This window comes from Humulus lupulus, chromosome 3 (genome assembly GCF_963169125.1).
Source record: "Humulus lupulus chromosome 3, drHumLupu1.1, whole genome shotgun sequence".
NCBI lineage: Eukaryota > Viridiplantae > Streptophyta > Magnoliopsida > Rosales > Cannabaceae > Humulus > Humulus lupulus.
Genome location: NC_084795.1, coordinates 39472568 through 39544656, shown reverse-complemented (window position 1 = coordinate 39544656; position 72089 = coordinate 39472568). Strand labels below are relative to the sequence as shown.

Here is a 72089-nt window from a genome sequence, read left to right as displayed (position 1 = left end):
GGACTATAAGCTCTGTATGATCATTCTGATCATCATTTGCATGGCTTTGGGTATTGAGCCCCGTAGTGACTTGCATGTCAGTCACTCAGTATGGTTTACAGGAACCTCTAGTGTTAAATCACTCATCTGATTATGATTGACTTGATAGTCATCCAATCAGGAGGGCAAGATTTCTTATCCTTGATTCCCCAGCATTGTTTGAATTTATTTGCATGCTTGAATAAAGCTATGTTTGCTAGGCATGCCAGATATGATTTGATATCATGATATGATTGTTCATGAGCATATTGGGTTTTCTTGCTGGGCTTCGACTCACGGGTGCTTTGTGGTGCAGGTAAAGGCAAAAGAAAGCTGGACCATCCTTGAGTTGGAGAGCTTAGGTGACGATGTGTACATATGCAACTGCTCGACCGGTTGTAAATATTTTGTTATAATAAACCTTTAAATTATATTTTTGGGATCCCAATGTATACAGTAAACGTTCTAGTGAAACGTTACATCTTAATCGAAATTTTTAATCCCTAAATCGCTAATCATATTTAGTTACACGATTTTGGCCAAATGACTCGATTAGCGAGTTTAGCACTGTTTACAAGGCACACCGTAATGGTTCGTGGAGTTTAGGGCGTTACACCAATGCTCTTCACTTTGGTGGTTTGAGTGAGAGTGTTCGTCCTTTCTTGTTCTTGTTATTTCTTTTTCTACAATTGCTTTTCATCTTATTCATCTTTTTCTATTTACTTGTATTTCTTATTTAGAGTTGTAATCCTTTATTTCTTTTGTTTCAACACTATTACTTTATTTGTATATTTTGTTTAGAGTTGTATTTCTCTATTGTCTTCTTCTACTTCTTCTCTTATTTTATTTGTAATTTTTAGTCATAGAGTTGTAATCTTATTTAATCAATCTTTGCTTTATTTGTACTATTTTGTCTAAAGTTGTAATAGTTCACATATTTTCCATTGAGGCAACATATTATTTTCTAACATTCAAAAGCTTACCCTTTTGTTTGTTTCAATGGAAGTTGAGACTATCAAAATCATGAACCAAGACCTAGTGAGGTTGGATAGGTTTGATGGATCCAATTTCACTAAGTGGCAAGACAAGGTGAGGTTTCTCTTAACCACTCTCAAGATCGCTTACATCCTAGAGTCCACCCTTGGACCTTTCCCGGCGCCATTCGACAAAGACACTCCCGAGGAAGTGGAGAAAAGAAGGAAGAGAGAGGAGGAAAATCTTCTTTGTAGGGGTCATATCCTCAACGCCCTATCCGATAGGCTCTATGACCTCTATACCGAGACCAAGTCAACAAAGGAGATTTGGGATGCACTTGAGACAAAATTCAAGGTGGAAGAGAAGGGTATCAAAAAGTTTTTGATTTCTCAATACATTGATTTCAATTTGTTTGGTGATAAACTTATTCTTCTTCAAATTCATGAGCTTAAAATAATTGTTAACAAATTGAAAGTTTTAAAGATTGAGCTTCCCGAGGCCTTTCAAGTTGGTGCAATAGTGGCAAAATTACCACCAACTTGGAGGAGCTATAAGAAAAGAATCCTTCATAAAAATGAGGATTATTATTTGGAGGAAATCCAAAAACATATTCGAATCGAGGAGGAATCGATATGTAGAGACAAAATTGTGGAGGGGTCTAATGGAGAGACTTCCAAAGTAAATCCAGTGTCACAACCAAAACATCCCAAAAATAAAGGGAAGGGCAAGAAGGGTAATGAGACATCTTTGGCTCCAAAAACCAACCAAAACAAGCTTAAGGGCGAGAGAGGTCCTTTCTATGTGTGGGAAAAATGGTCACTATGCTAGAGAGTGTAGGCATAGAAAGACCAACAAGGACCTAAGGTGAATGCAACTCAAGAGGAGAATATAGTTGCTGCCCTTAATGAGGTGAATGCGGTCCAAGGCAAGGTGAAAGGGTGGTAATATGACACATGTGCCACCGTCCATGTCACCTATGACAAATCATTGTTCAAGACCTTTGAAAAGTCAAAGGGAAACCATGAGACTCAAATAGGCAATGAGGAAAAATCCAAGGTACTTGGCAAAGGTACCATTGAAGTATTTTTCACCTCCACCAAGAAAGTCACATTAGTGAATGTATTTTATGTTCCCGAAATGAGTAAAAATTTGGAAAGTGGATATTTTCTTGGCAAGCCCGGCATTAAGGTCGTTTTTGAGTCCGGTAAACTTATTCTTACCAAGTCCAATGTATTTTTGGGAAATGGATACTATTGTGAGGGTATGGTCAAGTTGTGCACCAATGATGTCACTTTCAATGTTATAAATAAAAATGCTAATTCCGCTTATATTGTTGAGTATGATTCTTTATTTTTGTGGCATCTTATACTTTCTCATATAGGTTTTTCAACCATGAAAATAGTAGTAAAATGTGGTATGATTGCATGCAATATTAAAAACTATGGGAAATGTGAAACATGTGTTGTTGACCCTGATTTTGGTCAACTGACACGGAGTAAAAAATGCTTGATGTGGACAGATATGTTGAAATGAGAATAATGACAAAAACAGTAAAGCACACAAGAATTTATAGTGGTTCGGCCCCAGAATCTGGTAATAACCTACGTCCACTTGAGCTATTATTGATATAATATTTCAAAGGAGTGATCAAAGAACTAGGGTTCAATGAGTTTCACCAACCTCTGAAGAAAAAAACAATATATCGAATGTGATAGCTCTAATTCACTCGTAAATCTCTAATCTCCAGTAATTAGAAAGCCAAAAGTCTCTTCCTTGAGCCATTTTTCTCTATTTATAGGCTCAAGGAAGATTACATTAATTTGTTACAGATATTCTTTCCTAAATAACCGGATACTCGGGAAATCATGGGAGATAATTTCAGATATGATCATAACTGCATAAGATTTTCTCCAAATATAACGAGTATACGACCAAGCTGGTCGTATATAACGATTGAGCGTTGCGCCACAGACATCTTTCTGGTCGATGGTCGAACAAGAATTCTGCCAGGTGTCAGCCACGTGTACCAAATGTCTGCCATGTCATCCATGCTTGTTTTTTGGACAACATTTGCCCCCCAAGTTTGTTTAATGCGACCAGCAATAAAGAAACTTTAGGGAAACAACCGTTCATATGCCCCACGAAATCTGTCAGAGTCTTCGTGCGTTTTTGAAAACCGTGACATAATTATGTCTAATCAAGCCTTTTCAGTTTTCAAGAAACCAATTTGACGGCTTATACACTCCCCCACGTTTTGAAAATGGGAAAGTCATGATTGCCACTTTTTTCTATACTTCAGCCTTTATAAGTAACCTTTTTATCTCTCTTATAATCCTTTGCTCAAGAACTTTGCTCTGGAGCCCAGAATTTCGAAACAATTCAGACGTCCTGTCGAAGACCTTTCCGACTCGAAATTTTTATTTTTCTGAATCTCCAACCTTTGCCCAGGTATTCTCTTAGTCTTCCAAACTTTTCGTGATGCCATGCATGTTGTTACCGTGCTCTGTGATTTCCTGCGTTCTTAAGTAGAAATTTATGAGGATTTTGTATAAACCATCTGATACTTAGTAAGAGAGTGTATTTCTACTTTATATAAGTTAGGAGTTAGTTCGATAGTAAGGATCATAGGTTTAGGGTGCAAGATCGACGTAAAAATTCGATCTTTAAGCTAGTTGAAAAAACAGGGTTTTTTCCCACCCTTTAGGAGTTGAAAAAGTTTCTTTTCAAAAAACGTTTTATTTCCTTTTTGATCCGTTTTTCAAACTGCTAGCACCAAACTTAGTGTATGGGTAGGATGTTGCTGGTCAATAGACGCGAGCAATGTTATCCCAATCTCCCACGTAACTCCCCAGGCTATGTGTCTTATCTCCTCCTTTGTCTGTTTGCAGTTCATATGCAAGACCCTTGGAGAGGAGAAAGACCCATTGAAGATGACCTCTTAGCTGAGCTGCTTGAAGGCGAAGAAAACCCCTCTACTCTGATACCAGATATCCCTTTCTCTCGCCTTAACCTAAACACTTCTCCAGTTCCAACCCAAAGAATGGCTCGAACACAAATTAAAGCTCAAAAAGGCAAAATGCCTAACTCCTCATGCCAGCCTACTGCTGATGCCCCATCGACCAGTGTTCGAGGCGAAAACGTTCCCGACGCCAATGTACAAAGGCATGCCTGTCCTTGACATGCTGCTCAGTCGGATGTCGAGTGGCATGTTGTTCCCCAGAGTAGAGTGATGATCAGGATGATCGCCAACTACTTAAATAAGTATAAACTGACAGGGGTGACCCTGGTTAGACCTTCCCTCGACCAGAGGGCCAACCTGCCAGGCAGGGCCTACAGCGCCTGGTCGCGGTTTCATATTGAGGTAGGCACCACTTTGCCTCTTCACTCATTCTTTCAGGGGGTGGCAAATTAATTTGGAGTTGCCCCCTTCCAAATTACCCCAAATGGATATAGAATGCTTGTTGCACTCTATATCCTTTACAAATTTAAAAAATGGCCAGAACCTACTCCCCACGAGATCAACTTTCTTTTTGACCTTAAGTCCAACCCTAACCAAGAAGGCACGGGGTTCTTCCACTTTTTTCATCAAGAAACCGGGTGCACTTTCCTGTTCGACACTACTCACATCTCCAATGTGGGGAGGCATCACCAGGAATACTTCCTTATTCCCGACTTAGCCGCAGACAACTTGGCCTTCACCCGAGGAGGTAAAAATTCTTACGTCATTAGCTTCTTTGCTTAGTGTTTTTCTGCCACAATGTCTTGACATTTCACTGTGTTCCAGGCCCATGACTACGTCCAATCCCAACTCCAGGGATGGAGTCAAGGGCGAAACTCTAAGCCAGCATGCAGAATGCTGATAAGAGTGTCAAAATTTTAGTTACTGAGGCTAACCTTAGGTTGGCCGGCCTCTGGAATTCCCAACCAGCGACGAGTGAACCTTCGATGGATAATGCCCAAGCTGAAGTGGAACCCGAGCAGCAAACCCAAGTGTCTCCTCCGCGGAGGAGACCAACTGGGGTTACGATCAGGGAACCTGCCGTCCCTCACCGAACAGAGAAACCCTTGGCCCCTGAGGGCAAAGGAAAACAAAAGGCTGCTGAGCCTACTAAACTTTTGGACGACTTGTTGGATGAAAACGTTATAATAATCTCACTTTTAAATTATTTGCCAATTCCTTCTCATCTATTTGATGGGGATGGAAACTTTAAGAATGCTCCCTCCTTAAATTCATATTTCTTCCAGGCAGTAGGTAGTTCAGTAAATAATGTTATGACCAGTAGTTGTAGCGCGGGTACTTTACTTGTAATCCTTTTACTTTCATTCTCTTATCCTGCATGACCATTTAGTCTTACTGCTTGCGTTGCTTCCTTTTGTGCAGGTATGGACTCCGAGGACATTTTTGAGCACTACCAGGCTGCTGCTGCTTCTTCTGCCCAAAAGAAGGATAGCAAAAGGGCTCGAGGGGAAAGCAGTAAGACTCCCTCGAAGAAGGCTCGAACAGACGATGTTCCAGTCACCGCCCCCTCAAAGGAGAACTCACCACCTCCACCTTCCTCTGAGCAGGCGATTCCCACTCCTGTTGATCCACAGCCTTCTTCCAAGGCTCCTGACAAAGAGGCATTGGAAACTCGGCCCGAAGGCTCCCTGCCCAGCCTCGTGTTCAGCTCAGCTAGGGAGAGGATATACAAGCTCTCCAAGCACAAACGCAGCCAGACATCCATTACTGAAACTGCCTCCATGGAGGTTGATCAGGTCGTCAATAGAGGGCTGAATGAGATAGTCAGCGTAAGTTATCTCCTGTTACTTTATCATTTATTTCTGATTTCTTGTCCTTACTTTATCTTATTCTCCGTCTTCAGGGGTTGCTAACTTTAACTGCTAGCTGGCGCCGTGTTAGGGCATTGGTTTCTCGGGGAAAGAACTTTGACTCCAAGCTTGCCGAGACTAAGCAAGCACTTGAGGCTGACAACAACAAGCTGCTTGAGGAGAATAAGGAGCTGTCCAAACAGAAAGAACAACTATGCGAGGACAAAGCTACTCTCACCAAGGAGCTTCTGTACGCCCGAGATGCCCTGAAGAAAGCCAACGAATCCCGGGAAAAGTTTAGGGAAAGTGCCAAGCTCAACACTCAAGCATGTGCTCAGCTTGAGCTTGACCTGATCGCTAGCAGGCAGGAGACGGGGGAGCTTGAAAAACGAGTGCAGGAGCTCAAGGAGGATGGAGCCAGGAATTTGAAGAAGTACAAGGAGGCCACTCACCTCTGCTTCTATGAATTCTGGAAGCATAACCGGGAGGCTAACTTCGACTACCTATCCGAACATTTGAAGAGGACTCTGATGGCGCAGTGCGCCATCCGACTGGGAGAAGAAGAAAAGGCAAAAGTACCTGCCTCTCCAGAGATCTCCCTAGCAGGGGGGATTGATGGTGCTGATGCTGAAGCTGGTCCTTCGACCGACCAAGGCACTCCTCCCATCCCTCAGGATCCTCCAGCTCCTTAAGAATTTTTCTCTTTTTATTTCGTTTTCACGGCCCACGGGTCGTATTGTAAAGACAATTTGTTTTTGTTGCTGCAAGGGAAACTTTTTACTTTTAATTAAACAATTACATCTGAATAGTACTACTCGCGGTGTAAAAGAATGCCTTTTGATATTATAATATTTCTGTCTATTATAACATCTGTTCGCATGACCGAACTTAGCATAGTACTTTGGCTTGATTTAACAAAATATAAATTTTGAAAAATACTCTAAGTACCGTAGCATGCTTTCACTTATTTTGTTCATGTGTTTACATACCTTTTGGTATGCTTTGCTATCGATGTACCTTATATGCCCCCCAAGTGATCGAGTAGCTTTAGGTCCTTGGTCATTTGCCTTGACCATGACCTGTGCGAACATTATTGCTCGGTAGGAAATGTAACACTTATAATACAGCAAAACAACACACATAATGAACAAATACTTGTAAAAATAAATTTACAAAGGTTGGCAAGAATGACTGGCTGCGCACAGTCCCTTATAATTCTCGTATTAAGAATGGACTAAACATGTCTTTACGAGTGATTTTAAAAAGATATTACACTTATAAGCGATTAGCCATACAACGTGGCTAACCCTTTTTCAAAGCTTGTAAAAAGTAAAAATTAATACAAGCCAGTCCTTTAAAAAGGACTGTTTATTGGTAATACTTGCGCAGGTGTTCTCCGTTCCAATAGCGTGGAACGAGATCTCCATTTAAGCGTGCAAGCTTGTAGGTGCCTGGATGAAGGACTTCTTCAATCTGGTAAGGTCCTTCCCAGTTTGGTCCGAGTACTCCAGCAGTTGGGTTGCAGGTGTTTAAGAAAACTCGTCGAAGTACTAGATCTCTGACGTTGAACTTTCTTTCTTTCACTTTTGAGTTAAAATATCGGGCGACCTTTTGCTGGTACCCAGCTACTCGGAGTTGGGCTTTTCCCATTTCTCTTCAAGTGAGTCTAGGGACTCCATCATCAGTTGGCTATTCTGATCCTGGTCGTATGTGATTCTTCGATGTGAGGGCAGATCTAATTCGACAAGCAACATAGCTTCATACCCGTACGCTAAGGAGAACGGGGTATGACCTGTCGCTGTTCGATGAGAAGTTCTATACGACCAGAGTACTTCAGGCAGCTGTTCTGGCCATGCTCCTTTAGCGTCTTCGAGCCTTTTCTTCAAGGTATCTTTAATTGTTTTATTCACTGCTTCAACTTGCCCATTTGCTTGTGGATGTGCGACTGAAGAAAAGCTTTTGACGATTCCATGTCTTTCGCAGAAGTCTGTGAATAAGTCGCTGTCAAACTGGGTGCCGTTGTCTGAGACAATTTTTCGAGGCAAACCATATCGGCAAACAATGTTCTTGATGACAAAGTCAAGAACTTTCTTGGTCGTTATGGTAGCAAGCGGCTCAGCTTCGGCCCATTTGGTGAAGTAGTCAACTGCTACGACTGCATATTTTACTCCACCCTTTCCCGTTGGCAGGGATCCAATCAAATCTATACCCCATACTGCGAAAGGCCAAGGACTCTGCATCTGCTTTAATTCGTCGGGAGCTGCGCGTGGGATCTTCGAAAATCTTTGACACTTATCGCATTTTCGCACAAACTCCATTGAATCTTCGTTCATAGTTGGCCAGAAATAACCCTGCCTCAGAATCTTTTTTGACAAGCTCTGCCCCCCAGCGTGATCCCCACATAAGCCTTCATGTACTTCCCTCATTAGTTCTTTAGCCTTTTCCGGTGTAATACATCTGAGCAGTGGCATGGAGTATCCTCTTCGGTAAAGGACACCATCGACTAGTATGTACCTAGCAGCCTGTCTCTGCAGAGTTCTGGCTTTGTTTCTATCTGCTGGTAGTATTCCATTCGTAAGATATTCCAAGTAGGGTGCCATCCATGTATCCTCCATCCGGATTTCTATATTGGTTTCGTCTGCTCGTATGCTCGGCTCGCACAATCTCTCTACTGGCACTATATTTAAGGTGTCAGCGTCTTTCATACTTGCGAGTTTGGCTAAGGCATCTGCGTTTGAATTCTGATCTCGGGGAATATGCTGGAGGGTATACTTCTCGAATTGTGCCAACAAATCTCTAGTTTTGTTTAAGTAAGCCAACATTTTGAGGCCCCGTGCTTGATACTCCCCTAAGACCTGATTCACTACCAGCTGTGAATCACTGTAGATATCAAGCACTTTTATATTCATGTCTTTGGCTAACCTTAGTCCTGTGAGGAGTGCCTCATATTCGGCCTCATTGTTTGATGTGGTGAAATCGAACCTAATAGCGCAGTGAAATCGATGCCCTTCTGGCGTTATCAATATCACTCCTGCTCCTGCGTGAGATTCGTTGGACGATCCGTCCGTGAATAACTTCCACGAAGGAGCTTTGACTAGGGGCTCAGGCGCACTAGGTTTTTCGCACTGCTCGTCGTCTGGGAGCTCATTGAATTCAGCGATGAGGTCAGCCAAGACTTGTTCTTTTACTGCTGCTCGCGGTGAATATGTGATATTGAACTGCCCGAGTTCGACTGCCCATTTTAATAAGCGTCCAGCCGCCTCTGGCTTTTGCAGAACTTGCCGAAGGGGCTGGTCAGTTAAGACTATGATGGGATGGGCTTGGAAGTAAGGACGTAACTTCCTTGAGGCCAAGATTAAGCAATAGGCTAATCTTTCGATTGAAGGATACCTTAATTCGACTCCGATTAATCTCTTGCTTACATAGTAAACCGCCTTTTGTACGCCTTCTTCCTCTCGCACTAGCAGCAAATTCGGTGATCGCCAGGTAAATGAACAAAGCTTCTCCGTCTATGGGTTTTGATAAAACAGGAGGTTGTGCCATGTGGGCCTTTAAGGATGGAAAGCCTGCTCGCAGTCTCCTGTCCATTCGAATTTCTTGTTGCCTCTAAGTAGATTGAAGAAAGGGACGTATTTATCCGTCGACTTGGAAATGAATCTGCTTAGTGCGGCAATTCTCCTAGTTAAACTTTGCACATCCTTGATTTTCATCGGCGATTTCATGTCGATCAGGGCTTTTATCTTGTCGGGGTTGGCCTCGATTCCTCTTGAATTGACAATGAACCCCAAAAATTTCCCTGATCCTACTCTGAAGGAACATTTAAGAGGATTTAACTTCATCTGATATTTGTTCAGAATGTTGAAACACTCTTGTAAATCCTTTACACGTCCTTCTGCCTTTTTCGACTTTACCAGCATGTTGTCCACGTAAACCTCCATGTTTACTCCGATCAACTCCTTAAACATGTGGTTAACCAATCGCTGGTAAGTCGCACCAGCGTTTTTCAGTCCGATGGGCATTACTTTATAACAGTATAACCCTGTATCAGTCCGAAAGCTAGTGTGATCCTCATTAGGGGGATGCATACTGATCTGATTGTATCCTGAGTATGCATCCATGAAGGAGATGATCTCATGTCCTGCAGTTGCATCGACCAGCTGGTCGATCCTTGGGAGTGGGAAGCAATCCTTTGGGCAGGCTTTATTGAGGTCTGTGAAATCCACACAAGTTTGCCATTTGCCGTTAGGCTTGGGAACCAGTACTGCATTAGAGACCCACGATGGATAAAAAGCCACCCTGATGAACCCATTCTCCTTCAGTCTCTCGACTTCCTCTTTTAAGGCTTTCGATCTATCCTTATCGAGCAGCCTTCTTTTCTGTTGCACTGGTGGAAAATTCTTGTCAACGTTCAGGACATGGCTGATAACTGCAGTATCTATCCCATCCATGTCTTTGTGTGACCAGGCAAAGACTTCCTGGTTTTTCCGCAGAAATCCCACCAATGCATGCTTCGTTGTCGCTTCTAAATTTTTCCCGACCTTCATAACTCTGGTCGGGTCTTTTTCATCAAGTTGGACCTCTTCTAGGTCCTCGACGAGTCCAACATCTTCCTCAAAATCCCCAAAGCGAGGATCTAAATCCCTATCCTCACTTTGGGCAACACCCTATTTGGTGACTCCATCACCGGATTGGGCTTGTGTATCAATAGCCATTTGCAACCTATCTGGGGGAGTGCTCTTCGACGTTCCTTTCTTCGCCTTTGTAACTGAGGCATTGTAGCACTCCCTTTCTTCTCTCTGATTTCCCAACATGTGTCCTACCCCTGCATCTGTCGGGAATTTCATGGCCAAGTGCCATACTGAGGTGACGGCCCGAAGATCAACCAGTATGGGCCTTCCAATGACAGCATTGTATGCCGAAGGACAATCGACTACTATAAAAGTAGCGAGCAATGTCCTGGTAGTAGGCGCTGTACCTGCTGTGACTGGAAGTCTGATTGACCCTGCTGGGGCGAGTCCCTCGCCTGAGAAGCCGTAAATTGTTTGGTTACAAGGCTCCAAGTCCTTGACGGACAACTTCATGCGTTCCAGCGAAGATTTGTACAGGATGTTTACTAAACTTCCTGTATCAACTAGTACTCTTTTCACCATCATGTTGGCGATTTGTACATCCACGACCAGTAGATCGGAATGTGGGAACCGGACATGCTGGGCTTCGCTATCAGAGAAGGTTATCTCACCATCCTCTGACCAAGCCTTCTTTGATGCCCTGTCCTCCACAGTCATCATCTCGATGTTCTGGTCATGATGTAGGATCTTAGCATATTGTTCCCTTGCCTTTCCACTGCTTCCCGCGAGGTGTGGGCCTCCGCAGATGGTGAGTAAAGTGCCCGCTATGGGGTCAGACTGCAAAGGTGGCGAGCGTTGGCGTGCGGGCGCATGCTCGTTGCCACCTGGAGCCTCTCGTTGGGAATTTCCTGAGGCCCGTACATATCTTCTCAAGTGTCCTTGTCAAATAAGGAACTCGATTTCATCCTTCAGCTGGTTGCATTCATTTGTATCATGTCCGTAGTCATTATGATAACGACAGAACTTGGTAGTGTCTCTCTTTGAAATATCCTTTCGAATGGGAGCGGGTTTTTTATAAGGCACACTAGAACTCGTGGCCTGATACACCTCTCTCCGAGACTCAATAAGGGCAGTGTAGTTAGTGAACCACGGTTCATAACGATTGCCCTTGGCTCGTTTATTGTCAGAGGTGGAAGGCTCATTATGCGGCCGTTTCCCCCCATTCTTTCCATTGCTGTTCCCGTTGCCTTTACCGTTGGGTTTTGACCCATTGGCGGCTTTGGCGGGCTCGGCAGTCCCCTTATCCTTGCCTGGGGGCTTTCCTTCACTGGCGATGGAGTCTTCAAGCTTGATGTAGCGTTCAGGTCGATCAAAAAATTCTTGAGTAGTCTTGACTCCATGCTTTCTGAGGCTACTCCACAAAGGCGTGCGGCGCCTAACTCCCGCAGTTAGGGCCATCATCTTGCCCTCGTCACCCATTGTTTTGGCTTCAGCCGCTGCTCGCATGAAGTGCTGGACGTAATCCTTCAGTGGCTCTCCCTCTTGCTGGCATATCTCGACCAGCTGATTCGCCTCTGTTGGGTGCACACGACCCGCATAGAATTGTCCGTAAAATTCCTGCACGAACATCTCCCAAGAAACTATACTTGCAGGAGGGAATTTGAAAACCACTCCTGTGCAGCATCAGAAAGTTTTGCAGGAAAAATCCTGCACCGAGTGTCTTCAGACACTTTCTGAATGTCCATCTGTATCTCAAACTTGTTGACATAAGATATCGGGTCACTATACCTGTAACGACCGGAATTTGCTAATCGGGCTTAGGGCCTTGATTAGTGTGCCTGGAGGGCAATAAATGATTTAATATGCTTTAATATGTTAATGGGTGAATTAATGTGAATATATGATAGTGATGCATGTTTAGTGAGTTAAATGTGCATGTGGGCCCCATCTGGATATTAGGGGCATGAATGTGATAAATGTTATATATGTGATATGTCTGTGCAGCACGATCCGAGACAGTCTTGGGGAGCGCTTAACCAGAGAGTCACAACGGGGTTGAGATTCGGACTCGGGGTGAGTCGAGGGGTAATTTGGGCACTGGGTGTGTTATGGGATTATTGGGACATGAAAATAAATATTTGGAGATATATTCGAGGATAGAATGTCTAGGCGGGAATACTGGGGAAATTTACCATTTTGCCCTCGGGGACGTTTTGGTACCCCGAGCCTTGAGGTAACCCTTTAGACTTAAGTCAAGTAAAACAAAATAGGAGAATAGTTTAGAAACTCTAGAAACCGACTCACCTCCTTCCAGCTGAAGATAAACCTTATCTCTTCTTCACTTTCACTCCCTAAGACAAAATTCAAGGAAACTTTGGTGGAAACTAGCTTAAGCAAGGAATTGGCTGGGGAAAACTAAGGGAACTTGAAGCTTGAAGATTGTGGCATAGGGGGAACTGGTTCAGAAGCTTAATTCAGTATGAGGTAAGTTCTAATTATTAAGATTTGGTTTTGAATTTCTGCTGGTTTTGAGGATTGCATGTTGGTCAAGTTTGGTCTACTTTTGAGTGCCTTAGCTGAGTTTTGGAGTAGGATTCAATGGGGTTTTAGTGCTGTTATTGAGCTGGAATGATGGTGTTAATTATCTAGGATTGTTAGTATGGTTTTGGTGAGGATTGGCTTGAAGAAAAGGTAGAAAACTGATGAGGAATTCTGGGTTTGGAGGTGAGAGCCGCGGCCCTAGGAGGGGTGCATCGCGGCCCGTGTGCGCGCGCGGCCATGGGAGGTCGAGAAGCTCATGCGCGCCGTGGCCCGTGTGGGGGTCAGTCAGGTGCTAGCCTCTGTTTTGAGGCTAGCCGCGACTCTTGTGGTTGGGGACGCGGCCCTTTGTGCCAGTTTGAGTTTTAAGGGTATTTTAGGCTTGGGAACTCAAGGGGTAAGGCTCGGGATGGATTTTATCACCCGGATTGATAGAATTCAAGGACCCAGAGGTTAGGGTTATGGCTTTAAGTTATTTATTGGATTAGAATTTGATAGATGGACATTGTTAATGTGTTGTGATTAGGGTTTCGGCGAGGCTCGCGTTAGAGGACTGTGCTCGGGGCATCGGTGCTCAGAAATCTCGGAACTCAGGTAAGAGAACCCTTGTTCCCATAAAGCTTGTGTGCAGGGCTAAGCCCAAAGTGTTTGAATAGAATTGATATGTCGGGCTGAGTCCAATATGTTAGATCTGCGGGGCGTAGCCCTTTATCTGATTATGCTAGAATTCTATACTTGCTTGTTATGCTATGTATATTATGATGTGAATGGTCGGCTTGAGCCGGGAACGGTGTAGACCGAGAACGGTGAAGGGCTGGGAACGGCATTGGGCACGTTGAGTGCAAGGCCAAGAGCGGCAAGGGGCCGGGAGCAGCGTTGAGCACATGGAGTGCGAGTTGCCAGGGCGAGTCCCTAGAGGGATACCTGGGATATCCTCATGGCGTGGTCCGCGAACCCAGGGCTTGGTAAACGCCTGGGACGGCTAGGCCGTATGTGTTTAGCCATTGGTGGGCTCTTTATATGCTTGATATATGTGTTGCATATGTTATCTGTTTGTGGGTTTTCTTGCTGGGCTTCGACTCATAGATGCTTTGTGGTGCAGGTAAGGGTAAAGAGAAGATCAACCAACCATGAGTACAGCAGGCGTGAGGCGGCGTGTACATGTTTGGCCAGCCTGGCTGCCACAGCCAGAGGATTTTGGGAGATGCTTGTAAATAATTCTAGATTTCGTCGTCTAGCCGACTTGGTTCAGTTTATATGTTGTAAATATTTCTAAACTGTATTTTGGGATCCCAAGTGTAAAACTTTTATAATTTTCTATGGAAATTACTATTTCTCAAATCTTTCCTTTGTTTATGGCTTAATTACACTGTTTGATTTAAAACCTCGATTAGCGAGTTGAAAGCACGTTTTTAAACTCACTTAGTAACGACTCTAAGGAAGTAGGGCATTACAATACCCGTCAAAGTTTGGAAGCGTAGGCATTTTGAACTTGCTAGGAGTTTCTGCTATCGCTATCCTTTAGACGAAAGGAGTGCCTCTTCTCCTATCGTACTCGATGTGAGACGTCCTTCCCCCGACCAGCTATTGCACTGCCTGGTTCAGGGCATCTATCTGGGCTTGCATGGCGGTAGGAATCGCTAGGGCCTCTTAGGCTGGGGGAACATACTCATCGTGCCGTTCCTGGCAGTCGTTGAGCACATCTCTCAAATCCTCGTCTCTTCACCGCTGCTCGCTTGATCCGAGCCGGTTAAAGACGTTATTTTGCCTGGGTTGCCCCCCAGCGTCACATCTCTTGGGTTGGTCTTCCCTAGGTGGTGGGCTTCTTCCCCCACCTCTCTCTCCATTTCTCCGACCGGCATTTCCTCTGCCTGAGTCGGCCTCATTGTAACCATGGCCATCTCTAAGTCTCAACTGGCTATGGTGGGATCGACTGTTCCCTTGGTTGCCTCCTCGGGCTGGAACCTCCCGAGCGTTAGAGGGTGGCCTGCGTTGGTCGGTAGGTCCCCGTGCATTATCAGGCCGTGGGGGGGCCCAGACCGCAGAGCTTATCTCTGAGTTCCTTCTGTTACCAGAAGGACGCTGTCCTCTGCTCGGAGGGTTAGGCTCTTTGCCCCTATGGCGTCTAGGACTGCGGGGCTGTTGCCCGGCCCTATTCTGCCTTGGCTGTGGGGGAATGTCACGACCACCCTGGGATGGAGGCTGCGCCTCAGGGTCCCTTAGTGGGACATCATCTTGCGGCATTGGTGGCTGCTCGAGCCTCTGGGGGCTCGAGGGCTGGATAGGCGGGCTAGGATTAGGGCCCCTTTGGGGTGGCCCATTTGTAGGTTGATCAGGCTGCGAGGCAGGTGCAGCCTGATTCCTAGCCAACTGTAGGGCTGGTTCGAGGGCTGCCATGGCCTCTCTCTGATGACGGTCCATCTCCTCTTGTCTCTCACTCAACTCCTGGCGTTGTCGCTCAATTTCTTGTTGCTGTCGCGCCATAATCTCAGTAGCACTTTCATAGCTAGCCCTCAGATTGGCCAGTTCATCCTGCAATACCCCCAAGGTATTCCTCAGCGTCTCGAAATCCAGTTCTTCCTCATCGAATTCCAAATATGGCTTATCTTCGGTCACGTTTGGAGGAGGAGGCAATTGAGATGGTGTAGCACCAGTCGCCTGCCCAGTCTTCTTTGCGGTTTTCTCCATTACTGTTTTAATAATATCGTATCAAGCTCTCAATGAAAGATCCAGAATGTTGACCCTGATTTTGGTCAACTAACACGGAGTCAAAAATGCTTGATGTGGACAGATATGTTGAAATGAGAATAATGACAAAAACAGTAAAGCACACAAGAATTTATAGTGGTTCGGCCCCATAATCTGGTAATAACCTATGTCCACTTGAGCTATTATTGATATAATATTTCAAATGAGTGATCAAAGAATTAGGGTTCAATGAGTTTCACCACCCTCTGAAGAACAAAATAATATATCGAATGTGATAGCTCTAATTCACTCGTAAATCTCTAATCTCTAGTAATTAGAAAGCCAAAAGTCCCTTCCTTGAGCCATTTTTATCTATTTATAGGCTCAAGGAAGATTACATTAATTTGTTACAGATATTCTTTCCTAAATAATTGGATACTCAGGAAATCATGGGAGATAATTTCAGATATGATCATAACTGCATAAGATTTTCTCCAACTATAACGAGTATACGACCAAGCTGGTCGTATATAACGATTGAGCGTTGCGCCACAGACATCTTTCTGGTCAATGGTCGAACAAGACTTCCGCCAGGTGTTAGCCACGTGTACCAAACGTCTGCCATGTCATCCATGCCTATTTTTTGGACAACATGTGTTAAGGAAAAAATGATTACGAAACCATTTCCTAGTGTAGAAAGATCATCAAATTTACTAGATTTAATCCATAGTGATCTTTGTGAATTAAATGGTGTTTCAACTAGATGTGGTCAAATGTATTTTCTTACTTTTATAGATGATTTTAGTAGATATGCCTACGTGTTTCTTTTAAAGAACAAAGAGGAAACTTTTGATGCTTTTAAAGTATATAAATTAGAAGATGAAAATCAACTCAATAAAAAGATTAAGGTGCTAAGAAGTGATGGAGGAGGAGAATACTTCTCTAATGAATTCAATGCATTTTGTGAAGAAAATGACATAACTCATGAGTGCACCACACATATACACCACAACAGAATGGTGTTGCCGAGAGGAAAAATAGAACTTATCTAGAGATGATAAATTCTATGTTGGTGTTTTCTAAGTTGAACTTCAACTTTTGGGGTGAAGCGTTATTGACTGCTTGTCACATTCTTAATCGAATACTAATTAAGAAAAATGAGAAATCTCCATATGAGTTATGGAAAGAAAGAAAACCCAATATAGGGTACTTCAAAGTGTGGGGGTGTCTTGTATATTGCAAGAAAAATGAACCTAATAGCATAAAGTTAGGTTCAAGAGACATAAAGTGTGCTTTTGTTGATTATGCCAGCAATAGTAAAGCTTATAGGCTATTAGACTTAGATTCTAATGTTGTGATTGCATCTAGAGAAGTTGAATTCTTTGAGAACATGTTTGTGACAACAATTCTCAAGCTTCAGCATCTCTAAAGGAGAATTTGTTATGTGAGAACAATTCTCAAGCATCTACATCCAAAAATAATTCTCAAGAGGAGAATTCTCAAATGAATGTAGAGAAACCCATTGAACTTAGAAAAAGTCAAAGGGCTAGAAAGGAGAAAAGTCTAGGATTGGATAAGATAGATTCTCAACGAATTTCTTTCTACATGGTAGAAGGAAATAGAGAGGAAGTCATTAGGAAAATTCCTATTGTACTTCTTGTTGAGGATGATCCTGAGACTTATACAGAAGCCATCCAATCTAGAGATAGTGCATTTTGGAAAGAAACAATCAATGATGAGATGGATTCTATTCTTTCCAACAACACTTGAGAATTGGTAGACCTCCCACCGGGGTCTAAGCCAATTGGGTGTAAGTGGGTATTTAGGAGGAAATACCACATTGATGGCACTATCCAAACCTTTAAAGATAGATTAGTAGCTAAGGGGTTTAAGCAAAAAAAGGGTATTGATTATTTCAATACCTATGCGCTTGTTGCAAGAACAACTTCTATAATAATTTTGCTCGCTTTAGGTTCCATATACAACTTGTATGTTCATCAAATGGATGTCAAGACAACATTACTTAATGGTGACCTCAATGAGGAGGTCTATATGGAACAACCCGAAGGGTTTGTCCAACCAAGATATGAACATAAAGTGTGTAGACTTGTAAAATCCTTATATGGATTGAAACAAGCTCCTAAGCAATGGCATCAGAAATTAGATCAAGCCATCATGTCTAATGGGTTTAGGCATAACAATGGAGACAAGTGTTTGTATTCCAAAACTTGTAAAGGATATCTGATCACTGTTTGTCTATATGTGGATGACATGCTCATCCTAAATGATAACATGAAAGGGATAGTAGAAACGAAGAAGTTTATATCATCAACCTTCAAGATGAAAGATCTTGGAGAAGTTGACACCATACTTGGTATCAAAGTGAAGAAACTGTTAGGATTTTATGCCCTAATTAAAACCCAATTTCTTGGTAATCTCATTGTATTATCAATAAAAGAATAGAAATCATTTTTTGACTTGGTCAATAACTTTGCTCACTTATTTTATTTTCATGAATATTTATTTAATATAAACTTCTATTAAATCCCGAGCGTATAACTAATCATATTTATAGTGACGTAATCACAGTGGAATATAAATATGATTATATGTTCAAAATAAGTTAGTCCTAAGATTAGCCAGTGCACAGGATTTACATTGACGTGCCAATCTACGATATGTTCTACTTACACATCACAGTGTTATGTTCTTTCCATAACATTAGCAAAGTAGATAAGATCGGATGTATTTGTTACATCGGACTGGACCAATATTGACAGTTGATAGGATAAGTAAACATACCGTTATTATCTATTCTAGTCATATCATATAGTTGACCATAGGTCAATTCAATCTCAATTCTGAGTGGTTAGTATTCTAATTGATTATATTATTTGAGTTCTTTGACTTGTTTGTTACCAGCTTACCCTACAGACTAGCCCATACTTACATCTTGGGAACTCGGTAGTATAATTGAGTGGGAGTGTTAATCATAGATATGAACATCTATAGCTTCTGATGAAGAAGTGAAATGATGGTTTCCTTTTAGTTTGGTTCAAGGTGCTAAATGATAGAGATCTCATTTCAGTAATTAATATTAGTTTACTGAAATATCATTTACAAGGAACTATGTGTTTTAAAGATAAAATAAAATGAGGGGTAAAATAGTATTTTAGTCCCATCTCATTGTAGACCGTCTATAGAGGATTGAGTGACAATTATGGTTGTAACAATGGATAATTAATAGCGTATCTATATTTGTTATTAAGTGTTCTATGAATTCAAGAGTGCAATTCTGAGTCTTTAGTGGAGTCACGAGAAATTAATAAGTTAGTAAATTTATTTGTTAGATTTATGATAACTTATTGGAGCTTGATTTCATAGGCTCATGATCCCCACTGTACCTTGGATAAAATCATCTAGATAGTCTAAATTAATTAATTTAATTATCAAAGTTGACCAAGTCAATTTTGGATAGTTTCACTAAGTTATGTAATTTTGAGAAGAAAAGGGAAATTAGGAAAATTTATTAATTAAGATAAATTGGTATCTAAATTAATAAATAAGTTTAAATCAAGGTTCAAATTATAAATAATTAATTTGATAAAGGATTTGAATAATTATTTAATTAATGAAATCAATAGAAAATAATACAGGCTTTGATTTTAAGTCCAACGGGCTTATAATCAAATGAGAAATTTCACGGGCCTAAAGCCCATGATAATTTCGTCCTAAGACTATTAATTGGCTTTTTAATTAAATAAATGACCTAATTGAGTCTATAAAAGGAATGTTAAGAGAGAGTTGATAACACAAGTTTGATAAGTCAGACAGATGACAGACACTAGTTTTCTAATAGGTTTTAGATTCTCTCTAAACATAAGTCCTTTTATAAGCCTTATTGTTCTTCTCTTTTCTTCTCTCTGTATCTATCTTATGTGTTGAGAATTTCCCACTCTAGTCTAGGTGATTCTAAGGATACTTTGGAAGGTTGTGAAGAAAATTGAAGATTGGTTCAGTTTCTTGGTAATACTTTGCGATTGAAAGGATACAAGGGTTAGAGAAACTGAAGGAATGACTCATTCATTCCACTGTGTATGATGTAAGTATTCTTATCATTATTTCTCTTTGAATTCAATTTTCTAAATATGTTCTAGGTTGTCTCATATTAACTTGTTTAATATTAGATCTACATGAAAATAAATAAAGATCTTGTATAAGTTTTCCCAACAAAAACATAGTGGGGGGTTTTGCGTTGGGGCAATCCCACTACATTGAGAAAACATTGAATAAATTTAACCATCTCAAGGTTAAAGATTCCAGTACTCCATTTGACCATAGTGTAATACTAGAGAAGAATGAGGGAAGAGCGGTGGCTCAATTGGAGTATGCAAGTGCTATAAGGAGTCTTATGTACGCTGCTCAGTGTAGTAGACCTGATATAGCTTTTGCAATGAGTAAACTTAGTAGGTTTACAAGTAATCCAAGTGTAAATAACTGGAAGGCTATTGGAAGAGTCCTAGGTTATCTCAAGAAAACCGACGGACTAAGCCTTCACTACTCCAAATTTCTCTCAATCTTAGAAGGGTATACAAATGCAAGTTGGATATCCAATCTAGGGGACAAACTGTCCACCACTAATTGGGTATTTACACTTGGTGGGGGTGCAATTTCTTGGGATTCTAGGAAACAAACCTGTATATCTCATTCTATTATGGAAGCAGAGTTCATAGCTCTAGCTGCTACCAGCAAAGAGACCGAATGGTTAAGGGATCTTTTGATGGAGATACCCCTAATCAAAGTTAATGTATCCACTATATCGATACATTTTGATAGCCAAGAGACATTGGCTAGAGCATACAACGGAGTGTATAATGGGAATTCTAGACACATTAGTCTAAGACATGGATATGTAAGAGAATTGGTTCAAAGAGGAGTCATCTCAATATCCTATGAGAGAACAAGTGAAAACTTGGCGGATCCTTTCACTAAGCCACTAACGAGAGATTTAGTGGCTACTTCATCTAGAGGGATGAGACTTAAACTCCCTAAAGAGATTCACGATTGATGGCAACCTATCTTAACACTAGTTACCCAACTAGTGTTAGGTTCAATAGGAAATAACAAGTCAATCAAGTGAATAATAGTTGTACTCAAAACAACCCTATCTGAGATGTTGAGTACTTGTGAGTTACCAAATTGAGGGTTAAAACCAAGAGGTTTTTTTAATAGAATTTAGTCTTGTGAAGACAAGTATTTTTGGTAACAAAATACTGTAAGAGTTCTACCTATATGGACCTAGGGATGTTGTCGCCTCTCATGAGAATTGGGAGTATTCTCAAGAACGTCCATGAATGGAAAGTGCACATGGCCATTAACGGTGCAAAGCGAGACATAGATGTCTCAAGTGAACATGGAAAAGGTATGTGTTATCACCGATTTGTTATCATGGAAAGATAGTTCAATGATTAGTGAAACCAATTTTCAACAAATTTTGTGATAATTACACTACAGTAAAGTTCAAGTTGAAGAACACTTTACTTTATGCACCAATGCAATGACTTCTATAAGAGAGAGTTATTATTTAATCAAGTGGGGGATATGTTATATTATTAAATATAATGTTGATTGATTAAATAAGTAAAACAATAGAGAACTATTTAATCTAGTGGGGGATATGTTATATTATTAAATATAATGTTGATTGATTAAATAAGTAAAACAATAGAGAACTATTTAATCTAGTGGGGGAATGTTATATTATTTTATAATATAATGTTTAGATCAAATAAATGTGACAAAGGGTGTCACATGTTGTAACATACAAATGAGAGTTACAATATTTGGATAGTGTGTAGTATTCAAATGTGTAACATATTTGAGAGTTACAATTTTAGTAACAAATTTTTAACTCCCAAATATTGCCCATTATTGTGTAGATTTGTTGTTACACAATTTTGATTTGAATTTCTCAAAGCCATAAGTGAAATGGCTGTTGGAGACTTGGTTTTTACCCTAATAATGTGTTTGGGGGTTACAAAATCAATTGGGAGTTTTTTGGAACCGTTTGGAAAATTGCACAAAAAATACGTGTTGAAAATGGGCGTGGCTGCGGCCTGTGGAACAGAGGCTCACGGTCGCGGCCAGTAATGGCTCTGACCACGACCAATGAGGCTGACAGCCAATGCCATTTTTCCATTTCATTTTTGAATGGTTACAACAGCTCATGTAACTCCCCAAACTCATTTTTAATTCCATAAACATCCAATTAAACATTGGTAACAACCATGGGGGTTGGTGGAATTTAAAATTCAAAGGGTGTCTCAAAACTCTATAAATAGGAGCTTATTGCTTATTTGTAAGACACAATTTTTTCTATCCACTAGAGCATTTGGCTAGAAAACACCTAGAGATTTGATTATTCCAGAAAGCCATTTCCAAATTGTGAGAGTTCGCTTAGTGCTTGAGATAGGGGGAAATAAGCTTTTGGACAAATGTTGTAAGTCTTGTTCAAGTTGGTGATCCCCAATGCTCTTCACTTTGGTGGTTTGAGTGAGAAAGTTCGTCCTTACTTGTTCTTGTTATTTCTTTTTCTACAATTTCTTTTCATCTTATTCATCTTTTTCTATTTACTTGTATTTCTTGTTTAGAGTTGTAATCCTTTATTTCTTTTGTTTCAACACTACTACTTTATTTGTATCTTTTGTTTAAAGTTGTATTTCTCTATTCTCTTCTTCTACTTATTCTCTTATTTTATTTGTAATTTTCAGTCATAGAGTTGTAATCTAATTTAATCAATATTTGCTTTATTTGTACTATTTTTTCTAGAGTTGTAATAGTTCACATATTTTCCATTGAGGCAACATCCTCATATTATTTTCTAACAGAATTAAGCATGTAGGAATTATCGTTTTAAAATGTTAAATTTTAAGAACGCTCCCACGTATGCATGTCGCATGCAAATGCATTTTTACGTTCAAATATATGCCTATTGTTCAAACACATGACTTTTACTACTTGTAACCATGAAGGGTTAATAGGTAGAATTAACATTATTCTTTTATGATTTTATGTGGAAATATTGTATGTTTGCAATTATAGTGCAACTTGTGCCACGTGTGCATGGTCCATGCACACGTGGGGTATGTATGTTGGGCATGAGTAGTCTTACGTGATTTTAAGAGATGAACGTTTGGTTATGATTATAGGCTTATTGTGACGTATTCTCATTTTTTCTTTGCTCGAACTCAAGGTAAGGAAGTTAGATGGAATTTCTATGTTTATGCTATGAAATGGTAAGACTTGTATGTTACAAGAAATAATGTGCAATGTAAATGGTGATGCTATGTTTTGATGATAAACCATGTGATATGGAAGAGTGGAATTCTATATTGATCTGTTCTAACAAGTATGATGCAACGTGTGTTTTCTTTGTTTTGATGTGAACTGGATTACATGTGGTTGTTTGATGAGTTAAAAGAGAAGGTTGCTAGCATTCCCAACGTAATGCAACAAAGGAGTTACTAAGGATATGACGTAACTCAAAGGGTGGATGCTTCGAGGTTATTCAAGGACCTGAGATCCTGTTTACCTCATAGAGGAGGTTATACCAGCCCAATTGTACTGGTTACCTTAAGATGTGACATGGACAACAAAGGTGCCATGATCACAAAGAGTATGCTTATGTTGAATGAATGTGATGTATGCCTATGTTTCATTTTTTATTACGAGATATGAGTATGATGACATTATGAACTGTCATGTTATATTGTACATGTCTTTCTTGTCTTTTCTTTGATTTTGTTGTACTTCCTTACTGGGTTCTTAACTTACCCCCTTACTTTCCCCTTTTCTGGTAAACAATAGGGTTTCTCTTTGGCACGCGATGTGATGTGGGGAGTTTCGACGTCTGAGTGTGTATGACATGGGACTTTCCTATGAACGAATAAACGATCAATATAAGCATCGAGATTTAAAGACACTGTGTTATGGATTTTGTAACGACCCGAATTTGCTAATAGGGCTTAGGGCCTTGATTAGTGTGCCTGGAGGGCAATAAATGAATTAATACGTTGATATGTGAATTTATGTGAATATATGATAATGATGCATGTTTAGTTGAGTTAAATGTGCATGTGGGCCCTGTCTGGATATTAGGGGTATTGTTGACTGCGTTTTTAGCCAACGACGTGAGAACGTCAATAACGACAAGCCTTCAAGAGAAATAAAAACGACACAGACAGTACAATCAAGAAAATAAAGAACACACGAGATTTTTATAGTGGTTCAGCCCCGATTGTCGGTAATAGCCTAATCCACTTAGAGTTGTGATTTATAAATCTATACTCAAGATCAGATGGACTGTGCCAACTGAGTTTCTTCAGTACAGATTGTGAAAATACAAGAATTCTCTCTAATTTCAGCACTTTCTCTCTCTAGAATAGACAGACCCAATTTTCTCTCTCTAGAAAGAAGAAGCAGAAGAAGCCCCTCTCTCATCCCATAAGCTCTCTATTTATAGAGATGGGATCCTCAACTGATATCCCCTTATCATAGGGATATTTTATTATATTTATTACATTTATATTACAAATAAACATTCAAAATTCAAAATGCAACAAACTCCCCATTTGTGGGAAGAATGAGAGATTCCCGCGCATGTTGTTGAAGTTGTGTCTGACTTAGTCTCCTCTAGCTAGTTGGTCCACCTCCTACTCACTACCCATGCAAGTGCTGGTTGAACATGCATGGTGGTAGGATATGCATGTTGGTAGGTCGAACGTGCATGGTGGTAGGATATGCATGGTGGTAGGTTGAACGTGCATGGTGGTAGGATATGCATGGTGGTAGGTTGAACGTGCATGGTGGTAGGAGATGCACTTCTCTCCTCTAACATGCACTCTCCTCTAGCATGTCATGTTCTCCCTTGAACCAATCTCCTTGGCTTCTCCTCAGACCAAGGTGGTCCGAGGCAACCTCCTTGGCACCTCACCTTGAACAACATTGGGGCAACCTCACCTTGGACAATATTGAGGCAACCTCACCTTGGACAATATTGAGGCAACCTCACCTTGGACAATATTGAGGCAACCTCACCTTGGACAATATTGAGGCAACCTCACCTTGGACAACATTGAGGGAACCTCACCTTGGACAACATTGAGGCAACCTTCTTTAGCATCTCCCAAACATGTCCGATCGAACATTGTATAGACTTTCCTTATGAAAGTCTAAGTCTCCATTCTCTTGCATGAGACTCCTCCTCCTTAGCTATTTACCTTGGACACGTTCGAGCCAACACTTAGAAAACCTTGGGAGGCTTGCCTCCTACACACCCTTGGGGTCTCCTAGGACCACACCCTCCTTGGAGTCTCCTAGATGCATTCTCCTTAGCCTCCTAGGATGCATTCTCCAATTTTTGGGTATAACAGGTATAAATGTGATAAATGCTATATATATATGTGATATGTCTGTGCAGCACGATCCGAGACAGTCCTGGGGAGCAGTTAGCCAGAAAGTCACAACATGGTTGAGATTCTGACTCGGGGCGAGTCGAGGGGTAATTTGGGTATTAGATGTGTTATGGGGTTATCGGGTTGTGAAAATAAATATTTGGAGATATATTTGAGGATAGAATGTCTAGGAGGGAATATTGGGGAAATTTACCATTTTGCCCTCGGGGACGTTTTGGTACCCCGAGCCTTGAGGTAACCACATAGACTAAGTTAAATAAAAGAAAGGGAAGAATCATTTAGAGGCTTGTAGAAACCGACACTTATTTTCCTTCCAGCGGAAGATAGTTCTCATCTTCCTCTCTCTTTCACTCTCTAAGACAAACTCAAGGAAAATTCTGGTGGAAGCTAGTTAAAACAAGGAATTGGGTTGGGAAATTTTAGGAGCTAAAAGCTTGAGGATCAAGGATCAAACTCAGAGACTAAACTCAGCAAAGGTAAGCTCTAACCATGGGAATTAAGCTTGAATTTCTATTGTGTTTTTAGGTTATGCATGTGGGTAGAATTTGATTTGCTCTTGGGAGTTTAGTTGAGTTTTTGGAGCAGGTTTTGATGCTGAAACTGGGCTAGAATATTTGTGTTGATTATCTGGAATTGTTAGCTTGATTATAGGATGAGTTGGTCTGAAGAAAATGCAAGAAAAAGATGAAGAATTCTGAATTTGGAGGTGAGGGCCGCAGCCCGTGTGCGCGCGAGGCCATGGGAGGCCGAGAAGCTTCCTGCGCACCGCAGCGCTTGGTGATGCGCGTCGCGGCCCGTGTGGGTGTCAGTGAGGTGCTAGCCTCTGTTTCGAGGCTAGCCGCGACGCTTGTGGGTAGGGCCGCGACTCTTAGTGCCAGTTTGTGTTTTTAAGGGTGTTTAGGCTTGGGAACTCAATGGTTAAGGCTCAGGATGGATTTTATCACTCGGATTGATAGAATTCAAGGCCCCGGAGGTTAGAGATATGGCTCAAAGTTATTTAATGGATTAGAACTTGATGGATGAATATGAATTCCTCAATTCTGTATTTTATGAGAGTCCAGGGGAATGAGAGGGTAGCTTGTGCTAGCTACATGTTTAGAGAGGATGCCCGCATCTGGTGGGACGTGGTGGTTCAGAGAAGGGATGTATCAGTTATGACTTGGGAAGAGTTCAAAAACCTATTTAACGAGAAGTAATACAGTGTGGCAGTTCAATCTGCGAAGGTTGATGAGTTTATCAACCTGACTCAGAACCGATCGACAGAGACAGAGTATGCTATAAAGTTTGACAGACCAGCAAAGTTTGCGCCAGATTTAGTGCCGACTGATGCGGCAAGAAGGGACAGGTTTGTGCGGGCGTTAGATGTTATGATCTCCCGCGATGTGAATATTACCTTGGATCCAGAGACTACCACTTATGGCCAGGTAGTGGACAAGGCCCTTACTGCTGAGAGGGCCGAAGATCAGATTTGGAGGGAAAGCGTTGTTAGGCGCGATGCCAGGAGGACAGTGCCTCCTTTTTTTGGATTCAGTCGTGGTGGTGGTTCTAGTGAGCAGAAGAGGAAGGCCCCAGATTTCTTTGTTCCTCCCAGTTCAGATAGGAGGGCACGGGGTGCTCCTACTGGCCGTCAGGGTGGTAGTGATAACTGGAGGAGTTTTCCAGTGTGTCCGCGGTGCAGGCGACGACACCAGGGTGAGTGCAGGATCAGGGCCTGCTTTGTTTGTGGGAGTGTCAGTCATCTGAAGAGGGATTGCCCTCAAGTCAAGAAAGAGGAGCAGAAGCAGAGTGACAGTCTTGCTCCTGCCAGGGTATTTACTTTGACACAGACTGAGGCAGAGGCTAGCCCCTCAGTTGTGATAGGTCAGATCTCTAGTCCTGGTTCTTTGTATACTGCATTGTTTGATTCAGGGGCTACTCATTCATTTGTATCTGCTAGAGTGATAGATCAGCTTTGTAGACCTAGCGGTGTGTATGCTAGGGGATTTCAGACTTTGTTGCCAATAGGAGAATTGGTAGTCTCTAGGAAGTGGATTAGAGCATTGCTAGTAGAGGTAGATGGTAGGGAACTATCTGTTGATTTGATTGAGTTAGAGATGGATGATTTCGATATGATTTTAGGAATGGATTGGTTATCAAAGTATGGGGAAACGATTGACTGCAAGCGCAGAATGGTGAATTTTTAACTAGAAGGGGAGGTACCCTTTGTGTTTGTGGGGTAGTTGGTGGACCGCGAGTACCAATGATTTCAGCATTGAAGGCTAGAGACCTGATGCAGGAAGGTTGCATAGGATTCCTAGCGAGCGTTGTGGATACCTCTAGGGGGGTTGCGGTTGGACCAGGTGAGACTAGATTGGTGTGTGAGTTTTCAGATTTGTTTCCAGTAGATTTGCCAGAGTTGCCGCTGCAGCAGGAGATTGACTTTGTTATAGAGTTGGTACCAGGAGCAGAGCCAGTATCTAGGACACCTTATAGAATGGCTCCAGTGGAGTTAAAGGAGTTGAAGATTCAGTTGCAGGAATTACTTGATTTGGGGTTCATCAGACCGAGTTTCTCGCCATGGGGTGCTCCAGTGTTGTTCGTTAAGAAGAAGGATGGATCCCTTAGGATGTGTATTGATTACAGGGAGCTAAACAAGTTAACCATTAAGAACAAGTATCCACTGCCTAGGATCGACGATTTATTTGACCAATTACAGGGAAGAACAGTGTTTTCCAAGATAGATCTCCGATCAGGTTACCATCAGTTAAGGATTAAAGAGGAGGACATACCAAAGACTACTTTCCGAATGAGGTATGGACATTATGAATTCCTGGTTATGTCCTTTGGATTAACCAATGCCCCAGCAGCCTTCATGGACATGATGAATAGGGTTTTCAAGGATTATCTGGACAAGTTTGTGATTGTATTCATCGACGACATCCTAGTGTACTCTCAGTCAGAGACAGAGCACGAGCATCATCTACAGTTGGTTCTACAACGGTTGAGAGAGCATAAGTTATATGATAAGTTTAGTAAGTGTGAGTTCTGGTTATCACAAGTTACATTTCTGGGCCATATTTTCAGTAAGGAAGGGATTCTGGTTGACCCAAGTAAGATTGAGGCGGTCAGAGATTCGCCTAGACCGAGCAATGTTCCTGAGGTGAGAAGCTTTCTGGGTTTAGCAGGGTATTATCGGCGGCTTATTGAGGGGTTCTCCAGAATAGCTACGCCATTGACAGAACTGACAAAGAAGAAGACAAGGTATGTCTGGACGAACAGATGTGAGAACAGTTTTAAGGAGTTGAAGCGGCAACTGATCACTGCACCAATGTTAAGCTTGCTGACAGAGAATGAAAAGTTTGTGGTTTACTGTGATGCATCTAGATAGGGTTTGGAGTGCGTGCTGATGCAAGCTGGTAAGGTAATAGCCTATGCATCGAGGCAGCTAAAGGAGTATGAGCAGAGATATCCCACGCATGATTTGGAATTGGCAGCGGTGGTGTTTGCACTTAAGATTTGGAGACATTATCTTTATCGTGAGAAGTGCGAGATATACACCGACCATAAGAGTTTAAAGTATTTCTTTACTCAAAAGGACCTGAATATGCGCCAGAGGCGGTGGCTGGAGTTGGTTAAGGATTATGATTGCAATATCCTATACCATCTTGGGAAGGCTAATGTAGTGGCTGATGCATTGAGTCGGAAAGGCCCAGGACAGTTGTTTAGTTCAAGGCAGATATCTGACAAGTTAGCTGAGGAGATGACCAGAGCAGGTATAGAGTTGGTGGTTGGTCAGTTGGCCAACATCACTCGTCTACACTCCTTGAGAGGATCAAGGAAGCGCATGGGAAAGATTCCCAGTTGAGAGGTCATAGGGAGAGTGCCTTAGTCGGAGTGACTAAGGACTTTTCCATTTCAGAGATGGGGTTACTAAAGTATAAGGATCGGATTTGCGTCCAATGGATTCTGATATCCGGCGAGAGATCTTAGATGAATCGCATACCACTCCCTATTCTTTGCACCCGGGTACGACGAAGATGTATCAGGACTTGAGCGATCTGTATTGGTGGCCGGGCATGAAGAGGGATGTGGTGGATTATGTGGCCAAGTGCTTAACTTGCCAGTAGGTTAAGGTGGAGCATCAGAGGCCAGCAGGGTTGCTGCAGCCTCTGGGGATCCCAGAATGGAAGTGGGAAGATATCACTATGGACTATGTGGTTGGTTTGCTGAGGGCTGTGGGATAGCATGACTCGGTGTGGGTGATTGTGGATAGGTATACCAAGTCCACCCACTTTTTGCCTGTTAAGACAACTTATACTATGGAGCAGTACGCTGAGTTGTATGTGAAGGAAATTGTTCGACTTCATGGGGCTTCGAGGTCGATAGTATCCGACAGAGACCCTACCTTCACTTCCAAGTTTTGGGAGAGTCTGCAGAAGGCTACGGGCACGCAGTTACGGTTTAGTACCGCTTATCATCCTCAGATGGATGGGTAGTCCGAGAGGACGATTCAGATATTGGAGGATATGTTGCGAGCCTGTGTGCTAGATTTTGGGGGATCGTGGAGTAAGTATCTCCCTTTGATCGATTTCTTGTACAACAATGGTTATCAGGCGACCATCGGAGTGGCTCTGTATGAGATGCTATATGGAAGAAAGTGTAGATCACCTATTCATTGGGATGAGACAGGTGAGAGAAGATATTTGGGCCCTGAAATGGTTCAGAGGACCAATGAGGCGATTGAAAAGATTAGAGCGCGTATGCTCGCCTCCCAGAGTCGACAGAAAAGTTATTCAGACCTGAAACGTAGGAGCGTGGAATTTCAGGTTGGTGACCATGTGTTCCTTAGGGTTTCAAGAGATGTTTGCCGAGATGGAAGCAAGACTGCAGCGAACAGAGGAAGAGTTGCGACAGTTGAGGCAGCAGGCCCCACCTCAGGTTACTGGGCTACCAGTGCAGCAGGTTGCAGCGCCAGTGCCAGTGCAGTCTGCTATGGAGAATAAGTGGGAACCTTTGTATGAGAGGTTCAGGAAGCAGCATCCTCCCACCTTCAAGGGTGGATCAGACCCACTGCGGGCAGAGCAGTGGATGAATATTGTTAATGTGTTGTGACTATGGTTTCGGCGAGGCTCGAGTTAGAGGACTGTGCTTAGGATATCGGTGCTCGGAGAGCTCGGGACTCAGGTAAGAAAACCCTTGTTCCCATAGAGCTTGTATGTAGGGCTGAGCCCAATGTGTTTGAATTGCAGGGCGTAGCCCTTTGGTTGAATTGGTTAGTATTCAATATATGCTTGTTATGCTATGAATGCAATTATGTGAATGATCGGCAAGAGCTGGGAACAGTGTAGGCTGAGGTCGGCAGGGGCCGGGAACGACAAAGGGCCGGAAACGGCGTTAGGCACGTTGAGTGAAAGGCCGAGTATGGCAAGGGGCCGGGAGCAACGTTGAGCACGTGGAGTGCGAGTTGCCAGGGCGAGTCCCTAAAGGATACCTGGGATATCCTCACGGTGTGGACCGCGAACCCAGGGCCTGGTAAAGTGCCTGGGACGGCTAGGTCGTATGTGTTTAGCCTATTGATGGCCTGTTTATATACTTGGTGTATGTTTTGCATATGCTATTTGTTATGGGTTTTCTTGCTGGGCTTCGGCTCACAGATGCTCTGTGGTGCAGGTAAGGGCAAGGAGAAAGCCAACCAACCATGAGTGTAGCAGGCGTGAAACAGCGTGTACATGTTTGGCCAGCCTGGCTGCCACAGCCAGTGGATTTTGGGAGATGTTTGTAAATAAACTTAGATTTTGTCGTTTAGTCGACTTGGTTCAGTTTATATGTTGTAAATGTTTCTAAACTGTATTTTGGGATCCCAAGTGTTAAACTTTTATGATTTTCAATGAAATGGAATTATTTCTAAAGTTTTTCCTCTGTTTATGGCTTAGTTACACTATTTGACCTAAAACCTCGATTAGTGAGTTGAATGCACGTTTTAAACTCACTTAGTAACGACTCTAAGGAAGTAGGGCGTTACAGATTTTATTTTTTTTAAATATGACAGTTGGACTTAAACTTTTATATTCTTTAAACATTGCATATGAATACTATATTTTAATTTTAAACTATTGGGCCCAAACTTGCATGTTTTATCAAAGCCCCACTGAGTTTATCTTTTAAGTGGTATTTTTATAATAATCTATGAGATAAGTGACGTTTTTACAAAGTAATAGAATAGGGCACTTCACAAATGGTATCTGAGACAGGTTGTTCATGTTTCCAAGGACCCTCCCCATACATGCTAAAGACGGGAAAATCTCATCTCACCACGTCGTAAGTACTTGCTCTAAATGTTATCTATATTTTTCCTGCTTTTAAATTTTATAGTTTTGTAATTACAGTTTAGAAAGATGCATCATATTATTATAACCATTAAGAAACAATTACTCAAAGAGATTCGCGCGATACCTAAGGTTCAACTCGATGAGGATCACGACGATTGGAGGATCACTGTACTAAAAACGACAGCGATAGTTTGCGATCGTAGCCAAGGATTGATTAACAAAAGAGGGGCGTTGTTGTGGCCCATTGACCAATACTGGGTGCTAAGGGAATCACTATCTATATATCCTGAGGCTCTCCTCCAATTGACCATGGCATGGCACGATGTTGTCCAGGATGATTTGGACTTTAGCACGTTTGAATACACAATTTACGACCTCATAGAAAATTACGATTTTAGTCATTTGGAGCCAGTCATGGTAAAGAAGGACGACAGAGGGATGGAGGAATGATTCGAGACAATGCATGATTTGGAAGGGGAGATGGTGCATCAAGAAGCAATACATGCCATACCAAAAGTGAGCGCCATGATGAGGACATTGGCTAGCACTCTTGATTACTTCCACATTTCGAAAGATGTCTTCGACTACAGCTCAGGGGACGAGTCCACGATTGAGGACTAGAGTCTATCTCGAATTTCCTTTCAAAAAAAAATGTTAATGAATAAAATTGGACTTCTCTTAAAAACCCTTAAGAACTTATGGATGTTTCTTATGTTTATTTAAACACTTTATTGGATGTTTGAATCTTTGGAATAATTTTGAACAAACTTTGGATATTGTGGTTTAATATTTTCTCTTTTGCAAACTCTAAATGTTGTGGATATGAGAATGTATGACAACTTTCATGAATTATTATAAGTAACCAAACCATTATGCGATTTATCCTCTCTTATGACTTTCTTTTGGTGCCATAGAATTTCATAATGTCAATGACAGGAAGAGGATCAAGAGGATGCAGGGGAAGAGGGAGAGGCTGAGGAAGAGGTGCCTCTGCAAGTTCTAACGCTGCAGAAATTCCTGATTTGGGAATTACCATTTCATAGCATAAACATAGAAAATTCTATCTAACTTCCTTAACTCAGGTCCGAGCAAAGTAAAATGCGAAACGTCACAATGAGCCTATAATCATAATCAAACGTTTGTCTCTTAGAATCATGTAAGAATACTCATGCCCAACATGCATAGCACAGGTTGCACTACAATTGTAAACATACAATAATTTCACATAAAATCATAAAAGAATAATGTTAATTCTACCTATTAATCCTTCATGGTTACAACACAAAAATCACATGTTTGGATCATAGGCGTATTGTTTAATGTAAAAATACATTTGCATGTAATATGCATATGTGAGAGCGTTCTTAAAATTTAATGTTTTACAACGTTAATTTCTACATGTTTATTTATTGCTTTTTCTAAAAATTCAGCAAACATATTTTATTTACCATCTAATTATTTCTTTAACCACACAATTGTCACACAACACTTTATTATAAAATAATTAACTATTATAAGATAATTCCTTTAGCATTTTCTAATCCCCATGAAATAATAATTCCATATATTATTTAATAGCTTTTTAAAAATTGTGAAAAAATTGTAGTTACTTATAATGACTAAATAAATTTCTTGTTTTCTTTTAGAAAATAAATTTATTTATCTAAAAAAAATGCATATTTACCAATATGAAAATACATAAATAAAGTGTGAAAAAGTTACATTTTTATATATAAAACCCAAGATTTAATTTATTCGAGTGTATGACTAACTTATTTTAATTTAAAAGATATTTTTCTTTTAAATAAACAAAAATTCCAGCAAGCTAATTATTTGTTTAAAAATCACAAAATGAAATTTAAACCATATTCTTTTCACAAAATTTAAACAAAAAACTGCATATATATTTAAGTGTGAAAATGCATATTTAAAATCGTAAAAATATCACATTTATCATATACATAGCTTATGATTTAATTTATTTGATGCACTTGTTTTACTTATTTTTTTTTTAAAGACTTTTTCTTACTATCAACCAAAAATTCCAGCAACCAATGGGAGGAAGTCTCCAAGTTGTGCTTTTCTTCTAGGTCTTTCCTTTTTTTTTCTTGTCTTCTTCTCCCTTTCAAGCACTCCAAAATATATATATATATATGTATATATATTCCTCATCAAACCTGGCAGCTGCCCTCCTCCTTTTTGCTCTTTGGTTGTAGTCTTTTTCAATTATGGAAAAAGATGATGATAATATGTTTTTTTCTTTTTCCCTTTTTTTTTGCCCCGCGTGGGCCTTTCTTTTCCTCTTTTTTTGATTTTTTTTTCTTCTTTCTTTAAAAGCCCAATGGGTCCACAGGCTTTTAATGACCCAAAACCCTTTTAGTTGCTGCTCAGTCCAAAATACATAAATCCAAACACTAAGTTGACAAATTACTTTCCCACGTGGGCCCTTGAAGCAACTGATTGGGCAGACAAGATGTTGCTGCAATGCTGCAGCATTCCTTCCTGCTGAGACCATTTAAAACTTCAATTTCTTTCCAAATGTCCAAAATTCTACCAACCACCCGCCAAGGAAAAATTTCACAATTTAGGGTATATTTTTCCAGCATTATACTAATATTTAATATTATCTTATTATATTTAATATTTGACAAAACTAAAATAAAGACACTACAAAACACTCTAAACCACTCTATCTTGATAAAAATAAAAGTTTAAAAGCATAAAAATAACTATAATTCCTAGAGTTATCACACCCCCAAACTTATCTCATTGCTCGTCCCGAGTGATGACTCTACTACCTAACAACACACAACACACACAAAAAAAAAAAATACAAAAGACACAACAAAACAAAGCAAAACAAAACGCTCAGAATCAACTAGAAAATGGTCATCTTAAAGTTGGGATAAAGCTCTCAAATCAAAGATTCAATTGATAACTCAAGTGTATATGCAAGCCAAATTTCTCAAGTATTAAGATGCTAGCCCAACCAAGTTTTCAATGTATTCCCAATCAGTGCACAATTAGTTCTTCCCAATCAACCCCTCTTCCCTAGATTGAACTAAGCAACAATCCTAAGGTTTAGTCTATGCTTTCATATGTTGAACTCAATAACCCCTCTCCACTAATGTAGTTGGCAAAGTGATCTAGATCAATAAGTCTTTACATGGTTGTAATGTAGGCTAGGCTAAAGGTACAGATTAAGATGGAATTTGTAGGCTAAAACCTGGCTTGCCTTGGATCTAATGAATTCATATCCTCTACCCTTTACAAGTGAACTCAATCCCTCCAACTCACTCAATAATACTCAAATCCCTCTTTCTATGAATACTACACTTATGCTCAAATATGGTTACAAGCAACTTATCTATTGACACTACTAAATATAAACACGTATTTCTTTTTTTTTTTTCTTCAGAATTTTCTATTTTTTTAATATATATTTTTTCTTCTTTTTTTTTTTGTTTTGGTTTTTTTGTTTTTGAATAATATGAAAACAAGACAACTAAAAAGTACAATACTTAAAATGAAAACATTGAAGATAATAAGACCTAAACAAAATTAACAAATTTGAGCATATAGGTGTATTAATTAACCAATTATGAACACCCCAAGAACCAAGATACTATTTCTTCACTCCCCCCCCCCCAACAAAACTTATCTCACATAATATCCAAGACAAACTAAGCTTAAGGTTTGGTGAGAAACAAAAATGGGATATTCAAAATGGGATTAGCTATCAAGTTGAGGTTATATGAACAAAATAGGTCAAAAAGCTCAAAGTTGGGTCACTAGGGATAGTAATTACACGGTAGGCATGAAAAGCTCAAACGGTCCAAGAAAATCGCCTAAATCCTCTTTAAATCACTAAGCCTCCTAGGATTTCTCCTCAAGGGAATTATTAAGCCAATTCTAAAAACGTAAACCTTCATGAATACTTAGTTTAATCTAGGGTGAGGGATTCATGGTCAAACAATGCAAACTCAATTGGGACACAATCTCACTATGGTTGAATTAGCACCCAAAACTTTAAGTACTAAAGCCTCACTAATACACAAGAGTTAACTAATATTGCAATTTTGTTTTTATGAAATTTTATCATCGAACCACCCCACACTTAAAAAAAACCATTACAAAAATTGATTCCAATACAACCTAAACTCTAGACTCGACACAAAACAACCCTAAGCAACATCTAAAACTTAAGACAAGAAATTGCAAGAAAGTAAAATGACACAATAGCAATAAAAAACAACACCCCCCAAACTTAAGAGAGAGAAATGTCCTCATTGCTACCCAACACAACACAACGAAGAACAATAGCAACAATAAATTTCAACAACAAGAAACACTCCACATAAAAACTAAATAAAAGCAAAAGAAAAAGAAGACTCCCTCCTATCACTGATCGTCACCATTGGCGTCCTCATGTCTAGTCTCCTCAGTGTTTGCGGTGCTAACTCCTCTCCATGGTGCGTGGGGTCAGTTTGTGGAAAGAGCTTCTTAAAAAATTCTCAAATCTCGCATATCTCTAAGGCTGCAGCATTAATAAAGAGCCTAACAGCATAGCCGCAGCATCACTCACAGACATTCTAGAATTCAAATTATCAGGAAACCAACCATAAATACACCCAAGGCTTGACTTGAAACCTGCCCAAAATTGCTTCAATTGACCCATAAAAATACAAGAATCCTCACAGCCACCCCATAACATTAATGTAACGACCCAAATTTGCTAATAAGGCTTAAGGGCTTTGATTAGCGTGCCTGGAGGGCATAATGGGAAGTATGCGTGAATTTAATGATTAAGACGCATGATTATGATTTTAAGCATGTTATATGACTATTTGAGTATTTGAGATGCATGATTATGTGTATTATGATATGTGATAATTCTAGCCCGTTGAGGGCATAAGTGTGATAATTATGTGATGTGATTTGTACCACGTGGGTGTGGTGATATCAATGCGATGCACGTGCCGAGACGGTCCTAGAGAGCTAGATAACTCAGAAGTCACAACGGGGATTTTATACCCGGCTCGGGAGGAGTCTAGAGGTATTTTGGGGATTTTGTAAGTTAGCTCTTGTGAGATAATGGTAACTGGTAATTTGGTAACTTGTGTAGCTGCTAGTAACCATAGAGAGTAACAAGATTGGTTAAAAGAAGTGGTAGAATTGTAAGGAAGTAGGAATGACAAGAAGGGCCTTGAGGTTTAGTTGGAATGGGAGTTAGATGGAAGGGTAAAATGGTCATTAGGCAAGGATTAGGATTACCTCAGCTGTAGGAAAAGGGAATACGTATTATACTTTGTTATATTTTGGTTTATGATGAATTTGAAAGAAAGGGCTAGAAAGAAAAGGGGAAATGAAGAAGGGGCTGAACTTGGGACCTAAGAGGAGACTCAGAGGGAGTTTGAGGCAATCAAAACCAGGTTTAAGCTAGGATTTCTCAAAGGTAAGAATTGTGCTCTGTTTAAGTTGAATTTAAGTCTGAATTTTCAGAGATTAAGTGAGAAAACTTAAAGGGAATATGGCTGGTTTTACTTTGAAATTCAATTAGGGTAATCAAGAGCAAAGAGGTTGGGAGCTGGAATTGGGAGGAGTTCAAGCTGAGTTTGATTGAGGTAAGAATCTTTAGCATGTTTAATTTCGTAATTGGTGTGGCTTAAGACTTTTGAAGCATGATTTGTAGTTTTGGAAGCCATGGTTAAAGTTTTAGGAATTTGAAACTCAAGATAGGATTTTGGGGTGTGTTTGTGTGATTGGGGTTGTTTGTGATGTTTACAGGTTGTTAAAAGGGGTTCATTTGGGGTTCTGAATTGATTTTGAGGCTTAGGTATAAGTTTGGGGTGATTTGGAGTGTTATGGGTTTGGGAAAACGCAGGGGAAAAACCCAGAATTCTGGGCTCGCGAAGGAGCGCCGCGGCGCAAGGCTGTTTCTGGGCGGTGCGTGTGCTCTCTGACTTGCTGGGCGCCGCGGCCCTATAGGGCAGCGCCGCGGCGCTAGGCCATTTTCAGAATGTGATATTTTGCAATTTTGAGCCTTTGCTCCGGGGATTCGGGGGATGTCTTTGGTGCATTGTTTTAGGGATTTGGGGCATTCAGAGAGTGTGGGATTGGTTCCGGGAAGTAGATTTGGATTGGTTAGTGATAAAGGATGTTTCGTTTGTGTTGTGACTAGGTCTTTGGTGAGGCTCGGGATAGAGGACCGTGCTCGCGGCGTTGGGGCATCGGAAGCTCGGGATACAGGTAAGAAAGCTGCACCTGAGTATGTGGTTAGGTTGGGACTAAGTGTTCCCTATGTTTGTATGCATTGTTATGTGAATGTGATTAACCATGTGGACACGATGGGACTAAGAGCTCCCTACATTTGTATATCATGTCGTGAGATGGTGTTATTATGCCATGGGACATGCGATTACCGGCCTAAGGGTGTCGGAATCAATATTTGCGCACTGGGGCGCGGCTCGGCCACTGGTAGCTGAGGCAGCTTATTTATCACTGAGCTCAGTTAAGCTGGCCGGAGTCAGTGAGTATTACACTGGGGGCGGCCCTAATGAGCCGAAGATAGTTTGTTAAATAGAGGGTGCGACTAAGGGCGCCAACCCTGAATGTTATTTGATGGATATGACAATCTATTGGTTATGAATGTGAATATTGTGTTATGAATATAGTTGGTTGATTGTTTGGATGACAAACTGTTATTACTGATTGGATAAATGTTATGAAATATTGAATTCTTGGTTGGGCATTGTGAAATATTTGATAAGTGTTGCTGATCTTGCTATGTTATTATGCTTTCTTGCTGGGCCTTGGCTCACGGGTGCTACGTGGTGCAGGTAAAGGCAAGGGTAGGCTGAGTCAACCATGAGTTAGAGAGCTCTGGGGGCGAGGTGTACATCGTCAGCTGCTCGGCCGCCACGGTCGAGAAATTATACAGGAACGGAAACCTAAAATGTATATTTTGCCATTAGAGTGGCTTGAACTATTTGTAACTTCTAGAATTTGTTGTAACTAAGACATCTAAACCCTGTTTTGAGTATCCATGAATTAAACCGTCATTTTTAATGAAAATAGCCTGTTTGTGACCAAAATCTTTTTATTCTTACTCTGATAATGGTATAGAGTTTACACTTTGTCTGAATGACTTGATTAGCAAGTCTTGCACTATTTTAAACACACAGTGTAACGGTCTTGGTTATCCAGGGCGTTACAATTAACTCATTCAATTACACAACATAGACAATGAAGGAGGGAGGTGAAAAACACGAACAAAAACAAAATGTTATATATACTATATATATATAATAAATTTGCTGATTTCCAAGTATATCTTTAACATCAAGCACAATAGCTCAACACATGACTTTTCAAAGATTAAGTGAGGTGGTCGAGGTCTTGTGTTGCTTAACCTCGTTACCCCCAAACTTATATTCTTTCCCATTCACCTTAAACTTTATTCCTAAATTTTCATCATGCAAATCCAATGCACCACAAGGATAGACTTTGATTACAGAGTATGAATCGGAGAAGCTTGATTTTAGATGTTTGGAGAATCCTTTCATCTGAGGATTAGAGAAAAACACCCGCTGCCCCACTTCAAACATTTGGGGGTGAGCTTTCCTACCATGCTTCTTTTTCTTCTTTCTATGTGGCTCTTGCATGTGAGACGATGCCTTTTTTACAGTTCTCCATGGCTCATTGTCTTTCTTAATTTTTTCAGGAGGTAGCTTCATCTTCAAAATCTTGTTATAATTTGTGGGTATCTCTTCCTCCATATTAGAGTCCATGACATGAATGACCAAACACTCCCCCAACTCATCTGGAGAACGTATAGGATTGAATACCTTGAACGTTACTTGCTCATCTTGAGCTCGCATTGTGAGCTCCCTTTTTTCCACGTCGATCAAAGTTCTACCAGTAGCAAGAAATGGCCTCCCCAAAATAATAGGCACCTCTATATCCGCCTCATAGTCTAGAACAATAAAGTCAACGGGAACAATGAATTTGTCAACTCTTACCAACACATCTTCAATTTTTCCATCAGGGTGAGAGATGGATCTATCAGCTAGTTGAAGAGTAACTGTTGTAGGTCTAACCCCCCCAATCCCTAACCGCTTGAACACAAACATTGTCATCAAGTTTATGCTAGCACCCAAATCACACAAAGCCATTCCACAATAAGAATCTCCAATAGTACATGGAATGGTGAAACTTCCTGGATCTTTTATTTTAGGAGGCAACTTGTTCTGCAAGAATGAGCTACACTCCTTAGTTAGAGCTACCTTTTCAAACTCCACCAACCTTCTCTTCCCTGTAAGAATATCTTTCAATTTTTTTGCATAGTTGGGCATTTGTTTAAGGGCTTCCACAAGTGGGATGTTAATACACAGCTGCTTCAAAACATCTAGAAATTTCTTGAATTGAGCATCTTGCTTTTGCTTCTCAAACCGTTGGGGAAATGGAGGTGGTTGCTTTGAAATTGAGTTGTCTGGGCGACTTTGCTGCGGCATTCCTGCAGCATTCTAGGTAGAGGCAGATTTTTGTACACTAGAAATTTCAACATCTTTTTGAATTTCCTCATTTATTTGGATTGAAGAAGGCTCACCCTCATGCCCAGAGTTTTTCTTGTTATTCTTCAACTCCTTACCACTTCTCAAATTGATTATTTTGCACTCCTCTTTACCTTCTCGTCTTGGATTTATGGTGTCACTTGGCAATGAACCTTGGGGTCGACTTCACATCTCATTAGAAAGTTGTCCAACTTGAATCTCCAAGTTTCTCATAGATGTTGCTTGACTATGGATCATTGCATCTATTTTTTTCCATATAATCCTTTAACATATTTGCCAATGGACTAGGTGGGGATGCTTGTGGCATAGAGATTTGTTGTTGAGAAAAACCAGATGGATAAGTAGGCCTAGGAGGCATAGATGAAGTGTTAAGACCAGCCCCTTGATTGCTCCATGAGAAATTAGGGTGTTGCCGCCATGTTTGATTGTAAGAATTTGAATTAAGATCACTTCTATTCTGATTTCCCATGTAACACACAGATACAGGATTAGAGGGACAATTGTCAAAGGTGTGACCATCACAACAATACACACAAGAAACTTCTATGAGCTGCCCCCTTTGTTGACCCAATTGTGGACTCATACCCACGCTCATATTCTTAAGAATATTTGACATAGAAGAAACTTGGGCCGCCAATGAAGTCAGTGCATCAACCTCATGAACATCGGCCACTTTCCTCCTCGTAGGTGCTCTAGTAGTTGGCCATTGATAGTTATTGTTGGAAATCCTCTCCAGAATTTCATAAGCTTCATTGTATGACTTGGCCAAAAGTGCCCCATTTGCCGAAGCGTCAGCCACCATTCTTGTATGAGCATTTAGACCATTATAGAAGGTCTCCATTTGGATGCAATGAGGGATGCCATGATGAGGGCATTTTCTTAGTAACTCTTTGAACCGCTCCAATGCTTCATATAAAGACTCTTCATCTAGTTGTTGGAAAGAAGTGATCTCATTTCGCAGCTTGGCATTCTTGGTGGGTGGGAAGTATTTCATTAGCTGTTGACGGTAAGAACTCGTCAACTAAGTTGAGTTGGAAAATTTATCAAATCAAGATCACTAATCGGAAAGCTGTAAAAACTTGAACAATAACTTAAGAACAATGATAGAACAATAATGGAGAATTCAGTCTTTCATTCACACTCAAGCCTCTGCTACAGTAAAATTTCCAACCCCCTTTCAGGTGGTCTTAGAGTTCATTTTATAGTAGGCTCTAATGGCCTTAGGTACATAGTGGTCCAGGAGACCATAGGGTACATAAGTACTGTGTCAGGGGAGTGGCTTTAGAGGTCGTGGTCGTACATCCCGTACAGGAGAAGGTGTCAGGAGGATGTCTCCACTACTTGTCTGTACCCATGTTTGATGTGTGGTGGCAGGTGTTGTGGCGCAGGAGGTAGTGGTGTCGGCTCTGACCTATGGCCGTAGACATACGGACCATGACTCTTACTCTAGCAGTCTCACTGGCACTGGTATCCATACTCAGTACTAGGCCGTACAAGCATGTCCCATTCGACTCGTACTGTGGCCCCTAAGCATAGGGGTCTCAAGGTGTAAGGAATGGGACCTTTGGTGTGAAGTGGAGATCTTGTGTCCTTGACATGAGATGTCTGAAGTCTCCCGAGGTCACTCACGAGTCTGGGCGATAGGCATATGGCCTTGGTGGACGTCTAAAGATGTGTGGCGAGGCCCTTCTTGGCGAGGCCATGCGTGGCGAGGCCCCTCTTGGCGAGGCCATGCTTGGTGAGGGAAACTGTTGGCGAGGCCATGCGTGGCGAGGCCCCTCTTGGTGAGGCCATGCTTGGCGAGGCCCCTCTTGGCGAGGCCATGCGTGGCGAGGCCCCTCTTGGCGAGGCCCCTCTTGGCGAGGCCATACGTGGCGAAGCCATGCTTGGCGAGGCCCCTCTTGGCGAGGCCATGCGTGGCGAGGCCCCTCTTGGTGAGGCCATGCGTGGTGAGACTTAGCGAGGCCCTTCTTGGCGAGGCCATGCGTGGCGAGGCCCTTCTTGGCGAGGCCATTAGGTGCCGCGAGGCGCTCCACCAGCGTGGCCACCACCTGCGTGGCCACCACCTTCAGCGAGGCGCTCCACCAGCGAGGCCACCACCCCCAGCGAGGCGCTCCATCATCGTGGCCATCATGTGCAGCGAGGCGCTCCACCAGCGAGGCCACCACTTCCAGCGAGGCGCTCCACCAGCAAGGCCACTACGCCCAGTGAGGCCACTACGCCCAGCGAGGCCACCATGCCCAGCGAGGCGCTCCACCAGCGAGGCCACTACGCCCAGCGAGGCGCTCCACCAGCGAGGTCGTCAAGTGCATCTAAGGCGTGGTTTCGCTAGGTAAGTGGTTGGTGCGAGACAATGGGAGCCCGAGGGCATCGCGGCTCCATCTAGTAATTAAGTGCTTATGGGACCTTAGTGCGCCCCTTTGATCTTTCGAGGGCGTGGAGTTTTGAGCCTCAACATTAGCCACTGGCGTTGAAGGCGTAGAGAATGAAGCCAAAGCTGCAGTCGACCAGGAAAATCCACAAGACCCTCCTGCCTCATGATTATAATATTTTTGTTTATCTGTACTTCAAGACAATTATATTTATTGCTCCACGGGCAGCTTTTACTTTTAACAGACAATTACATCTGAGCAGTAGCTGCTCGCGGTGTAAAAGGTTTCTTTTTTGATATTATAATACTTGCATTTTATTATAACATCTGTTCGCATGACCGAACTTAGCATTGTACTTTGGTTTGATTTAACAAAATACAAAATTTTGAAAAATACTCTAAGTACCGTAGCATGCTTTCACTTATTTTGCTCGTGTGTTTTCATACCTGTTGATATGCTTTGCTTACTAGGTACCTTATATTCCCCCCAAGTGAGGGATAAGCTTTAGGTCCTCGGTCACTTGCCTTGACCGAAACCTGTTCGAACATTTCTGCTCGTAATAAAGACTTGTAAAAATGATAATATAGCAAAATAACACACGTAATGAGCAAATACTTGTAATAAATACAATAGTTGGCAAGAATGACTGGCTGCGCCAGTCCCTTTTATTTCTCGTAATATATGGACAAAACATGTCTTACGAGTGATCAACAAAATGATCTAACACTTTATAAGCAACCAGTCACATTAAATGACCAGCCCTTTTTCATAACTTGTAAAAAGTAAAATTAATACAAGCCAATTCTTTAAGAAGAATTGTTTATTGATAGTACTTGCACAGGTGTTCTCCATTCCAATAGCGAGGAATGAGATCTCCATTTAAGCGAGCAAGTTTATAAGTGCCTGGATGGAGGACTTCTTCAATTTGGTACGGTCATTCCCAATTAGGCCTGAGTACTCCAGTAGCCTGGTCGCGGGTGTTAAGGAAAACCCTTCGAAGTACTAAATCTCCGACATTGAATTTCCTTTCGCGTACTTTAGAATTGAAATATCAAGCGACCTTTTGCTGGTAAGCTGCTGCTCGGAGTTGGGCTTGCTCTCGCTTTTCATCAACCAAATCTAGAGATTCCATCAATAGCTAGCTATTAGAACCTTGATCGTGCGTTATTCTTCGATGCAATGGCGGATCTAACTCAACAGGCAACATAGCCTCATATCCATAAGCTAAGGAAAATGGGGTATGGCCTGTTGCTGTGCGATGGGACATTCTGTATGACCAAAGGACTTCAGGCAATTGCTCTGGCCATGCCCCTTTTGCTTCTTCAAGTCTTTTCTTCAGAGTATCTTTTAGCATTTTATTGACTGCCTCTACTTGTCTGTTTGCTTGAGGGTGAGCAACTGAGGAAAAGCTCTTGATCATTCCATGTCGCTCGCAAAAATCTGTGAACAGATCACTATCAAAATGGGTGTCATTGTCTGAGACAATCTTTCTTGGCAATCCATAGCGACACGCGATATTTTTGACTACGAAATCCATCACTTTTTTGGTCGTTATGGTGGCGAGTGGTTCGACTTCGGCCCATTTAGTGAAGTAATCGATGGCCACTACGGCGTACTTGACGCCGCCCTTTCCTGTGGGCAGAGATCCGATTAGATCTATACCCCAGACTGCAAACGGCCACAAACTTTGCATCTGTTTTAGCTCATTAGGGGATGCTCGCGAAATTTTGGAGAACCTCTGGCATTTGTCGCACCTTTGCATAAATTCCATTGAGTCTTCGTTCATTGTTGGCCAGAAGTATCCTTGCCTTAGGATCTTTTTTGATAGACTTTGCCCCCCAGCATGGTCCCCACAAAAGCCTTCGTGGACCTCTTTCATCAATTCTTTGGCCTTCTCTTTTGAAATACACCTGAGGAGTGGCATTGAGTATCCCCTTCGGTACATGATTCCATTGACCAGTATATACCTAGCAGCTTGCCGTTGAAGGGTCCTGGCTTTGTTTCTGTCCGTTGGTAACACACCTTTCATCAGGTACTCCATGTAAGGTGCCATCCATGTATCCGCCGCATGAATCACCAAAGAGGTCTCTTCTGCTTGGATGCTTGGTGCAGATAATCGTTCAACTGGTACTATGTTTAGGGTGTCAGCATCCTTGGCACTTGCTACTTGGCCAAAGCATCAGCGTTTGAATTCTGGTCGCGAGGTACTTGCTGGAGAGTGTACTTATCAAACTGCGCCAATAGATCATTCGCTTTATTCAAGTTAGCAGCCATTTTTAAGCCTCGGGCCTAGTATTCTCCAATGATTTGATTGACAACTAACTGAGAGTCACTGTAGATATCAAGTGACTTTATGTGCATGCTTATGGCTAATCGTAATCCTACGAGCAGTGCTTCATACTCGGCTTCGTTGTTAGAAGCAGTGAAGTCAAATCTGATTGCGCAGTGAAATCGATGCCCCTCAGGCGTTATCAAAATCACTCCTGCTCATGCATGGTGCTCATTAGAAGAACCATTTGTAAACAACTTCCAAGAAGGAGTTTGGCTTTGAGACTCAGGTTCTTCAGGTCCTTCTGGATGCTCACTGTCTGGAAGCCCAGTGAGTTCTGCGACGAAATCGGCCAGAGCCTGTCCTTTTATCGCTGCTTGTGGCAAGTAAGAGATATCAAACTACCCAAGTTCGACCGCCCACTTCAATAATCAGCCTACGGCTTCTGGTTTCTGCAGAACTTGCCGTAGAGGTTAGTCGGTCAAAATTGTGATTGGGTGAGCTTGGAAGTATGGCCGCAATTTTCTGGAGGCCAAGATTAGGCAATAGGCTAATTTTCAATAGGTGGATACCGCAACTCCGCTCCTATTAGCCTCTTGCTTACATAATAAACAACCTTTTGCACGCCTTCCTCTTCTCTTACTAAGACAGCATTAGCAGCGTATTCAGTGATCGCCAAATAGATGAACAAAGTTTCTTTATCAACCGGCTTTGATAGAATCGGTGGTTGCAACATGTGAGTCTTTAAGGCTTGAAAAGCCTGTTCGCACTCCTTTGTCCATCCAAATTTCTTGTTGCCTTTGAGTAGATTAAAAAATGGGACGCATTGTCTGTCGATTTGGAAATAAATCTACTGAGAGCAGCAATTCTTCCAGTCAGGCTTTGAACATCTTTGATTTTCGTTGGCAATTTCATATCGACCAGGGCTTTGATCTTGTCGGGATTGACTTCAATTCCTCGTGAGTTTACTATAAATCCCAAGAATTTCCCTGATCCAACTCTGAAGGAACACTTGAGGGGATTCAGCTTCATCTGGTATTTGTTCAAGACGTTGAAGCATTCTTGCAAGTCCTTTATTTGTCCTTCTTCCTTCTTCAACTTAACCAGCATGTTGTCAATGTATACCTCCATGTTTGTTCCGATCAGCTCCTCAAACATGTGATTGACTAGTCGCTAGTAAGTCGCACCAGTGTTTTTCAAGCTGAAGGGCATTGCCTTGTAACAGTAGAGCCCTGTATCAGTCCGAAAGCTAGTGTGATTTTCGTCAGGGGGATGCATACTTATCTGATTGAATCCGGAGTATGCATCGATGAATGAGAGAATCTCGTGCCCTGCAGTGGCATCAATCAGCTGGTCGATTCTAGGGAGTGGGAAACAATCTTTAGGGCAGGCTTTATTAAGGTATGTGAAATCCAAGCATGTTCGCCACTTGCCATTCGGCTTGGGAAGAAGCACGGGATTAGAGACCCAAGATGGATAAAATGCTAGCCGGATGAATCCATTCTCTTTTAGCTTCTCGACTTCTTCCTTTAGAGCTTTTGATCTATCTTTGTCGAGCAGCCTCCTTTTCTGTTGTACTGGTGGAAAACTCTTTTCTACGTTCAGGACACGGCTAATAACTGCAGGGTCTATTCCAACCATGTCTTTATGCGACCAGGCAAAGACTTCCTGGTTTTTCCTCAAAAATTCCACCAGTGCTTACTTCGTTGTTGTCTCTAAGTTTTTACTGACTTTCACAACCCTGGTCGGATCTTCTTCATCGAGTTGGACCTCCTCAAGGTCCTCGATGGGTCCTATCTCTTCATCAAAATCCCCAAAGCAAGGATCTAAATCTCTGTCCTCACTTTGGGCAACGCCCTATTTGGTGACATCATCACCTGATTGGGCCTGTACAATAATAGCCGTTTGCAACTCTTTTCCAGAAACTTCCCTCGGTACACATTTCTTCGCCTTAGATATTGAGGCATTGTAGCACTCCCTCGCTTCCCGCTGATTTCCCAACATGCATCCTACCCCTGTGTCGGTTAGAAATTTCATGGAAAGATGCCATATCGAGGTAACGGCTCGTAGGTCGACTAAAATTGGCCTTCCAACTACAGCATTATACGCTGAAAGACAATCAACTACTATGAAAGTAGTGAGTAAAGTCCTGTTTGCAGGTGCAGTTCCTGCTGTAACTAGGAGCCTAATTGACCCAGTTGGGGCGAGCTCTTCACCAGAAAAACCATAAATGGTTTTGTTGCATGGCTCCAGGTCCTTGACGGACAATTTCATTCTTTCCAGAGAATACTTGTATAAGATGTTGACTGAGCTTCCTGTGTCAACCAACACCCTCTTAACCATCATGTTGGCGATTTGAACGTCAATGACCAGTGGATCAGAGTGTGGGAATCGTACGTGTTGGGCATCGTCGTCAGAGAAGGTTATCAATTCCTCCTCTAGTCGAGCCTTCTTTGGTTCTCGATCCTCCACACTCATCATCTCGATGTCCTGGTCGGGGCGTAAGGTCCAAGCGTATCGCTCCCTTGCCTTCCCACTGTCCCCTGCAAGGTGTGGGCCGCCACAGATGGTGAGTAATGTACCTGCCACAGGAGCTGGCTGTAAAGGTGGCGAGCATTGGCGTGCAGGCGCCTGCTTGTTGCCACCTTGAGCCTCTCGCTGAGACCCTCCTGTGGCCCGTATGTATCTCCTTAGGTGTCCCTTCCTAATCAGGAACTCGATCTCATCCTTTAACTGGTTACACTCATTGGTGTCATGTCCGTAGTCGTTGTGAAAATGACAGAATTTTGTGGTATCCCTCTCAGAGATATCTTTCCTTATAGGCGCTGGTCTCTTATAAGGGACATTGGCCTTGGTTGCCTGTTAGACCTCTGCCCTACTTTCAACAAGGGTCGTATAGTTGGTGAATCACAACTCATATCTGTTGCCTTTGGGGAATTTATTCTCAGACGTTGACGGCTCATTGCTCGCCCTTTTTCCACCATTTTTGCCATTTCCATTCCCGTTGCCTTTACTGTTGCCATTCGATTTATTCGACCCGTTGGCGACCTTAGCGGGTTCTTCCTTCGATCCCTTATCTTTCTTAAGCAGTTTCCCCTCGTTGGCTATCGCGTCCTCGAGCTTGATGTATCGATTAACTCGACCCAAAAACTTCCGGGTACTCTTTACCCCGTTCTTTCTTAGGATGTTTCAGAGGGGAGAATGACGTCTGACCCTGGCAGTTAGGGTCATCATCTTTCCCTCATCGCCCACTGTTTTGGCTGTAGCTACTGCTCACATAAAGATCTGGACATACTCCTTTAAGGGCTCTCCCTCCTTTTGGCGTATCTCGACCAGCTGGTTGGCCTCAGTGGGGTGTACGCGACCAACATAGAATTTTTTGTAAAATTCCTTCATGAGCATTTCCCAGGATACTATACTAGCAGGAGGGAATTTAAAGAACCACTCCTGGGTGGTTTTAGATAGTGTGGCAAGGAAGATCCTGCAGCGGGCATCGTCCGACACCTTCTGAATATCCATCTGTATCTCAAATCTGTTGACATGAGATACTGGGTCCCCGTACCCATCAAAGTTTGGCAGTACTGGCATTTTGAATGTAATGCCCCAAATTTCCTAATAAGGTTTAGGACCTTGATTAGGAGGCCGGGAGGGCCATAATTGATTTATTATGATATTTAATGATTATATGCATGTTTACATGAATTATATTAGTATATGATGGTGAATGCTTGCATGTGGGTGTATTTATACTTATAAGGGCATTTTGGTAATTTGGCCTGTTGAGGGCATATTTGTAAATTGGGTGCATACTGTAATTTGTGAATGAGATTTCATTATTATGGAGATATATTCGAGCTATTCGGCATGAGACGGTCATATATAATGGATTAGCGGTTTCGTCATAACGGGGTCAATTTTGGGGTAATAGAAATGTTTATTTGGTGATAGATTGGGAATATTTGAGATCAGGGTGAAATTCTGGAAGTTTTGACTATAGTGTCCCCGGGGGTGTTTTCGGGACCCCGAGCACTAGGTTTTATTTGAGGTTACTTAAGCTTGAAGTAGCTTGTCAGATAAGAACGTACGTTAGAAAACCTTTCGTTTTCTCTCTGACGGTTCGTTATACCGTTTGAGCATTTTTGAGGAAATCTTGAGTTCTAGGAGTCGGAATCAAGCGAGGGTCGAGGCATAGCGATCCTAGGAAAGATTAGGAGCTTCTTAACCGATGGATTTGACAAAAAACAACCCAATCAAAGGTAATCTAAGTTTGAAGTTTTAAGTTTTTAAAGTTTCTAAGCTTAGAATTGGACTTTGTTAATTGTTGAGTTTTTGGTCGGTTTGAGCCTTGGGTTTTGAGGGTTTTGGAGTATTGGGAAGCTTGGGAACTTTGATTTGATGATTGGGGAATGTTTGGGTATGTTTTTGGAGGATTTGGAATGCTTAAAACACGTTTGGGAATGGCCCAGGGTTGGGGGCCGCGGCCCTAGTTCGATGAAGCAGGTGTCAAGAAATTGGCCTTACTGGGCGCCGCGGCCCTTGATGGAGGGGGCTGCGGCCCTTGCCTCAGAGAACCCTGGGGGCCACGGCCCAAGGTGCTAGGGCCGTAGCCCTTGCCCTGTTTTCACCCCGTTTGCTCATTTTGACCCCGGGAACTTAGCTATGGGCCTCGGGAGTGTCCCTACTACTTGGATTAGTTTGGATTGGTCTCTTGGAGGCTAGATATTGGTGTGGAAACCTTTGATTATCATGTTATTGATGGTGTTCCATATTTGGTTATGATTAGGTGACCGCTAAGGGCTTAAAGGTTGATCGTTCTCAAGGGTCGTTCTTATATTGGTTCTAGCTCGAATCTGAGGTAAGAAAACTGCACCCTGTGTATATGTGACATGCATGGTTATTATCGAGGCATGTTGGTTGATTATTGAGTATGACATGCATGGTTATTATTGATGCATGCCGGTTGATTATTATGTATGACATGCATGGCTATTCTTGATGCATGTTGGTTGACGATTAAACGTGACATGCATGGCTGTTATTGGTGCATGTTGGATTGCTGGATATATTGCATATGATGCATGAGAAACTTGTGATTAGGACATGCTTCGTATATTGAGTATGATATTATTCAGAGCTTGTGCCTCTGTGGTTGTGCATGGTCCTAATTGTACTAATACCTGTTTAGTAAGCATGCTGAATACCTTGTCTATGGATATGGAACATGTGATATATGATTGGCGGCATGACTTACTTGTGTATGACACTGACTAGTCAGGGACCAACTCTAAAGTCGAGAATCACGTATTGAATGGCTCTATGGCATTAATGCTAGACTGACCCTAAGGTCGATGAATCATGCATTGAATGGCTCCATGGCATTAATGCTGGACCGACTCTAAAGTTGGGAATCGTGCATTGAGTGGCTCTAAGGCACTAATGCCAGACCGACCCTAAGGTCGATGATCACGCATTGAATAGCTCCATGGCATTAGTGCGAGACCGACCCTAAGGTCGAAGAACTTATAAGCGCTTGCCTGGTCTATGACCAGATGTTTATAGCCAAGGTATATGACCCCGGTGACTGTTTGTCACATGGCTAGGGGACGCTGTCCATAGCACGACTCTAGAGTCGGGAGGAAGGTTATGTTAGTGACCATTCACCATGCACCTGTCCTGATCAAACTTATGAAAGAATCATTTATCAGTTAAGCCCTGGTGACCCTATCGTCACATGGCTAGAGGGAGCTAAGCTCATTATTGTGACTTTTGGCTATTGTCACCTATTTTCTTGGACTGATAGTCCTGAATGGTTATTATGATCGTTGTTGATATTATATCATGCTTTATTGTGTTTTCTTGTTGGGCTTTGGCTCACGGGTGCTACATGGTGCAGGTAAAGGCAAGAGGAAGCTGGACCATCCTTGAGTTGGAGAGCTTAGGTGATGATGTGTACATATGCAGCTGCTCGTCCACCATGACCGAGGTTTAAAGTGGAACTAGAGTTAAACCCTGTTTTGCCGCTTAGAACGGCCTGTTGTAAATCTTTTCTGTAATAGACTCTGAAACTTTATTTTCGGGATCCCAATGTGTATATTAAACGTTCTAGTGAAATGTTACATCCTAACCAAAGTTTTTAATCCCTAAACCGCTAATCATACTTAGTTCACGATTTTGGCCAAATGATTCGATTAGCGAGTTTAGCAATGTTTACAAGGCACACCGTAACGGTCCCTGGAGTTTGGGGCGTTACATTGAATTTGCTGGGGGTTTCTGCCACAACAATCCTCTGCATAAACAGAGTGCCTCTCCTCCGGTCATACTCTATGTGAGATGTTCGGCTCCAGACAAGTTGTTGTACTGCCTGGTTCAGAGCATCGATTTGAGCCTAAACTACGTCCGGAATTGTTGGGGCGACTAGTGCTGGAGGAGCGTACTCATCGTGTCTCTCGCGCCTGTCATTGAGTACGTCTCTCAAGTCATCATCCCTGTGCCTTTGCTTGCTAACTCCTAGCTGATCAAAGCGTTATTCTGTTTGGGTTGCCCCCCAACATTATGGCTCATAGGCCTATTATCTCTTGGTGGGGGGTTCCTGTCCCCACCTCTTTCATCCTGCCCGCGACCAACATTCCTTCTACCAGAATCGGCCTCATTATAGTCATGGCCATCTCGAAACTGCGACCGACTATGGCGAGACCTACTAGTCACGCTGTTTACTCCTCTGGCTGGTATCTCCTGAGTGTTAGGGGAGGCCTGCGTTTGTCGGTGGGTCCCATGCATCATTATGCCGTGGGGGGCCTCTGACCATAGATCCTGACTCATTATGCCTTCTATTGGCAGAAGGACGCTGCCCCCTGCTTGGTGGATTTGGCTCATCATCCCCTTGGCGTCTAGGGCTGCGGGGAGGCTGTCCGGCCCTATTCTGCCTATGGCGCTGGGGATTTCCACGACCAGCTTGAGAATGTGGCTGTTGCTCAGGATCCCGTATTGGGACATCATCCTGAGCGATAAGTGGCTGCTCCGGCCGTTGAGGGATCACTGGATGAATTGGAGGACTCGGATTTTGGGCCTGTTGTGGTGGTGCATTTGGTGGCTGATCCGATTGTAGCGCAGCCTGTCCTCGGGCCAATTGAATGGCTGCTTCAAGAGCGGTCGTGGCCTCTCTCTACCGATGGTCCATGTCTGCCTGCCGCTCATTTAGCTCATGGCACTGACGTTCAATCTCCCTTTGCTGTAGCGCCAAGGTCTCTACTGCATTCTCCAGATTGGCCAACTCATCCTGGAACACCCCTAGTGTTGCCCTCAGAGTCTCCAAATCCAGTTCCTCCTCTTCAAAATCTAAATGTGGTTCATTCTCAGCCACATTTGGAGGAGGAGGTTGAGATGATGCTGCGCCAGTAGCCTATCCAGCTCTCTTGGATGTCTTTGCCATTTGATTTTCTTAAAGCTTCTTGAATAATGTCTCAATGAAAGCACCAGAATGTTGACCCTTGATTTGGTCAACGACACGGAGTCAAAATAACGACAAAGAAGCAAAAAGAAATCAAGAATGGAATCAAATGATAAAGAGGTGACACAAATGATTTATAGTGGTTCGGCCCCAACTGTGTGGTAATAACCTACGTCCACTTAGTGTTATTATTGATGTTGAATCCTAATGTCCTGATCAACGAACTAGGGTTCTTGAGTTTCACCAGCCTTAGAAGAATTACAACTTTTTGGTGGATAATCACACTATGTTCTTTCTACGAGTATTTAGGTTCAAGATTCAAAAGTCCCTTCCTTGAGCCTTCTCATTCATATTTATAGGCTCAAGGGGGTTACATGGGTCAATGGGCCTTAATTATCCTTAATATCAGCGTATCAAGGCAATAAAGAGAAAATATAATAAATGTAGTTATTACAAGATTACATATCTTTAAAGGAAATAAACCGAAGCATGCGACCAGACTGGTCGCATCTAATCGTGAGATTTAATGAGGCAAGAAACACCTGGTTGATAATCGAACATCACTCCTTCATTTTAACGTTGCCACGTGCCAACCACGTGTAATAAATTCTTGCCATGTCATCAGGAGCCATTTTTAGGTAAACATAATTAAATGCAGAAAAATAAAAGACACGACTCATGAAAATTGATTCAAGGAGTAACAAATGGTATGATGGCAACTAGAATAATTATCCCCCTAATATGCAACTCTAACAGTGGTGCTGGACTGATGCTGCAGCAACTAGTGGTCTAGTAGTCCAGAATTTTAATTTATTTTCATAGGCTTTCGTCAAAGAACTATGATTTTAATCTTTTAATTAAATCACATATGTCTCTGCTTATTCAATTTCAAAGATTTAATTCAAGCATCAATTCCATAAAAACTATGCATGGTAATAATATATGTCTACATCACTACAATATTGAAATCAATGAATTCAATCATGCATCATTCAAATAGTGTGTCAATTAATTCCAAACTTTTCAGATTTGAACATTAACCCAACTTCTTACTAAATGTGATCAATCATTAGCAAGTATTAATCATGAGAAAAAATTTGAATGAATAAACCTAAGTTGCATTAGCATCAAACTCAAAATATCACAAGTCACATATTAGGGTTCAAATTATCCTAGCTAATTATAGTTTAGCTCATAGTTACTGTACGCCCTAATTTTCCACGGGCTATTAGCGAGCTGAGATATGGCATAATTATATCCGCCACGTGGCCGGAGCTGCTGTTGTCAGGTCCTACCTCTTTAGCTCGAGGTAACCAAAGGTTTACCAAGATTATTTAAGGGCCGAGTCAGGAATATGAAGACCGAAGGTCAAGAAGGCATCCAGCTCGAGGCACGAGCTGGAGTTGGAAGCTGTGACCCTTTATAAAGTCAACCACTCAATGTAAACGTTCATATATCAGACATCACGTGTCTGATATATCCTGAATTCTCGGACACGCAGCATGAACGTGCGTGTTCAGGCACCCACGACTGGGTTGGGCCGTGCAGCCAATTATCCCCCTTACCTATTGATTAGACCACACTTCATTTTTCAGGATTTAGGAATTAATCATGAAGGTCACAGAAGTGACATGATGGGTAAGAAGGTCACGGGATGACCCCCTTACCAACTCCTAGGTGCCCTCTCCTATAAATATGGAGAGCCTGGGAGTTGCAAGGGGTTGGATTCTATGGTATAACGAAATACCTTGTAAGAAATACAAAAAATATAGCAATAATATTGGCTGGTGGAGTAGAAGGATTTTAACCTTTGAACCACCTAAAAACGTATTCGTGTCATCAGTCCATTTTAAGATCATTCATCTGTTTCAGTTCATTATTCAGCACTAATCCCTTTCTCTTATTTTCTTAATTACCTGTTGGCAAAGAACCGCGTCAACAGTTACAAACTCAAAAACAGCCCAATAAATTGAGTTTTTATTCAGAAATTTAGCAAGAAAAATTAAAACTACTAAGAGTAGAGAGAGAGAGGCAAGCCAATGGGAGGAAGTCTCCAAGTTGTCCTTTTCTTCAAGGTCCTTCCTTTTTTTTTTCTTGTCTTCTTCTCCCTTTCAAGCTCTCCAAAATATATATGTATATATATTCCTCATCAAACCAGGCGGCTGCCCTCCTCCTTTTTGCTATCTGATTGTAGTCTTTTTCAATTAGGGAAAAAGATGATGATGATGATGATGATGATGATAGGTTTTCTTCTTTTTCCTTTTTTTTTTTTTTGAGAAATTATAGTAAATGACCCAAAATAATGGCATGAAGAAGCTAATGTCCTCATTTTTAAAATTGTAGAGAAATGACCATTTTATATTGTTGATTACCTAAGTTATCATTTTGCACCAAGCCCTAAGTGAATATTAATGTTTACCTAAGGCTAAAGAGGTTAAAGAGGGTAAGGGTAAATGTGGAATTTCGCTATACTAATCTGTTGTATTGGGTCGTTTGTTGATTTTTTTTAAAACTGGGATATTTATCTGAATAATGGTTGTTTTGGGGGCTATTTTGCTTACTGCCCCTGTTTTTTTTTTGCCCCACGTGGGCCTTTCTTTTCCTCCTTTCTTTTTGTTTTTTCTTTTCTTCTTTGTTTCAAAGCCCAATGGGTCCACAAGCTTTTAATGACCCAAAACCCTTTTTGTTACTGCTCAGCCAAAAATACATAAAATAAAAAAAAACTGAGTTGACAAATTACTTTCCCATGTGGGCCCTTGAAGTAGCCGACTGGGCAGACACGATGCTGCTGCAATGCTGCAACATTCCCTCCTGCTGAGACCATTTAAAGCTTCAATTTTTTTCCAAATGTCCAAAATTCCACCAACCACCTGCCAAGGAAAAATTTCACAATTTAGGGTATATTTTTCCAGCATTATACTAATATTTAATATTATCTTATTATATTTAATATTTGACAAAACTAAAATAAAGACACTGCAAAACACCCTAGACCACTCTTTCTTGATAAAAATAAAAGTTTAAATGCATAAAAATAATTCTAATTCCTAGAGTTATCAATATACAAAGAGAACACAACAACAACAATGATTATATGGATAGAGGTTCCATTACCTCCTTTGGTAGAAATCAAAGAACTCAAAAATAACTATGGTCACCCTTTTTGATTGCTAGCCTCCAACACCTTATCATCATCACCAAACCATTAGATCAACCAACCAAAATCTCATTTCAATTTACATAAGGGACTAAGAACACTCTTACCCTTGTAGGCCGAAACCCTAGTCCAACACCTCCCTATGCTCTTGTGACATTAAATCCTAGCATCGCCATGAATTCACCAAACTTAGAACCAAGAAGAAGAGGAAAAAGAAATCATAAACCTAAACTCATATCTTAGGGGATTCGAAGCCCTCTCTCCCCTTCTTCTCCTCTCCATGAGCTCTCCCTCTCTTTCTTTGCACGGCAACCACTAAGGCTTCTCATACTCCCATCCTTTCCTATATAAAGCCCTCCTTTGTTGGGGTTTTATGCCCTAATTAAAACCCAAATTCTTTGTAATCTCATTTTATTATCAATAAAAGAATAGAAATCATTTTTTGACTTGGTCAATCACTTTACTTACATGTTTTATTTTCATGATTATTTGTTTAATATAAACTTCTATGAAATCCCGAGCATATAGCTAATCTTATTTATAGTGACGTAATCACAGTGGAATATAAATATGATTATATGTTCAAAATAAGATAGTCCTAAGATTAGTCAGTACACCAGATTTACACTGACTTGCCAATCTACGATATGATCTACTTACACATTACAGTGTTATGTTCTTTCCAGAACATTAGCAAAGTAGATAAGATCGGATGTATTTGTTACATCAGACAGGACCGATATTGACAGTTGATAAGATAAATAAACATACCGTTATTATCTATTCTAGTCATATCATATAGTTGACCATAGGTCAATTCAATCTCAATTCTGAGTGGTTAGTATTCTAACTGATTGTATTATTTGAGTTCTTTGACTTGTTCGTTACCAACTTACCCTACGGACTAGCCCATACTTACATCTTGGGAACTCGGTAGTATAATTGAGTGGGAGTGTTAATCATAGATATGAACATCTATAGCTTCTGATGAAGAAGTGAAACGATGGTTTCCTTTTAGTTTGGTTCAAGGTGTTAAATGATAGAGGTCTCATTTCAGTAATTAAATTAGTTTACTGAAATATCATTTACAAGGAACTAAGTGTTTTAAGGATAAAATACAATGAGGGGTAAAACGGTATTTTAGTCCTATCTCATTGTAGACCGTCTAGATAGGATTAAGTGACAATTATGGTTGTAACAATGGATAATTAATAGCGTATCTATATTTGTTATAGAGCGTTCTATGAATTCAAGAGTGCAATTCCAAGTCTATAGTGGAGTCACGAGGAATTAATAAGTTAGTAAATTTATTTGTTAGATTTATGATAACTTATTGGAGCTTGATTTCATAGGCCCATGGTCCCCATTGTACCTTGGATAAAATCATCTAGATAGTCTCAATTAATTAATTTAATAATCAATTAGAATTATCAAAGTTGACCAGGTCAATTTTGGATAGTTTCACAGAGTTGTGTAATTTTGAGAAGAAATGAGAAATTATGGCAGATTTATTAATTAAGATAAATTGGTATCTAAATTAATAAATAAATTTAAATCAAGGTTCAAATTATAAATAATTAATTTGATAAAGGATTTAAATAATTATTTAATTAATTAAATCAATAGAAAATAATACATGCCTTGATTTTAAGTCCAATGAGCTTATATTCAAATGGGAAATTTCACAGGCCTATAGCCCATGATAATTTCGACCTAGGGCTTCAAAATGGCTATTATTTTATTTATTTTTTAATTAAATTAAATGGCCTAATTGAGTCTATAAAAGGAGTGCTTAGAGAGAAGTCATCAGTTAAGATTTCTGAGAAGTTTGATAAGTCTCAAGTCAGATTTTCTGATAGTTTTATATTCTCTCTAAACACAAGTCCTTTTCTAAACCTCTTTGTTATTTTCTCTTCTTCTCTCTATATCTATCTCATGTGTTGAGAATTGTCCACACTAGTCTAGGTGGTTCTAAGGATACATTGGAAGATTGTGAAGAAAATAGAAGATCGGTTCAGTTTCTTGATAATACTCTGCGACAGAAAGGATACAAGAGTTAGAGAAACTGAAGGAATGACTCTTAATTCCGCTGCGTATACTGTAAGTATTATATTATTTGTTTCTCTTTGAATTCAATTTTAGAAACATGTTTTAGGCTATCTTATATTAATTTGTTTAATATTAGATATACATAAAAATAAATAAAGATCCTGTATAAGTTAATCCAACATCCTTGACCGACCCCTATAGCTAGGAAAAGAAAAGGAAAACTTCCCCATTTTAATATTTCCTTTATTTTGCCTATTAATTCCTAATATCCTCTCATAAACCAAATAATAGACTTTCTCATTTCTTGATTTCCCACTTATGTCTACTCCTCCAAAAAATAGAAAAATTCCTCAATGGTTTCCCATTGCCTCACACGCCACCCCCTCTCTTATTTCCTTCCTTTTATTTTTTTAATTTCTTAAATAAATAAAATAAAAAGGAAATTATGTGTAGGAAAAACTATTGCATCCTCACCATGCAATCATGCACATGCACACACCCAATTTCTCAAGTGCATTACTACTTACCATGCACCTTGGTGCATACAACCAAAACTCATTCACTTACAAATTAAAATAATTAAACAAACAATTAACAACAAAAACTCATGTAATTTCTACCAAACAATTAAAAATAATTTCCTAACACTTAACAATTAATAATAAAATAAAGCACAAAATTAATTAAACTAAAAAAAAATTGGTGCGCTACATTATTCAAGATGGTTGTACTCTAGGGTTCTTGTTGCTCTTGTGTTCTTGATTAACAATCAAGAGAGGTAATGATTTCTCTCTTATTTTTGTTGTATTGATGTTGATTATTGTTTATGGTTTTGAAATATGGATTTATGTTGACAAGAAAAGTATGTAAATCTCTTATTTATTGATGTTATTTTGGTATTAGAAATACGAGCATGTTGATCTTGATGTTGTAGCACCTATGGTTTTCGAAATCCTTGTGAGAATCCTATGTTTATGATGCTATGATTATCTTGGTTCTTATATTATTTATATATGAATATGCAAAGATGATGATAGATGCATATTAGGGTTTTAATCTTGGTTTTGGTCTACTATTATATGCAAATATTGTTTCCTTATTATTCTTATAAACATGCAAAAGAGAGTTGGGTTGTTTGATCATGTAGGTTTCAGCCTAGGGCCTTAGTATTCTTGAATATGTTTTAATTTTTTTTCCTTCTTGATGACACTTGTGATCTTAGAAATATGTTAGGTTGTTTTAAGATTTGATATTGGTATTAAGTTCATTACACGTGTTAATTTGGTCTTGCACATAGAGAGTTTAGATTTTTGATGCTTGAACTAGTTTTGTTTCTTGGAATACATGCTAGGTGACAATTTAAAAATGATTAAAGATGTGTGTTTTTTTTAATAACTATGCTTGTAGTATTTTTTTTATGGTAATGATAATCAATGATTTTAAAATGCACAAGTTATGCCTCAAAATGATATTTTAGAACTTATATAAATAAAATACATTTTATTTCACATTTTAATGGGATTTTTATCAAATTAAACACCTGTAGATTTTTTTATTTTGTAAAAGAAAATATATTTTTGTCTAATTATATTATTTTAAACAACTAAAATTCTTATTGGGATTTTTTTAGTTTATTGGAAGAAAATTTATTTTTAATTAAATATGTAAAGCAAGTGCTCAAATAAATTTAGCCTTAAACTTTTTGCATGAAAAATGTGATTTTACCTACTTTAAATTATGGAATATTTTAATTTAAATTGTGCAATTTTTATTTGTAAAATAATTAACTAAATGGTGTTATTTTATGAGACTAAGTATTTTATTTGAGTGAAATGATGGAATAAAGAAAAAATTTCAACATAATTAAAATTATGATATTTATGAAAATGTAGTAACATTGAGATAATTTTTTACAAAGTTAAATTGGTTTTAATGGGATCTTTACAATTATATACATATAATATAAAATAATTACTGTGGATGCCAAAAATCCACCAAAAAGAAAAAATCTCTAAGTCCATGGTTGTAATATGTGGATGCTCAGATTCCACCAAGGGAAAATATGGAGGTTAGCCCTCATCAGCCCCAGGCAATCAAAGCGACCCAGTATTTTTCCCCACAACCCATGTCTCATAGGAAGCCTTAAAGAGGATGCCCCGAGAGGCCCGAGAGCCTCGCCATGCAAGGGTGTCCAGCATGCACGAGTGCCTGCCAAGGCCACAATGGTCTCACTACACGCGGACGTCCATGACCCGCGTCCATGTGGCAACTTGGCTGCGCCCGCCAGCCACGCACGCGAGGCCCCGCCTCGCGTCCCCTGTGCGCACCCAAGTGCCCCGCGCGAGGCCCCACCTCGCCTCACACCGCGCGCACCCAACAGCCCCACGCGAGGCACAGCCTCACCTCATGCCACGCGCACCCAACAGCCCCACGCGAGGCACCGCCTCGCCTCACGCTGCGCACACCCGAGTGCCCCGCAAGAGGCCCTGCCTTGCCTCATGCCGCGCGCACCCAATAGCCCCACGCGAGGAACCGCCTCGCCTCACACCGCGTACACCCGACAGCCCCACGCGAGGCACCGCCTCGTCTCACGCCGCGCGTACCCGACACCCCCACACGGGGTACCACCTCGCCACACGCCGCGCGCACCCGAGTGCCCCGCGCGAGGCCAACGCCTCGCCCACGCACAAGCTGCGCCAGGGGCTCGCGAGAGACACCCCCACCTCGGCATGTCATGTCCGTGCCACTAAGAGTTGCCTACATAGTGGGCCTCGTTGGAGGGGCTTAGTCGCTCCCCTTGATAGGAGCTGATGACGGGACACCACTCTTGCTGGGGGTCTAACGTGAGGTAAGGTCAAGAACCTATTTCACGCACCCTTAAGAATGAAGTGGGGAAGCCTCATAGTGATTCATGCAAAGTCGGAAGGAATCAGAGTACGGACAGGGTATTCGTACCAGACAGGTAGTGGTCGTACAAAGGAGGTACCTGTTGTGGTCCTTACCAGCCCATCTCTGACACCCGTACAAGGCAAGTAGTGGAGGCATAATCGAGTACAAAAGCTGAGGTGCTCCCACGAACTCTGACCCTGTACCAGAGCCGACACTACTACATCTGATACCACTCTCCTGATAGTGTACTTGTGTACAAATTGGTCCCATGGACCACAATGTATCAGGGGCCATTAGAGCCCCCTATAAAGGGAACCCCTCTTCAACATTGAGGGGGGTTGGAAAATTCATTGTATGCAGAGGCTATTGAGAAATATACAGAGGCTTGCTCCATTGTTGATCGGTTTTTACTTGTCCTTAAAGTTTATCCTAAGTTCTTATATAAACATTACCTAACTTACCTTTGAGTTTTCCGATCTAATTTCGTTGACGAGATTTCACTGTCAACAGTTACAAAAATCATCTACAAAATTATATTTACAAAAATACATTGCCACGTCATCAAAAAATACTGGATTCTAAAATTAATATACCTGAATTTGAAACTATATCGAAATCCCGATTTTTCCATTTTTCTGGGTTTAAAAAAGTAATATTTTGGTTACTTAAAATGTTAATAAGTTACTAATTAGTTATTTTTTTCATGAAAAAATTGATTTTTATAGCATATTATTTTATATACATTTTGCTTACCTCTAATACTTATTTTTTGAAACTTTTTATCTTAAGACACTAATTAGTCATTTTGAAGTTATATTATAGTGTCTAATTACTTAAGATATTTTTACGTTGTCGATTAGTCATTTTTTAGAAACTAATGAGTTGCAATAAAATATAACAAATTACTATATAGCTTATTATTAAAAGTTACTTTTAGTATACTATACAATATTTTTTTAATATTCTATTTAAAAGTTACCAAACAATATCCTAAAGAATCTATTTTAAAAAAGTTACTTGGAATATTTTTAAATAAATTTAAGTTGTTTAGAATACAATATAGTATATTTTAAATGTAAAATAAGAATACAAATTTTAGTATATTAAATTTTGATCAAGTTTAAAATTTAGTTACTTTTTGGTCAACACAATATAAAAAAGAAACTAAAATGTTGCTTTTTATTTTGGTCTTCTTCTACGATGACGACCAAAAAACATATGCTTCCCACATATCAAAATGATCATCTTGAAGAGTAGTTCGCGATAGTACAACTTTTGAGCTTAACTGACTAGCGGTGTGGCTAGAATTTTATTTTAAGTTTTGGAGAGAGAGAAAAGAAAAATGTATAGATTTGAAGAAAGAGAAAAAAATGATAAAAAAACTTGTTTTAAGGTATAGATTAAGATATATGCTTAAATAATTATTTATATGTGATTTTTGTAAATAAAATTCAAATTATGTTGAATGATGTAATTAATCCTAATTTTTATTTAACCATTTGACAAAGGGAGTGAGTACCAAATATTTTTTTATCTTAAATAATTATGTTAAATCATTTACTAATAATTAATTTTGGATAAATTAATTATTTTTGTGAGAAAAGAAATAGAAAAAAAGGGTTACTATATTTATCTTATTTTAATTTAAATTGGTCAATGAGATTAATACTTGGTAAATGAAAACTAAAATGAAATAATTCTTTTAGTAATGTTTTGAGTATGATTTTAATATAGCTTTGCGATATAAACCGAGTTGGTAAAATATTTTTGTCTAATAAAACCTTACGCGATTTATAAGAATTAAAGGGACTAAAATCTACCAACTTCTATGCACGTTTTAAAGGCTTTCTCACGTACGCATGTCGCATGCAAGTTTAGTTTTACATTCAAAATACAACTTTTAATTGAGTGAACATTAATTGTTTGGAGTTCGTTAGGATTATAGTAAGTTTGGGAATTATTCTTCTGTGATTTTATGTATGATTTTGTGATGTAATATGTGCCGCGTGTGCATGGCCCATACACATGTGGGGTATGTTTGTTGGACATGCATAGTCTTAATTGATGTTGAGACAAATAATGTTTGGTTGTGATTCTATGCTTGTTGTGAAGCAGGCCGCTATTTATTTTGCTTTTGCTTAGATTTGAGGTAAGGAAATTAGTTAGAATTTCTATGATTTACGTGATGAAAATGTATAAGTTATTATGTTATGAAAAATATAAGTTGTTATGTTAGGAAAAGTAGTATAAGCTGTTATATATGTTATGGAAAGGTTTAAGCTATTATGTTATGAAATGAATGAGTTACTTGTACATGTGCTTGTATGTTGTATGAAAAATAGTAGGTTGTTAGCGTGTTGAACGCGACACAACAAATGAGTTACTAATGATATGACGTAACTCATAGGGCGGACGCACCGAGGATATTCAAGGACCAAAGTTCATGTTTACCTCATAGAAAAGGATTTATTGGGTTATGTGTAGAGTCCAAGAACTTTACTTAGCTAGTTAGATAATAGTAATAATAGTTATAGCTAGTAGTAGTTGTAGTATGTTTATGACTGTGGATTTTAGTTTAAGCCGGGACTTAGATGGACACTCGTAGCAACACTTGTAGATTTTATAAGTTTAACTTATAGTTTAAGAATATTAATTATAACCTAAGGATTGATTAATATGACTGATTATGAAGATGATATTTATTATACTATAATGTTTAGATAAACCCAATAAGATAATGACACTTTTCATGTGTATGTTTAATGAAAAATTAAGTATTTTTTAGGAATAGTTTATTAAGAGTAATATTTGAAAATCTCAGAGTCTGCCAGCAGCTTTGAAATCGTTATTAGACTCAGTCAAAGCTGTTTACTCAATTCAAATTAGGCTGAAAAAGTATAATATTTCAGCGTATGCCGATATATCGCAGCTCTAGGGGGCGATATATCGCAACACGGGGATACGAAAAACACGTAACTTCGCACGACCATTTCGACGAGCCTTAGGAATATGAGCCCATGCGATATATCGCCTATGGTAGGCGATATATCGGCTCTAGGGCTACATTTTCAAATGATTTTGAAACCAAGCTCATTTTATTCCATATACCTCTTGATAAGCCAGAATCTTTTTGACCGAGTCTTCAGCCTCTGCTGAACGATTATTCAAATATTTTTCAATTAAAAAGTCATTATTTTATTCAAGCGAAATGAATATCTTTTCATTCTTGAACTCTATAAATAGGACCTAGTACCCAACCATTTCTTCATTCTTTAAGCTGAATTCAGAGCCTACAAGCTGCTAGGTTTATTTTAGAGTGTTAAACACTTGGGTTGGGGTTATAAGCTTTATCATCTAAGCTTATTAAACACTTGGGAAGTAAGGTTCATAGTGTGTTTATCGTTATCAAGGTGTAGTTCGGGTATAGCAATTTCAAAGGTATTCCTATTCTTAGTTCCTTTCTGTATTGTTTCATTAGTTCTTATAGTTTTCCTCTACTCATTTCCTAACTCGCTGTTTTTATTCATGGTTAGGCATCTAAGTTCTTTGAATTTGAGGTTCTTGTCGGTAAGTACCTTCTCGGTGGTTTAGTTCATTCCTTTTCATCTTTTTCTTTTATAATACTCATCTTTCTCAATTATGATTTTTAGGAGTGTTCCAAAATTTCGTCTGTTTAACGCCCAAAATGTGAGTACCACTAAGCGGTAGTTGTAGTAAGATCGGGCAGTCGATCCACAAGGAGGTAATCTAAAATCAAAAGATTAGTAGAAAATAAGACAAAAAATTAGTAACAAGAAGTAAATAAAATTGTAAATGGAAAGAGGTTTGAGATTTTGGTATTGTATTTTTGATAAAGTGATGAAATGAGATAAGTGAAATAAAGGTAAGATGTAATCAAGAGTTTGACAAAATGAAAGGTTTCAAGAATCATCCATATGCTTGTTTAGTTACTTGGTTACTTGATTTACAAAAATACACAAGTAAATAGTTCACATCCCAAAATTTACTTGGAAAATCTAACATTAAAGTCCATATTCTTTTCTAACAAAAGTTCATTTGAGTTATAAAGTTCTTTACTTTAAAAGCACAATGTTAATCTTATGAAAAACCTAAAAATGACAAAATACCCAAGGGCAATAATGCAATAGAAGATTAGACATAAAATTAGGTATCAATATTACTTTTACTAATTAGAAGTACATAGAAAGAGCATGACTAATCCTATATACTATTAGCATAAGTAAATAAAGATAACAAAATAAAGATGGAGATGAAAGAACATAAATAACTCAAAAATTTTACATTAAGAACATAGTAAATCAAAGTAGCAAAATAACATCACTAGCATATGGAATCATCCCTAACCTTCCTATGAAGATTAGGCCATTATGCTCATGATTCTCACAAAATTCTAAGAAGAAAATATGAGAAGAAAGTGAGTAAAAATTTTGCTATAGTTTCTTTACTCTCAAAATTACCTACCTATTGTGAAGAAAGAGTCCCTATTTATAGAAGGAGAAAATGACTAAAAAGAAATCAAACAACAAAATGGGGTTTACAAAATAAATCTGAAATATTAATAATAAAATATAATTTTGAAAAATCAAATCTTATTATTAATATTACTCTAGCTATTTTTGTGTATAGTCAAAATGGTCCTTTTCTAAAATACTACAAAAACATGATCTTTAAAGCTCAAAATAACAATTTACAAAGCCCAATACCCACAAAACATGGCTGGTGACACAAGAAGGTTTTGACCCATTTTCAGCCAATGAGGGAGTGCCACGTAGGCATGCTGCTGGGAAGGTTTCAGATTGGGCTTGCTAGAGCCGTGGAGCTGGGGAAGTTGAAGCTTGTTCACGTTTGGGCCTGCTGGACCTTTGTTGGGGAGAAACTGGCTACTTGGGCACTGGAGGAAATATGCATGCTGGGGCGTATGGCTGATGGTCATGTTGGAGAGTTAAAGCTTGGGCGGCTGAAGGGAATATGAGAATGGCCTGGACAGGTGGCGAGCAGGGAAGGGAACAAGCGGCTGGCTTTGGAGTACTGCTGGGACACGTGGCGCAAGGACTAGGCGCCACATGGCGCTGAAGGTAGAGAAAGAGGCCAGCGGGCCTAGGCTGAATTGGGCCAATTTTTTCAATGTTTCAAGTTGCAAAAATGCCAACTTTTCCTCATTTCTTCAATTTTATTTATTTATTTCTTCATTGTTTCCAAGTTCCAAAAATATCAATTAAAACCTACAAAATAAAACAAACTAAATTAAAATTAAATATTTTCATTTATAAATTTAATCATATTAATTTGATGAAAATATTAATTAAAACTTAATTTATTTTGGCTATTAAAATCAATAAATGTGTATTTTTGGGCACTAATCACAACTCCCAACTAGCTTATTGCTAGTCCCTAGCAATTCAAGCGAAAAATAAAATTATCAAGTTGAATAATCAAGTCAAACCAAACAAAATCATCTAAGCATTTCCAAATCATCAGCAAGAAGTCAGAAATTACTATCTAAGCTACTATAGTTGCGATTTCAGAGTTGTGAGTGTGTGCACCAAACCATATTCTTTTTATCACAAGTCATAACACAAATAGTATCGAGAAATCTCAAAAGTATAAAGATCTCAACTCCAAATTCCTCACGGGCATTGAAAGTATTTGTATGGAAATGATTACACTCTTGGAGTGGGAAATGTAACAGTTTATGCTCAAATAAGAAAAGATAAACTTTTTAGGACAAGCAATTTGAACAAATATTGATCACAAGATAGGCAAATCAACTTATTGGAATTCAAATGACAAGCAACCTTTGGGATTTACATGAGAAGACTCCAAGAACAAAATGACAACTAACTAACAATGATAAATAAGAAAGTGAACTATAATGATAATAATTTTTTTTAATACAATAACACAAAATAATAGTAATAGAAATATATATATATATATATATGTTTTTTTTCAACAACTACAAAATAATATAAGGAAGTGTTGCTCTTGTTCTCTTTTTTTTCTTTTTCATTTATCTATTATTTTTTTCTTTTTCTTTTTATTCTTTTTTTTTAATTTCTTTTTTTTAATATTTTTTTTTTGACAAGTGACAACACAGAAATAAAAAGGAAATTACAAATACAATAAACGGAACACAAATTTATTACAAAGACTTTTCTTAAATGAAAAATATCCCTCTAGTAAATGTCATGTTTTAAATTCCAAAGATGTGACTTTACCAACTCAAATGATCAATAAAAGTTCAAAAAGTTGTTTTCTCAACTCTCACAACTCACCAAGAAATGAAAAACCTTAAACTTGAAATTTCTCTCAACTATTTGTGTTAACAACCAATTTATCACATGTTTGGAAAGTGCACAAAAGAACTCTGAAAATCACTTCTTAATAGCTAAACATAGTAAGAACCGACTCAAACCAACAAGTTATACTCATGCTTGGATAATTTTGAGAAAATTTGACTTAAAAATTCAACAAGACAATAATGTTTTCCAAATGAATGCTAATGACATAACAATAAGATTTTCCAAATGAAAGCCAATGCATGCTCACCACCCCCAACCAAAAATCAGTCAATGTCCTCAATGTCAAAATGAATAAGCAATGAAAAAGGTAAGGAAAGAGAACACCTGGATGATGACCATGTCCATGAGGCGAGAGTACCCCAAAACAAAATACAAAAACGAAAAGCATACAAAAATAAAATAAAGACGGAAAAATAAAGATAATGAAAAATAAAAATAAAAAGAACAACAACAAACCATTCAGAACTTCAGAGTGTATAGATTGGGTCCTTAAGAAGGACCTCTTCAACACGACTCACACTCTCAATGTAATGCTTCAGTCTTTGGCCATTGACGCGAAAAATTCTCCCATCAGTTGGGTCCTCGACCTCCACCAAACTGTTGGGAAATACTTGCTTCACTACAAATGGACCAGTCCATCGCGATCGCAGTTTACCGGGATGCAAGTGCAAGCGAGAATCGTACAAATGCACTTTCTAATTTGGCTCAAAGTGTTTTCACAGGATTTGTTTATCATGAGCGATTTTCAATTTTTCTTTATAAATCCTGGAATTGTCATATGCATCGTTTCTCAACTCCTCAATTTCAGACAATTGGAGTTTGCGATTGATACCTACAGCATTCAAATCAAAGTTTAGGGCTTTGATAGCCCAATACGCTTTATGCTAGAGCTCGACAGGTAAATGACAGGCTTTTCCAAAGACAAGTCGATAGGGAGACATCCCAAGAGGGGACTTGAAAGCAGTGCGGTATGCCCAAAGAGCGTCTAGAAGGCGTGTAGACCAATCTTTGCGATCGGGATTTACCGTCTTTTCCAGAATGTGTTTTATCTCCCTATTTGCTAACTCAGCTTGACCATTGGTCTGTGGATGATAGGCATTTGCAACTTTATGAAGTACACCGTACTTGCGCATAAGAGCCTCAAAGGATCGGTTGCAAAAATGAGTGATTTGATCACTGATGATAGTGCGAGGGGTACCGAACCTTGACAACACATTTTCTTTTCAAGAATTTGACAACTATAGCGTTATCATTGGTTCGACATGGTACACCCTCGACCCATTTGGAAACATAATCCACAGTGAGGAGAATGTAAAGGTAGCCAAAAGAAGGTGGAAATGGTCCCATAAAGTCTATCCCCCAACAATCAAATATTGCAATAACAAGAATTGGGTTCAAGGGCATCATGTGCCGACGGGATAAGGATCCTAACTTTTGGCACCTTATACAAGAACGACAGAAATCATTGGTGTCTTTGAACAAAGTGGGCCAGTAAAGGCCACATTGTAAGAGTTTTGCAACGGTTTTCCTCACAGAGAAGTGACCACCACAAGTATCATTGTGGCGAAAATTCAGCACACTAGACACCTCATCGTCGGGGATGCATCTTCGCATGATTTAGTCAGGGCAATACTTGAATAAGTATGGGTCATCCCAAAAGAAATTGCGCACCTCGACCAGAAATTTGCGTTTGTCATGTGAACTCCATTCAGATGGGAGTTCACCTGTTACTAAGTAGTTTACAATGTGAGCATACCACGGTAACTTAGCAATAGAAAGCAATTTTTCGTCGGGGAAATCATCGTGAATAGATGGACCATCAGCGGGATCACTGAATTCAAGTCGGGACAAGTGGTCTGCAACGACATTTTCAACACCTTTCTTGTCTTTGATCGTTATATCAAATTCTTGCAGGAGAAGGATCCACCGTATTAATCGCGCCTTAGCATCCTTTTTGGAAAGGAGATACTTAAGGGCGGAGTGATCTGTGAAGATCGTAATAGGCGATCCAATCAAATAAGATCGAAATTTGTCAAGGGCAAAGACAATGGCAAGCAACTCTTTTTCAGTAGTTTAATAGTTCATTTGAGCACTATTGAGAGTTCGGCTTGCATAATAGACAACAAAGGGTTTCCCCTCCCTTCGTTGTCCTAGCACAGCTCCCACAGCAAAGTTGCTGGCGTCACACATGATCTCGGAAGGAAGACTCCAATCAAGTGACTAAAGGATGAGAGCGGAAGTGAGTGAATTGACAAGCGTTCGGAATGATTCCTCACACTTAGGTGTCCATTCAAAAGTGGCATCTTTGGCTAGGAGGTTGCTTAGCAGACGGGCAATCATTGAATTTTTTTGTATGAACCTCTTATAGAAACCAGCATGACCTAGAAATGACCTAACGTCTTTGACAGTCTTAGGAGTCGACAGGTTGGAGATAAGGTCGACTTTGGATTGATCAACCTCAATTCCTTTTTCAGAAATAATGTGGCCTAAGACTATGCCAGAAGAAACCATGAAGTGGCATTTCTCCCAATTGAGTACTAGTCCTTTCTCAATGCATCGTTTTAAAACAGCTTCAAGATGAAGAAGACACGTCTCAAAGGAGTTTCCAAAAACAATTAGGTCATGCATGAATACTTCCATTGATTTTTCAATCATGTCACTAAAGATGCTCATCATGCATCTTTGGAAAGTAGCTGGTGCATTACACAAGCCAAATGGCATACGCCGGAAAGCAAAAGTGCCAAAGGGACAAGTGAAAGTGGTCTGATCTTGATCCTTTAATGCAATCTCAATTTGATAATAGCTAGAATAGCCATCAAGAAAGCAATAGAAAGGATGACCAGCTACACGTTCAAGGATTTGATCAATAAATGGGAGTGGAAAATGATCTTTGCGGGAAGCGGCATTTAATTTTCTATAATCAATGCACATGCGCCACCCCGTCACCGTTTTTGTGGGGACAAGGACCCCTTTTTCATTTTGGATCATGGTGACACCAGATTTCTTGGGCACGACTTGAGTTGGACTAACCCACTTGCTATCAGCTACGGGGTAAATAATACCAGCGTCTAGCAATTTCAAAACTTCATTTTTTACAACTTCCTTCATTGTGGGGTTCAATCGCCTTTGAGGGTCTCTTCGAGGGATGGCTTCGTCCTCCAGATTGATTCGATGGGAGCAAATTAAAGGGCTAATACCTTTGATGTCAGCAAGCGTCCAACCTATCGCAGATTTATGCGTTCGCAGTAGGTCGAGTAACTGAAATTCTTGAGAATTTTGAAGGTTGGACGAGATGATAACTGGAAAGGTTTCACCGTCTCCCAAGAAGGCATGTTTCAAACCCTCGGGAAGTTGGGTCAATTGAACAATTGGAACCTCTTCGGTTGAAGTTTTCAGCTGTGACCTCTCACGAGGTAGCTCTTCAAAGCGAGGTTGCCAAAACTGAGTCCGTCTATTGCGTGAGTCTATGCGATTTGATACTGCAAGAGTAGACTCAATAGAACTGGGACTTTCGTTGTCAGACAAGAGGAGGAGCTCATCAAGATTATCAAAGTTTCTTCGCAATTGAACCTCCTCAGGAATTAAAGAGGCAATCATGAATGTTTGATAGCATTCATCATCTTCTCGGGGTTGTTTTCCGATGTAGAAGATATTGACTTCAAGAGTCATGTTTCCAAACGATATCTTCATTAGACCATTCCGACAATTGATCAAAGCATTTGCAGTAGCAAGGAATGGTCTTCCGAGGATAATAAGAATTTTAGACTCCATGTTCACCACAGATTGGGTATCAAGAATAAGAAAATTCACGGGGTAATAGAATTTTTCAATTTTAACCAATACATCCTCAACGATACCCCTAGGCTTTTTGGTGGAACGATCAGCAAGCTGTAGTACAACAGATGTTGGCTTCATTTCTCCAAGATCGAGTTGCGAGTATATAGAATAGGGCATGAGATTGACACTCGCGCCAAGATCAAGTAAGGCTTGGCTGACTTCATGGGTCCCAATTTGGCAAGAAATGGTGGAACAACCGGGATCTTTGTATTTTGGCGGTGCCTTTTGTTCAATCACTGCACTCATTTGCTCGGTCAAGAAGGCAATCTTCTTGACATGGTGCTTCCTTTTTGCAGTGCAAAGATCCTTGATGATTTTGGCATAAGCGGGCACTTTTTTAATGATGTGAAGCAAAGGAAGATTAATCTTCACTTGTGTCAAGTGCTCAAGGAGTTCAGCTCAGTTATCAGGAAGTTTCCCAACAGGTTTCAAAGCCTGGGAAATGGTATCTTTGGAGTGGCATTGAGTGGTGGATTTTTGGAAATGACTTTTGGAATACTGGGAGAGTTGGATTTTATGGGTGGGTCTGGCAAAGTTTTACCGCTTCTCGTCGTGATGGCATTCACTTCCTTGACGTTTTGATCATTTGAATTTGAGGATTGGGCCATGTGTTGGCCTTGAACATTGAATTTCGGTTGGGAAGGAAGTTTACCTTTTTCCGAAATGGCCAAGGATTCAGTCAATTTTGAGAATTGACATTTCATTTCCTTGATTTCTTCCATCATTTTGTAATTCAGTTTGGATTGTTCCTCCATGAATGCATGAAGAGTATTCTCGAGAGAATTTTGTTGTGGATGAACATTGTATTGAGGTGCAGAATACGCATTTGATGGTTGAACTTGTTGCTCATTTCTCCATTGGCCTCCAGACGATTGAGCTTGGTTGGAATCTCTCCAACTGAAATTTGGGTGGTTTCTCCAACCAGGGTTGTACGTATGGGAGAATGGCTTGTTATATGCCCCTAAGGCATTGCATTGCTCCTCATAAACCCCTCTCATTTCATTCAAAGCTAAGCAGTCCTTAGCTAAGTGCTCCGTCCCTCCACAAACAAAGTAAGGTTCTTGCGGTTCTGCTTGAGCGATCATGTGCGATTTTTGGCTATTCTTCGTCATTAAGACCTCAAACTGCTTTTTCAAAGCTTCGAGTTGGGCCTTAACACTATCCTCTTCTCGAAGTTGATAGATCCCAGATGGTTTGTGTCGGTTGGTGCTGTCAGTAGCACTTGGACCAGTCCAGGTGTGAGACTTTTTCGTGGTTTCTTTGAGATATTCAAGAGCATCATCTGACTCTTTTTTGAGGAATTCACCATTGCATAGCATTTCTACAAACTGGCGCTCACGACTCGTGAGGCCTTCATAGAAGTAACTGACCAAACGCCAGTTCTCATAGCCATGGTGCGTGCACTGATTTAACAAATCTTTGAATCTTTCCCAGACTTGATAGAACGTTTCATTGTCCTTTTGGGAAAATGTGGAAATCTGTCGTTTTAGACTGTTGGTCTTATGGCTGGGGAAGTGTTTCAGAAAGAAAGATTTGGTCATCTCCTCCCATGTTCCAATCGACCTAGGTCTCAAAGAGTACAACCAGATTTTGGCTTTTTCCTTCAATGAGAAAGGGAAGAACTTCAGTCGCACAACATCGACATTTTCGGCTCGGTTATAGAACGTGGCTACTACCTCCTCGAATTCTCTAATATGCGCGTATGGGCTTTTGTTGTCCATTCCATGAAACGTGGGCAAGAGTTGAATCATGCCAGGTTTAAAATCTAATGCGGGCATATTAGGAGGGAAGATAAT

The 72089-nt window shown here is 40.3% G+C and overlaps 1 protein-coding gene and 2 non-coding genes across 3 annotated transcripts; 2 read left to right on the top strand and 1 right to left on the bottom strand.

The window, feature by feature from the left end:
- Positions 1 to 38747: 38747 nt before the first annotated feature.
- LOC133823966 (uncharacterized) lies at positions 38748 to 39890 on the bottom strand. Its single transcript, XM_062256824.1, has one exon. It carries the CDS (start codon positions 39888 to 39890, stop codon positions 38748 to 38750), a length of 1143 nt encoding a protein of 380 aa, XP_062112808.1.
- Positions 39891 to 40807: 917 nt separating this feature from the next.
- Positions 40808 to 40914, top strand: LOC133827664 (small nucleolar RNA R71). The gene has a single exon (XR_009890315.1). It is a non-coding gene; the product is annotated as a small nucleolar RNA R71 (small nucleolar RNA).
- Positions 40915 to 71679: 30765 nt separating this feature from the next.
- LOC133828151 (small nucleolar RNA R71) lies at positions 71680 to 71786 on the top strand. Its single transcript, XR_009890788.1, has one exon. It is a non-coding gene; the product is annotated as a small nucleolar RNA R71 (small nucleolar RNA).
- The last annotated feature ends 303 nt before the right edge of the window (positions 71787 to 72089 follow it).

What these genes read in the sequence shown, in the direction of transcription:
- LOC133823966 (XM_062256824.1), bottom strand. Translation starts at nt 39,890, where the DNA reads ATGCCGCAGCAAAGTCGCCCAGACAACTCAATTTCAAAGCAACCACCT.